A 72089-nucleotide genomic window follows, 5' to 3' on the forward strand; every position below is an offset into this window, starting at 1 on the left:
ACCACAGCTGTGAGCACACCAAATTCCACCAAATGTTCAGGATTTGGGGAGTGTTCAAAATTTCTTTAGTGCAAATAAGATGTTAAAAAGTATTAAACTCACCAGAGAGCTTCTACATTTCATATAGTTTGTCCCCAGGCAATGGAGAATAGAGATTATCTATATTCTGAACCTAACATATCCTTTAAGTATGTAAATTAATTTGTTTTGTTGTGCAAAGAGGGTTTTCTCTTTACTGTTTTACAGCCTTTGAGGATATAGTTTCAAACTTCTGTTCTGCCTTCTGAAATTATATTTTGTAGGCTTTTATCAATTTGACTCATTCTTGTTAGTTTATTTTTTCAAAAACATGTTTCCAGAGCATGGCTAGTGTTGAGTGGATTACCGAGAAAAGTAAACAAGGATATTTTTGAAAGGGGTTGATGTGTCTGCTTTGAAAGATATACTGAGGTCAGAAAGGGTCTCTTTAACAGACTGGATGTACACAACCTTCTGCTTATTAAAAGTACAAAAAAAACAATCATCATCAACAACAATAAGCGTTCTTCCAGCTAACCCTCAATACAAATGTTCATTATTTTGAAAATGCTCTTCTTGCAAAGCAATAGAAAATTTGACACAATTAGTGGCAAACTCTGACATCCATCCTCAAGGGACTCATGTAATTCTCCAAAGTATTTTCAGCTGTTTATGTCATTTTATATTTGGCCAAGTGTGAAAGGAAATCTTATATTTGGCCCCCAGTTTGGGGGAGCTATTAAAGGCAGAAAAAAGCTACATGTCTGTTTCTAAATGTACTTTTGAATCTGTCTTCGGAATCAATGCAGAGAAGAAATATTTTATGGCTTTTATGATCGAAAGTGGCAAATTCCTAGTGATACTGGTGCATTTATGCAGTACCCAGAACCTCCCTGAACCAGGGCAGGAAAGCTGCTTCAGGGAGGCGAGTCTTAGGACCATCTGTAAGCCCCAGTGTATTCTGGCTTAGTCTATTAAAGGGGGGTGGTGCTGAGTCACTGGCAAGTTAGAAAGCCAGGGCTGGGAGCAACAATGAATGGGTGTTCCTCTTGTTTATATCCCCAGGCCTCGGGCTTGTAAAGAAACACCAAAACAAACAAACAAACAAATAAAGTGAAGTGTTCTCCTGGCTATTCTCCCTAGAATTTCACTTGAGCTACACTAACTCTGGGCCCCATAACATCAGAACAGATAGCAAAACTTGCTAACACCTCTGTACCCAAGAAACTCAAAGAATTGAAAAGGAGGGAATGATATAAGGGCATCTGCTTTCAAATAGTAAAAACAGGCTTGTCTTTAATTTCCTGTCCCTCCAAGCTCACAAGTATTTTGTGGATATGAGCTCACAATAACCCATCTTTTCATGTTAATAGACAACACAGATTCTTTCAAAAAATAAAGTCCTTTCAATGCTTCCCACTGATTGGATCATGTGGCAGTATTCAGGTCCTAGATAATATGGCTGGGGATGTTATTTTATGTGAGATAGAGAAGAGAAACTGATGGCACTTCCTCAGGCCTCTGATCTCACTGAGCCACGCCACCTTTCCTGCTGTGTACTGTGAGTCCAGTCAGGTTCTGTCTTGCAAGGAGCTGTGTGTTTCACATGGACAGGTAAACCCATCAGGAAACTTGGGGGCCATTCCTAGCTTTGTCACTTTCCCAACTTTGGTCCTTCGTTTGTTCTCTTGTAGAATGAGAGGTTTCAATGAGGTGTTCTTGGTAGTTCTTTCTGGATCTAGCCTCCTAACAAGGAGTGGTGCGACCATGTTCTGAGTTTCTCTTTACCTTTCCCACTTTCTGCTGAGTCATGGAGGCCATGGATTGGAGAGGCTCCCTGGGACGGGATGCTGGTTCTGCAGGTTGCCAGCTGTTGCACTTTGGACAAATTACTTGTGCTCTCCATAAACCTCAGTACCCTTATGAAATGGGACTTGTCCTCCTACCTTGTAGGTATGTAATGAAATGCGATCATACGTGAGAAGTGTTTAGAACAGTTCTGGAAACATTTTAAGTGTTATAAATATTAGCTGGTTTTTTTGTTGTTGTTGTTTTAAATGAGATAACCTCTGTTAATGTACACAGCACAGTGCCTGGCACATAGAAAGGATCTACTGAACACAACCATTTTATTATTATTGTCTTTGGCAGGAAGTGAAGATTTTATTTTTAAACTTTTCAAGAGTATTTTTGGTTTGAAGAAAGCTATTTTACCTCATCCCTCTGGAGGTATATAAAGATGAAGGTTTTCTCCTACCTTTCTCTTGCCTTAGTAGAGAGAACGTGCTGACTTCAGAAAATAATTCCGCTAACAATCCTTTGGTGTCCACACTTTGACCTGGACACAGGACATGGTGTTCTTCCTCGCCTATTTTCGTTTTTCCCCTTTTCCCTTTACGCACCCTCAGGTAGTAAGTAAACAGAGGCTCAGATGACTTCAATTTGAAGACAACTTCCTGCAGCTGCTGGTGGCTGCTTTGGCCACAGTCTGGGCTGGGAACAGGTTGTTACTCACATTAATGGAAGAGCAGGTCATCAGTCGACCCAAAGCAGACCAGCCCATTAAAGCAGCCAACAGGAGAAGTCAAGCAAAGGCATGGGGAATAGGAGACAAATTATATATCCAGATAGATACATACACAGTGTTTTAGTCAGCTGGGGCTACCATAACAAAATACACACACTGGGTGGTTAAAATAATCGAAATTGATCTTCTCACAGTTCTGGAGGCTGGAGTCCAAGACCCAGGTACCATCAAGGTTGGTTTCTGGTTAGGTCTCTCTTCCTGTCTTGCAGACAATCACCTTCTCACTGCATCCTTACAGGGCCTTTCCTCTGTATGTGCACAGAGAGAGAGAAAGAAAGAGAGAGAGAGAACAAGCTCTTGTGTCTTTTCCTCTTTTTATAAGGACACCAGTTCTATTGAATTAAGATTATACCCTTACAACCTCATTTAACTTATTTACTATCTTCTGAAAAGCTCTATCTCCAAATACAATCACAATACAATTCAACATATGAATTTCGAGGGGACACATTTCAGTCTATAACATATATATAGTTATATCTTCAGAGAAAGAGAGAGAGAGGGAAGAGAGAGCCATTTGATTCAGAGATTTGGTCCCTGTATTCTGTGTCTTTGTGATCCCATAATTCTGACAAAATAGGCAAAGTTAATTTTTACCTTCCTTAGCAATGTCTTCTGTGAATCTTCTCACTTTGTCATTTCTACCCTACCGTGTGCAGTCATTGTCCTAAGTGCCTATCTCCCATGTAGTTTTTTTTAACTTATATTATTATTTGTTTATTATTCAATTAACATATGTCTCTGTCTTCTAGACTCTATCTGGTCTAGTCCCTAAGCTTTGTCTGACTCCTGCTTTAGAAATTAAGCTTGAAGAGAACAAGACATTTGTTACTTTATTCACTACTGTTTTGCTCTGTTCACTGAGTACAGAGTCTGGAATGTAGGACATTCTTGATAAAATATATGTTAAATACATGAATGGACAATCATTTGTTTAGATAATCAAATGAAATTTTTTGACTTTAGTTCTTTCAAAAATGGGAATATGGGACAGTAAAAATAGGGGATACATTAATTATCCTCCCAGGAACAATCCTTCTCTACTTCCTTGACTACTCCTATGCATTCTTTAGGTCTCCATGAGCCTTTACCTGATCCATGAAGTTGGGAATGGGTGTCCCTTCCATGCACTTTCCTATTACAGTGAACTTCACCTTGGTACATGCATCGTACTCCTCTGAATTCTCTTAATTACATACTAGAATATATGTTTTATGAGGGCAGGACCCAGGATTGCTGTCACAGAGTAAGAGCTCATTAAATATCTGCTGGATGTATGTTAAGTCTTTGTGAAATGGGGGAAGGTTTTCCAAGCCATAATTAGCTCAAATAACTTCTTGTTCTACCCTAAATTCAAGGGTCTATGGGACAGTTCTCTACCATGTTTAGAACCATTTCTGAAGCTGAGTCCTCCCCCAACATCTTCTGTATTACAAGCCTCCGCATAAAAGCGTAACATGGGAGAAACCAGAACACTTTACTTTTGGAGATACATTGTGGGGGCTTCCAATTGGAAAGGAATGTGTTCACTAGTTTGATTGAAAAAGACTTGGAAAAAAATCCTCTTTTTAACAAGAAAAGGTATTAAATTTTTTTTTAAATGAAGAAAATTCTGAATTAAGTTCTTGTTCCAGGAACCATATTAAGAACTCTATGCCCAATTTCTCATTTAAGACTTAAACCATAAAGTAAATTATATTTTTAGCCCCATATAAGGAACTTGATGTTTAGAGATATTGACTCACCCAAGATCATAGACCAACTGAAAGACAGAGCCTGGACTCTGATCTCAGGTTATCTGACCCCCAAACCTATCCTTCTCATCAATGCTACTCAAAGCACTGCTTTGTTTATGTGTTCTATATCATATTACACAAAAGAGAAATTTTTTGATTCAACGAGCCTATGAAGCATGTCTATAAAGCCTTGGAGAAACTGTACTTAGACCTTAAGAGGATATAGAGAGCCAAAAGTAGATTTAGAGTTCCCAGTAACCTCCATATTTTATTCTTGGCTTCCTCAATAGAGGCAAAATCCAAGAGCATTAGAGCTGGAAAATGTCTTTAAAGGTCATCTTGTTTAATGTCTTCCTTTTAGAGATGACGAAACTGAGGTTTCCTCAATGATAGGTATCATTTCGAGCAATGATAGGACTTTCTCAATGTCGTCCAGGTAAGTTGTGGCAGAGCTAGTCCAGGGTGTTCACTGCTTTGGAAAGACAGAAAAAAAATCTATTGGTAGCATGAAATGAACACAATTTAAAATAATTATCAGTCTGGGATTAAAAATAGCCAAGCATGCTTGATTAAATCTACTCTTGGGAGTTAAATACTTGTGGTGTAACTTAGTAGGAATGGATACATATATCTTAACTTCAGTCTGTGTTCTTGATAGTTTTTTGAAACCAACCATTAGAAAAGTGATTTACTTGACCCTGGTGCATGCTAAGATAATTTACGAGCTTGTGATAAAAAGGGATAAGGTTGTGTTAAAGAATGATGTGTAGATATGCTTGGGTAGTTTTGTTGAATCAATAGATACTTGGATCTTGCCATTATATAATTTGTTATTTGACATCTTCATTGGGGAAATTTACTATCTGCCTACTCAGTGAACTCACAGCTAATACCAAATTTGAAATGATGTGAAAATCAGTGTTTTACATATGCTACTTCATTAAAATGGATGTGATTATAATTAAGCCAAGCATGGGATCAGCTCATAGTAGAAGCCTAAGGAATGGCATTTGCTTGTCCACCTTTAGGCTGTACTGGAAATAATTCAGATACAGCTTCTCATATCCACATTAGTTGGGGTGAGAACTAAATAAGAAACTCTGAAAAAAGCACACCAAGAGAAAAATTATAGAAAATCTAAATATTCAGCACCATAATATCAAGCAATCAACCTGAATGACATTGAGGAGGGTATTCCATTAGCTGACTGTAAAGTTTGTCTAAAGGAGTCAACATGGCTCTTCCTCAAGTCTAAATACACAGTGGACTAAAAGTTATAGTGAATTTTCCCCTTCAATATGTACCTTGCTGAAATCCATTCATTAAATGAGTAGTGGGCTTTCACTTATTGAACTTAGTGTGTTAAATGCAGTTCAGGCTCTTTTTTTTACTGTCCTGGAGTCCCTTGGTTTTTCCAGGAATAGAGATTGTGGTCCAGATGATGTCTACGTACCTTGACCACCATGATTGCATCCCTCCTTTGGGAAAGGGGTGGCTTAGCTAGAGGTCAAAAGATGCTTGTTCTTGTCTTCCTCATCCTCTTTCTAGCAACTGGGGAGTCCCTTAACTTCTTTCCCCTTAGTTTCCTTAGGTATAAAATGCAGATAATGATCTCAGGGGCATTAGGGGTAAAAATGAAGATAAAAATAATAGGTACAATTTATTGAGCATCTACCATGGGCAAGTGCCTGGGTTAGGGACTTTAAGTGTGTTATTCCATTCAATAATCACTAAAACTCTGGGCAGTAAGCATTATCCCGTTTCATAGACAAGAAAAATAAAGGTTAGCCTCAAAGAGATTAAGTGCTTGTCCAATGTCACCTGGCAGAATCAAGGTTTGATATGATTTCTCTGATTTCAAAGTGAATATTCTTAGTCACTAGGGTGTGCTGCCTCTGGTAATAAACATATAGAGAACATTGTTAAAAGCAAATAATGGGGAGGGAAATTATGGAATACCTTCAATATACTTAACATCGTGGAAGGTGTTTTCGTAGGTAATCCTATTTAATCCTCATGACTCTTGGGGTAGCTATCTTCACATTTATTATTTATTTACTTTTTCTCTGATTTCAATATATTTCTGTACTTTGCCTAGGTAGAAACCAGAACACTGGTGAAATCACACGAGGTCTATAGTATGAAATTACAATATTATAAAATTGAAATTATCTCATTGGATGTGAAAGAATGGGTTGTGAAAGGGAATGCTGGTTCTTTGTGACGTCCATCTCAAGAGTGTACTTGAGGGCTTTGAGGATTTTCTTTGGATATATACTAGAAAAGAGCAGGCTAGAAGAAAATAATTAAGGGTCAACACGACTTTTCACAATGGTAAATGTTATAGTTGCATTAACATTTGTCTGATGTAGTTTTGCTTTTCTAATAAACCTGAAGTGAGAGTAATAAGGAAGACTCAATATGCTATGGTTTTGTTTGGAGATGTGAATTTGTAAGTGTAAAAAATTCCTCAAATATATCTTTTATTTTTGAGGAATAAACATAGATATAGTATTTAGGGAGGATATCTTTATATAATAGACTTCATAAACACTTCTTTTGAAAAATACAAATGGTCTAAATGGAGAATAAAAATATTATAATTGACAGGACAGTGCTACAGGTGTCTTTTAGAAGAAATTTTGATATCATGTGGTGAAAAGTATAGGATGGTTTTCAAAAGATGTAAAAGCTGAATCAGAATACAGACTATTTCTTTGCCTAAAATATTTATTTTAAAAATATCACTTGGCTTTTTAGTTCTCAAGTCTCATAAATATTTATGTGTGTGTACATGTGTGGAGAAAGTTTTCAATACATTAATTCTTGTTCTGCCTAGATTCTCCTACATTTCCCTTGTCAATTTGGCTTTACCTTGAGAGAAATTGTTAATTCTAATTGATTTTGGCTAAACTGGCAAAACTCTTTGAAAAGTTTTCAACCAGTGCCAGCTTTTCAGGCACTTTCTCATACTCATGGTAGATGAAAACAGTTTCCAAGCAATATTTCCAAATAGACGTTCTTTCTTGTTACTTCTTCAGGCACACCAGATCATTGGCCTTTTGATGCACGTACCATCAAGTGCACCTGTCTTACTTATTTCCAGTCACTGTACAGTTCGCCATAAACCCTCTGCCACCCTTCCCAGGCCTATTCAGAAGCTTTTGCTTCTAGCCTGAGTGTCAGGCTCAGTTCTCTTTCTGGTTTGCCTATCACGTGATTGGCTCCAGTTGTCACCAAACCCTTTTGTATCTCTTGTGAGGCACTGCTGCCTGTGTTCTCTGACTGTATCTTCACCAAGGAAGCCATTGTATATCAAGGAAGCTAAGATCCATCCTATGAAACCTGCAAAGATTCTCACTTAAAGACTTTAAACATACTTTCAGAGCCAGAGTGAAATGTGCCAGCCCCGATGGGGACTTAAAAGAGCTGGTAGGTGGAAGAGGTAGCACCTTTTGTAGAATGATCTCTGTTGCCAGTGGTGGAGCCAAGCTCTGTAACTGGAGACTAAATACCTCTTTCAGTGCTACCAAGAGAGCTGAGAGATATCCAACTCTGAATCAGCTTGACCAACAGCACGACCATGAGAAAAGAATGAAAGGCCCCAGTTACACTTGGCTGGAATACACAAGATCTCTGTAGTGAATAGTTCATTTCCATCTAAACTTTCCCAGCATTAAGTTAAAAAACAAGTGGCTCAAAACATTTTTTAGGATTTACTGCTCACACATTACATAGTGAATAATAATGGGTTTTGTGAAACACATTTGACAATTATGTACTGTGGGTCAGCTGTAGCTGTGACTTGATGTACCCTGAGTTAGAAGTGTTTGTTCTCTAAAACACATGGTTCCCAGACTTACAGTGTGCTATGATTTGATTTTCAAATGCCAAAAACAAAAAAGCTGCAGAATGCACTAACATAGAAACATTTATATAGGGAAATTTTCAGGTGAGGGACTAATTCCAAATGGAGAGTAAGACATGGGAGGAAGATAGCATATTAAATGGTCTGTAGATTCACATTGGTATAGAGATATAATCCTGGAACTTTATATTTTACTTAAATTTATAAACCTTTGCTGTGGGCAAAGCATTAATAAAGTTATGGTACAGAGACCCCAGTCTGCATGGATTCTTGGTTCTCTCTTATATAACACGGGACCTCAGGGCCTATCCCATGCACACCCCACCTTTCATCCACTAACCCTCCAGCAAAACCCTCAGAGTGTGTGAGAGACTAACCTCTATGAAAAGTTGATAGCTGATCCTTGAACAATGAGTATAAAGAATCTCTTAAGAAAAGGGAAGAAGATTCATTCTAGAGAAAGAGCTTTTTAAAAGGCTGACAACATTATAGACCTGAATTATGATAAACCAACAAAAGCATCTCAGTATTAGGATGATGTACTAGGATGCTAAGATGAGTGAGGGGTGCTGACAGCTGCATGCACAGAAGGGGATAATCAAGGTGGGCGTGGAGGCCTGAGTGCCTGTGTGCCTGGTTGCACTCATGGGGAGATGGCAGACTGTGGTAGAAAACCAAAGTTAAATGCAGTGAACATTGACATACTGAGTTCTGAGATTTAATTACTGATATAGTATGTTTGAGTTATCCCTTGCCAGGGGAATAACTGCCAATAAAAATCTGGTGTCAGATATTAGATAGAAAAAGAGAACTAATTTTTATAAAAGCCATTACTTTAAGCATAGAGGGCTCTGGAATCCTGTGATTTAAATCTTCTCAGTGCTCTGACTAGCTCCTCGTGTATAAGACCCACCTCACAGGGTTTTTGCGATGATTATATAAGATTTTCATGCTTAGGCCCAGTATAGGCTCAATGCCTGTTAAAGGATTATCCCCTTTCAAAAATTCTCACTTTAACATCATTTTTGTTGGTTTTATAAGAACTCCTGTTAACTTAGTTTTAGGAACCATTCGAGTGTAAAGGGTGAAAAGTTACCACAGGCAAGTGGTCTTATTACCCACGCATTTTATTTTTCAGAAAAGGTTACATGCAAAAAAGGGATTTTATTTGCATCTTCCTTGACTTGCAGTCTTTCCTCCTCAGTTCACCCATCATGGGCCTTATCTTGAGGCAACTTGACCAGACTGTTGTATAGATGTCTTCTTTTGTAGAGGGTCCATAGGATTCCTGTTTTGAGTCATCAGATCATTTGAAATAAAATCATGAGATCCAGATTGATCAACAACCTCCAAAAGCCTCATGAGGGTTTTGTCTAACTTCTACTGATCTCGTTTCTCCAAAGTTTATAGTTTAGATCCTCTGGTTCCCATTTTTTTCATTATAATCTGGCCAGTCAATCTACCTTTCTCTTCTTTTATAGTTACACATTTTGGAATTTCTTGAATTGGGCTGCTGGCTCTTAAATTCTTCCATGAGATAAAAGTTTTAGCAGAATCTTACTAAATTGGTCTAAGAAAGAAAGTTATATCTTGAATAAACACCTATTGTATAAAATTGAATGTTTCCTACCATTTGTTGAGGGTACATTTTATTATTCTTTTCACTTATCGTTTGTTAGCTTCTAGGCATATTTAAAAGAAGATCCCAATCAGCCCTGATGGATGCTGATATTTGGCCAGATCTACAACTTAGAACAAAGTGGAGGAACGACTCAATTATCCTTACTCATGCCTGAATTATCTGTGTAATTGGGACAGAGAATTACAGGCAAAGAATGCTGCCTATTGCTATTTTTAAACTCTGCTCCCGCTGTGTTCTTCTTATGTTTCACTAGCCTGTCACTGGCTTTAAATATTTTAGTTATCATAATTAATGATTTGGTTGAACCCTGAGGCTTTCTTAGCAAAAGGTACAATTTGCAAATTGAATAGCAAATAATTACATAGGTGATATCATTCATGAATAGGAAATGAACAGATACATTGTGTGTCTTCAGATTTGGGTATTTAAACAGCATGTACTCAATTTATTAGTGACAGTTATGAGAGGCTACTATTGTCAGAGTCTTAGGTGTGCGTGGGAAGGAAATTTACATCAAGAGTGATAATTGATCTTTAATGATATAAAGAGAGGATTGTCTACTTGACCTTCAGAGTGCTTAATGGTAAAGAGGAAACACATTCAAACTGATTTCCTCATACAGGTAGAAATCTTTTTGGTTTCTGTGGGTTTTGTTTGTTTGTTTGTTTTGTTTTGTTTTCCATTTTAAAATAGAAAGTGGAACCATAGCCCTTAGAAACAAAACATAATAAAACTCAAAGACTGGACTTCAGACAAATCTTAGTACTGTGCTTGCATGCCAGTTGTTACATAATTATAATTAGTAGGTATTTCCAATTTTAGTGAACTCTCCTATTTACCAAGTAATGGGTTACTGTCATTGAAAGTTAGATATCTCCCTTCAAAGGGAAAACCTGCTTTAATACCCAACCTAAAAATGCACTTCCATAACCAAAGACAGCTTGGCTATAAATAGACAGTCATGATGTTATTGCAGCTGAGGAGATTTCATCCCATTAGAAACTTCACTCAGAAATGTAGAGGAGTGCTTAATAATGAATGAATGTGATTTAAGGCCGCTTTATACTGATGACAGTTTTCCTATAAATATTACAGAGACGTTTAAATTTTTATCTCCCGTAATTCTAATGAATGAATTTCCCTGACCCTTACTGAAAATTGTACCTGTAAAGTCTGCAATTTACTGATGATTGCTTGGGCTATTAAAGAGACTAGGATTTCAAAACATTTTCATTTCATTCATAGATTCCTGTAATGCCTTCGGAGCCAAAGTTTAAAGAAGCTGGGTTGGCTGTGCTTCGAGCATTAACCACTGGGAGAGTGTTGTAGCTTCTTCAACAACTAACTTCATAAACACAGTGAAGGTCCAACTAAAGTAGAAACATGGGGGCACACTGGGAGCCACTGTCCCGTGGATGGTGTGCTAGGAAAAATATTTAAAAAGGAGAATGGTGCTGTGGCTGCTACTGCTATATTTTGAAAGAGTGTGTCCAGTCCACTTGCATTTGTACTAAAGTATTCCTACTCCTGCATTCCAGCCTGCAGTATAAAGACTAAGGGACTGGGATGCGAAAGTCTTGCTATAATTATTTCCAGGATTAATGCTAACTAAGTAATAACACTAATTAATTTCTGTCAAATACAAGAGTGAGCGATGCTACATTTAGCTAGAATTATCCAGCTTTTCAGATAACTGTAGCTTAACTCTTCCAGTAATACAGGGTTTAGATTTTATTAATTTATTCATTGTAATGGGATACCGTCTAAATTGCCAAACTTATATGGCCCAGGCGGAAAGTATATCAAACATATAAATTCATCCATCAACATTTTTTGAGTATCTATAAGTGATTGAATCACCATGTGGGGTAAGAGTGTACTGTTTCAAGAAATATATACACAAAGTTCACAAGAATATGGGCAGAAAAGTTATATGAGAATGGTATAGGGAGAGATGCACTGGGGAACTTTCTAGACATGATGTTGGACTGAACTTTAATGATGAGCTCTTTCTTGTTAATGACAGAAAATACATTTCAGGCAGAGAGCAAGTATACAAAGCATCCATGAGTAGGAAACAAAATTTAAATTCTCTGATAACATATGTGATATAGGTTTATCCTTTTCCCTCATGCCTCCCCCAGTTGAAAATTTCCTCAGATGTTTAACTAGTCACTGTAAATTTGATCTCAACATCTCCTGAAGCTCTTCCTTCCTATCTTTTCTGCCTGTGGCCACTGATTTAGTTCAGGTCCTCCTTTTGTCTTCTATGGATTATCACAGTAGCCTTCATACCTCCAGCCTTACCTTCCTTTATCCCATTATTCACACTTTTCTCAAAATGAGCTTCGTGAAACACATCCAATCACATCACTCCCTTCTTCTGACTCCATTACCTCCTGGATGAAGGTCAGACTCCATGTTCAGGGCCTCTTCTCCTGTCAAGTCACCATGTCCACATTCACAAATGGATTCATTCACTGTTCTCCAAATATTTCATGCTTTTTCCCGTCTTCTTGCTTTTATATTCAATATAAGTTCTTTTCTATGCCTCTATTCATAGAACACCCTTAATTCTTCATCCCTTAACCCAACATGTCTTTCCAGACACATTTCAAGTATCCTCTCCTCTTGGAAGCAATTCCTGGTTCCTTCTGCTTCAGTTACATGTACCTTCTTTGTTTTCCCATAATACATATTCCTGTCTTCTAGCATGTATCACACAGTAATAGACAATCCTCTGTGTGTGTGTGTGTGTGTACTTTATCTCTCCATATATGACTCCTAACACAATATTGTACATGATAGAAATTATCAATGAATTAATGAAATGAATAAGCTACTTCTTCCCAGGAATGCAGTGTGTTTATTATTTTTATAATATATCCTCATATCAACACCTTATAGAAAATTCAGTTATCTTGAAGCTGTCTTGATAATTTTGGCACATTTATTGCCTAGGACAGTTCCTAGCGCATAGACTTTGATTCATAAATACTTGTTGACTGAATGAATAAAGGAACTAGTGTTATGGGTTGAATTGTGTCCCCCACTCCCACACACACACACACACACACACACACACACAAAAGATAATGAAGTCCTATCCTCCAGTACCTGTGAATGTGACATTATTTGGAAATAGGGTCTTTGCAGATGATCAAATTAAGGTGAGGTTATTAGGGTAGGCCCAATTCCAATATGACTGTGTCCTTATACAAAGTAGAACTTTGGACACAGAGAGAGAGACATAGGGAGAATGCCATGTGAAGATTGGATTTGTGCTGCCAGAAGCCAAGGAATGCCAACAACTGCCAGCTAACCAACAGAAGTCAGGAGGGGGTCATGGAACAGATTCACCTTCATAGGCTCCAGAAGGATACTTCCTTACCTATAATTTCATCTCAGGCTTCTAGACTCCCAGAACTGTGAAGCAATGAATTTCTGTTTTTCCAAGGTTCTCAGTGTGTGGTACATTGTTACTGTAAACCTAGGAAACTAATACATCTAGGGACAAAGATTTAGATATTTTACCATAAATGGGTATTTAGGTTTTTTTTTTTTTTTTTAAAGATACAGATTATTGTGGTAGAAGTATTGGGAGCAGTCTACACTTTAAAATTGAGAATTGGATTTTCAGATTAGTGACCAGGCATGTGTATTTTTTAAATTTTATTTATTTATTTTTTAACACCTTTATTGGAGTATAATTGCTTTAAAATGCTGTGTTAGTTTCTGCTTTATAACAAACTGATTCAGTTATACATATACATATACTCTTCCCTCTTGCGTCTCCCTCCAACCCACCCTCCCTATCCCACCCCTCTAAGTGGTTACAAAGCACGGAGCTGATCTCCTTGTGCTATGCGGCTATTTCCCACTAGCTGTCTATTTTACATTTGGTAGTGTATATATGTCCATGCCACTCTCTCACTTTCTTCCAAGTTACCCTTCCCCCTCCTCATATCCTCAAGTACATTCTCTAGTAGGTCTGTGTCTTTATTCCCATCTTGCCCCTAGATTCTTCATGACCCTTTTTTTTTTCCTTAAATTCCATATATATGTGTTAGCATACAGTATTTGTTATTCTGCTTCTGACTTACTTCACTCTGTATGACGACTCTAGGTCCAACCACCTCACTACAAATAACTCAATTTTGTTTCTTTTTATGGTTGAGTAATATTCCATTGTATATATGTGCCACATCTTCTTTATCCATTCATCTGTCAATGGACGCTTAGGTTGCTTCCATATACTGGCTATTGTAAATAGTGCTGCAATGAACATTGTGGTACATGACTCTTTTTGACTTATGGTTTTCTCAGGCTATATGCCCAGTAGTGGGATTGCTGGGTCATATGGTAGTTCTATTTTCAGTTTTTTAAGGAACCTCCATACTATTCTCCATAGTGGCTGTACCAATTTACATTCCCAACAACAGTGCAAGAGGTTCCCTTTTCTCCACACCCTCTCCAGGATTTATTGTTTGTAGCTTTTTGATGATGGCCATTCTGACTGGTGTGAGGTGATAACTCATTGTAGTTTTGATTTGCATTTCTCTAATGATTAGTGATGTTGAGCATCCTTTCATGTCTTTGTAAGCAATCTGTATATCTTCTTTGGAGAAATGTCTATTTAGATCTTCCCATTTTTAGATTGGGTTGTTTGTTTTTTTTGATATTGAGCTGCATGAGCTGCTTGTATATTTTGGAGATCAATCCTTTGTCAGTTGCTTCATTTGCAAATATTTTCTCCCATTCGGAGGGTTGTCTTTTGGTCTTGTTTATGGTTTCCTTGCTGTGCAAAAGCGTTTAAGTTTCATTAGGTCCCATTTTTTTATTTTTGTTTTTATTTCCATTTCTCTAGGAGGTGGGTCAAAAAGGATCTTGCTGTGATTTATGTTATAGAGTGTTCTGCCTATGTTTTCCGCTAAGAGTTTGATAGTGTCTGGCCTTACGTTTAGGTCTTTAATCCATTTTGAGTTTATTTTTGTGTATGGTGTTAGGGAGTGTTCTAATTTCATACTTTTACATGTAGCTGTCCAGTTTTCCCAGCACCACTTTTTGAAGAGGCTGTCTTTTCTCCACTGTATATTTTTGCCTCCTTTATCAAAAATAAGGTGACCATATGTGTGTGGGTTTATCTCTGGGCTTTCTATCTTATTCCATTGATCTATATTTCTCTTTTTCTGCCAGTACCATATTGTCTTCATTACTGTAGCTTTGTAGTATAGTGTGAAGACAGGGAGCCTGATTCCTCTAGCTCCGTTTTTCATTCTCAAGACTGCTTTGGCTATTCGGGTCTTTTGTGTTTCCATACAAATTGTGAAATTTTTTGTTCTAGTTCTGTGAAAAATGCCAGTGGTAGTTTGAGAGGGATTGCATTGAATCTGTAGATTGCTTTGGGTAGTAGAGTCATTTTCTCAATTTTGATTCTTCCAATCCAAGAACATGGTATATCTCTCCATCTATTTGTATCATCTTTAATGTCTTTCATCAGTGTCTTATAATTTTCTGCATACAGCTCTTCTGTCTCCTTTGGTAGGTTTATTCCTAGATATTTTATTCTTTTTGTTGCAATGGTAAATGAGAGTGTTTTGTAATTTCACTTTCAGATTTTTCATCATTAGTGTATAGGAATACCAGAGATTTCTGTGCATTAATTTTGTGTCCTACTACTTTAACAGATTCATTGATTAGCTCTAGTAGTTTTCTGGTAGCATCTTTAGGATTCTCTATGTATAGTATCATATCATCTGCAAACAGTGACAGCTTTACTTCTTCTTTTCTGGTTTGTATTCCTTTTATTTCTTTTTCTTCTCTGATTGCTGTGGTTAAAACTTCCGAAACTATGTTGAATAATAGGTGTTAGAGTGGGCAACCTTGTCTTGTTCCTGATCTTAGTGGAAATGACTTCAGCTTTTCACCATTGAGGAAGATATTGGCTGTGGGTTTGTCATATATGGCCTTTATTTTGTTGAGGAAAGTTCCCTCTATGCCTACTTTCTGCAGGGTTTTTATCATGAATGGGTATTGAATTTTGTCGAAAGCTTTTTCTGTATCGATTGAGATGATTATATGGTTTTCCTCCTTCAATTTGTTAATATGGGGTATTACATTGATTGATTTGAGTATATTGAAGAATACTTGCATTCCTGGGATAAACCCCACTTGATCATGGTGTATGATCCTCTTAATGTGCTGTTGGATTCTGTTTGCTGGTACTTTGTTGATGATTTTTGCATCTATGTTCATCAGTGATATTGGCCTGTAGTTTTCTTTCTTTGTGACATCTTTGTCTGGTTTTGGTATCAGGATGATGGTGGCCTCGTAGAATGAGTTTGGGAGTGTTCCTCCCTCTGCTATATTGTAGAAGAGCTTTAGAAGGATAGGTGTTAGCTCTTCTCTACATGTTTGATAGAATTCGCCTGTGAAGCCATCTGGTCCTGGGCTTTTGTTTGGTGGGAGATTTCTAATCACAGTTTCAATTTCAGTGCTTGTGATTGGTCTGTTCATATTTTCTATTTCTTCCTGGTTCAGTCTCGAAAGGTTTTGCATTTCCAACAATTTGTCCATTTCTTTCAGCTTGTCCATTTTATTGACATAGAGTTGCTTGTAGTAATCTCTCATGATCCATTGTTTTTCTGCAGTGTCAGTTTTTACTTCTCCTTTTTCATTTCTAATTCTATTGATTTGAGTCTTCTCCCTTTTATTCTTGATGAGTCTGACTAATGGTTTATCAATTTTGTTTATTTTCCAAAGTACCAGCTTTTAGTTTTATTGATCTTTGCTATCATTAACTTCATTTCTTTTTCATTTATTTCTGCTCTTTATGATTTCTTTCCTTCGCTAATTTTGGGTTTTCTTTTTTTTTCTTTCTCTAATTGCTTTAGGTGTAAAGTTAGGTTGTTCATTTTAGATGTTTCTTGTTTCTTAAGGTAGGATTGTATTGCTATAAACTTCCCTCTTAGAACTGCTTTTGCTGCATCCCATAGGTTTTGGGTTGTCATGTTTTCATTGTGATTTGTTTCTAGGTTTTTTTTTATTTCCCCTTTGATTTCTTCAGTGATCTTAAGTAGTGTATTGTTTAGCTTCCATGTGTCTGTATTTTTTACAGATTTTTTCCTGTAATTGATATCTAGTCTCATAGCATTGTGGTCAGAAAAGATACTTGATACGATTTCAATTTTCTTAAATTTACCCAGGCTTGGTTTGTGACCCAAGATATGATCTATCCTGGAGAATGTTCCATGAGCACTTGAGAAGGAAGGGTATTCTGTTGTTTTTGGATGGAATGTCCTATAAATATCAATTAAGTCCATCTTATTTAATGTATCATTTAAAGCTGTGTTTCCTTATTTATTTTCATTTTGGATGATCTGTCCGTTGATGAAAATGGGGTGTTAAAGTCCCCTACTATGATTGTGTTATGTCGATTTCCCCTTTTATGGCTTTTAGTATTTGCTTATGTATTAAGGTGCTCTTATGTTGGGTGCATAAATATTTACAATTGTTATATCCTCTTCTTGGATCATTCCCTTGATCATTTTGTAATGTCCTCTTTGTCTCTTGTAATAGTCTTTATTTTAAAGCCTGTTTTGTCTGATATGAGAATTGCTACTCCAGCTTTCTTTTGATTTCCATTTGCGTGGAATATCTTTCTCCATCCCCTCACTTTCAGGCTGTATATGTCCCTAGGTCTGAAGTGGGTCTCTTGTAGACAGCATATATACGGGCCTTGTTTATGTATCCATTCAGCCAGTCTTTGTCTTTTGGTTGAAGGATTTACTCCATTTACATTTAAGGTAATTATCAATATGTATGTTCCTATTTTCATTTTCTTAATTGTTTTGGGTTTGTTATTGTAGTTTCCTGCCTAGAGAAGTTCCTTTAGCATTTGTTGTAAAGCTGGTTTCTTGGTGCTGAATTCTCTTAGCTTTTGCTTGTCTGTAAAGGTTTTAATTTCTCCATAAAATCTGAATGAGATCCTTGCTGGGTAGAGTAATCTTGGTTGCAGGTTTTTCTCCTTCATCACTTTAAATATGTCCTGCCAGTCCCTTCTGGCTTGCAGAGTTTCTCCTGAAACATTAACTGTTAACCTTATGGGGATTCCCTTGTGTGTTATTTGTTATTTTTCCCTTGCTGCTTTTAATATGTTTTTTTTTTTGTTTTTAATCTTTGAAAGTTTGATTAATGTGTGTCTTGGCATGTTTCTCCTTGGATTTATCATGTATGGGACTCTCTGTGCTTCCTGTACTTGATTAACTATTTCCTTTCCCATATTAGGGAAGTTTTCAGCTATAATCTCTTCAAATATTTTCTCAGTCCCTTTCTTTTCCTCTTCTTCTTCTGGGACCCCTGGTGCATTTAATGTTGTCCCAGAGGTCTCTGAGACTGTCCTCAGTTCTTTTCATTCTTTATTCTTTATTCTGCTCTGCAATAGTTATTTCCACTATTTTATCTTCCAGGTCACTTATACATTCTTCTGCCTCAGTTATTCTGCTATTGATCCCTTCTAGACAATTTTTAATTTCATTTATTGTGTTGTTCATCATTGTTTGTTTGCTCTTTAGTTCTTCTAGGTCCTTGTTAAATGTTTCTTGTATTTAATCTATTCTATTTCCAAGATTTTGGATCATCTTTACTATCATTATTCTGAATTCTTTTTCAGGTAGACTGCCTATTTCCTCTTCATTTGTTAGGTCTGGTGGATTTTTACCTTGCTTCTTCATCTGCTGTGTGTTTTTCTGTCTTCTCATTTTGCTTAACTTACTGTGTTTAGGGTCTCCTTTTTGCAGGCTGCAGGTTCATAGTTCCTGTTGTTTTGGTTGTCTGTTCCCAGTGGCTAAGGTTGATTCAGTGGGTTGTGTAGGCTTCCTGGTGGAGGGGACTAGTGCCTGTGTTCTGGTGGATGAGGCTGCATCTTGTCTTTCTGGTTTGCAGGTCCACGTCTGGTGGTGTGTTTTGGGGTGTCTGTGGCCTTATTATGATTTTAGGCAGCCTCTCTGCTAATGGATGGGGTTGTGTTCCTGTCTTACTAGTTGTTTGGCATAGGGTGTCCAGCACTGTAGCTTGCTGGTAGTTGAGTGAAGCTGGGTCTTGAGATGGAGTTTTCTGGGAGATTTTCGCTGTTTGATATTACATGGAGCTGGGAGGTCTCTTTTGGACCAGTGTCCTGAAGTTGGCTCTCTCATCTCAGAGGCACAGCATTGATGCCTGGCTGGGGCACCAAGAGCCTTTCATCCACACGGCTCAGAATAAAAGGGAGAAAAGGAAAGAAAAGAAAGAAAGAGAAAAAGAAAGAAAGAAAGAAGATAAAATAAGTAAAGTAAAATAAAATAAGGTAAAGTTATTAAAATAAAAAGTAATTATTAAGAAAATAATGTATAAAAAAACGGATGGACAGAACCCTAGGACAAGTGGTAAAAGCAAATCTATACAGGCAAAATCACACACAGAAACATACACATACACCCTCACAAAAAGAGAAAAAGGGGGGAAAATATATATCTTTGCTCCCAAAGTCCACCTCGTCAATTTGGGATGACTCCTTGTCTATTCAGGTATTTCACAGGTGCAGGGTACATCAAGTTGATTGTGCAGCTTTAATCCGGTGCTCCTGAGGCTGCTGGAAGAAATTTCCCTTTCTCTTCTTTGTTTGCACAGCTCCCAGGGTTCAGGTTTGGATGTGGACCCACTTCTGTGTGTAGGTCACCTGTGGGCATCTGTTCTTCGCTCAGACAGGACAGGGTTAAAGGAGAGCTGATTCAGGGGCTCTGGCTCACTCAGGCCGGGGGGAAGGAGGGGTACGGATCCGGGGCGAGCCTGCAGTGGCAGAGGCCCACGTGACGTTTCACCAGCCTGAGGCACGCCGTGCGTTCTCCCAGGGAAGTTGTCCCTGGATCACAGGACCCTGGCAGTGGTGGGCTGTGTAGGCTCCCCAGAATGGGGGTGTGGATAGTGACCTGTGCCCGCACACAGGCTTCTTGGTGGTGGCAGCAGTGGCCTTAGCGTCTCATACCCGTCTCTGGGGTCCGCGCTGATCGCCGTGGCTCATGCCCATCTCTGGAGCTCCTTTAAGTGGTGCTCTTAATCCCCTCTCCTCGCGCACCAGGAAACAAACAGGCATGAAAAAATCTCTTGCCTCTTCGGCAGGTCCAGACATTTTCCCGGACTCCCTTCCGGCTAGTCGTGGCACACTAGCCCCCTTCAGGCTGTGTTCACGCCGCCAACCCCAGTCCTCTCCCTGTGCTCCGACCAAAGCCAGTGCCTCAGCTCCCAGCCCCCCCCCCCCGGCGGCGGGGGAACAGACAAGCCTCTCGGGCTGGTGAGTACTGGTCGGCACTGATCCTCTGTGCGGGAGTCTCTCTTCTTTGCCCTCCGCAGCCCTGTTGCTGCGCTCTCCTCCGCCGCTCCAAAGCTTCCTGCCTCCGCAGCCCGCAGTGTCTGCCCGGGAAGAGGCTTCCGAGTGTGTGGAAACCTTTCCTCCTTCACAGGTCCTTCCCACTGGTGCAGGTACCGTCCCTATTCTTTTGTCTCTGTTTTTTCTTTTGCCCTACCCAGGTACGGGAGGCCTTTTGGGAGGTCTGAGGTCTTCTGCCAGTGTTCAGTAGGTGTTCTGTAGGAGCAATTCCACATGTAGATATATTTCTGATGTATTTGTGAGGAGGAAGGTGATCTCCACGTCTTACTCTTCCGCCATCTTTAAGCTCTCCCCAGGCATGTGTATTTTTATAAAAAGCTGCAGGTAAGCCCCAGCGTGGGTGATGCCGGCTACCTCCAGCCTGTCTTCTCTTCTCAGTGTGCATTCTGCTAATGGTTAGATTGCACTGGGAATGATCCAGGCCTCCTTGTGCATTTTCTGATGAGGCTCTGTCCAAGGGTGATAAACCTATGTTTACTTTTACAATTGCAAACTTTTCTCATTTTTGTTGTTTACCTATCTTCCTGTTTTCCCAAACTCACCTGTGGTACTTAGTCCTGATAAAAGTTCTGAGGTTTACCATGCTTTCCTATTATTTTTATTTAAGGAAACAAGACTTTTTCTTTCCTTTCCTTTCCTTTTCTTCTCTGGGTCTTGCTTTTTTTTTTTTTTTTTAACTCTACCTTGCTCTCAAATGTTGCTTCCCATGTCAGAACGGCTGAACTCAAACATTGCCAAAGAGACTAGTTAAACATAAGTCTTTCCAGGTTAACTCTTGATTTATTATCTGATGAAGTCTTTTGCACTTTGAATTTAAAGCAAATAAAAATCCCCAGAGAATCAGAGGGAAAGAATATAGTGTTAAATGACTGTTTTACAAGGATTCAAAAGGGAAAGATACTTTCAGAACCAGGCTAATGTGCACAGCTTATGAAGAAATACAGAGATATAAGTGTTTTGTGTTTATTTCCATTTAAAAAATCAAAACAAAATGGGATCAAAGGGTTTGAATTTACTGTACATGAAAGAGCTTGTAGAACTGCCCTTGCATTTAGAGCAATCAGCTAGAGCACAACTTAAGTGGAACTGGATGTTTGAAAAAATCTATATGCTCACTGCAGAATGGTATGTTTGTGAGACTTGCTAAGTGCTTATGTTAATACATCCTGAAGTACTTTCTAATCAAACATATTATTGCATTACTTTCCACACTGTTGTAAGTTGGAAAGTTTCCTCATATGTTAGTGGTTTTTAAAAATGGCATATTAAGTCCTCATTGCAGATCCATTTCATCATCTCCCATTATTCTAAAACGTTTTGTTAGTTTCCACCAAACTTGTGGCTGGCCATTGTTATGCCTCGACATACCAGGCTGTCATTTTGAGGACAGTCATCTGTTGTCTGAACTTTGCAAATCAGGAAGTGTTATTTCCACAATTAGACCAGTGGCTATTGGTATATGTGTTGGAAGGGAGAATACCTGTGATGATGACAAATGGAAATACTTTCTCTCTGGAAGCTCAAATAATTTTTGTGAAGCCAAGCTCAAGGCCCATCCAACATATGTCTATAGTGACTTGTGGCTGAAATTTTACACCTGTTTATATTATACATGAATTGAGCCTGGTATCATGTGAATTGTTGATGGTGAAACTTGAAACCATGTGAAAATTATCTGGTTTCAGGTTTGGTTTCCAAAGCAAGACTCAGGCAATAGTTACAGAATATTCAACTGAACCTGGGTGAGTTTATATAATTCTCCTGGTTTAAACCTAGGGAAATGTTTGTCATCCTACCTAGCTATGACATAAAACTATGAAACAAAAAGGAAACATGATCATGAATGTCTAGGGAAATGTTTAACAGGGATCAGGGATAAACTAAAGAAGCTGGTAAACCCAAGGATGCTATAGAACACTGAGGGTGCAGACATTACAGTCCCATACACTTTGAAACTTCCTGTTATTCCTTCAGGTGTCATCTTCTTTGTGAAACTTTCCTTGACCCCACAAATTAGCATTAGATAATTCTGTCCTCTGTGCTTCCAAAATATTTTATTTCCATCTATTATAAAAGTAGATACTTTTGGGGGGCAACTTTGTTTACTTCTTGTTCCCCCCACTCCTGCACTGTGGACTTCAGAAAGGCATAAACTTTTATTTGTATTCATCTTTGTGTTTCAAAAACCTAGTATAGTGCCTACCATGTAATAGTCAAGCAATATTTGTTGCATGAATAAATGACAGAATTGGTTGACTGTGTGTCATCATTTTTATTTAGCTGTTTGAGACATGAGTGTAAATAGAATTTCAAGCCATAAAAAGAGTGCAGAAATTCCTAAGAAATTGGCTTAGTGTTGTAAATAAGCTCCAGAACTTGGTAAATGTGAAGAAAACTTGAGGAGACCAAAGAATGAATTAAAATGAGTTGTTCTTAAAATCAAACTTTAGAAAACAGAGGCTAAGTCTATGAAGACCAAATGTAATCCAAAAGGAAACTTAGATGTGAAATGATGGGCTTTGATAAAGAGGGTCATGACCAGTTATTGGTTATCTCCACTAGGATAAAGCAAGAATAAATAGAGTAAGGATTAAGCAAGATATAAAAAAGCTATTACATCTTGCGATAGGTTACTATGGGGCATCAGAATATTTTCCTGCTTCAAACTTCATCTAATAATTGTCCACACTGCCGCCAAAGGAATGATTCCAAATTCCAGGACTGAAGATACCTTTTCGTAGCTGAAAACCCCTCATTGAATATTTTTTACTTCCAGTATTATTTGCTAAACTTGCCTGAAAATAATAATTCCCCCAGGACACTTATAAACAACAGAGATTCCTGCTCATCCTCTGAATGAGAATCTTGGGAAGTGGGCGTTGAAAGTCTGTTTTTTAATAAAACATTTGGTTATTCTTATCCTTAAGCAAGTCTGGATTTATCTCCAGGATAAAGTGCCTTTTCCTTAGAAAAGCTCTCTAGGTCCACTCTCTTGTACATGGCCTCATTTGCCATGTACCCCCATAACGATCCACTAATAGTAACATACTGTTTCTCTTTGCTATTTCTTTCCAAATGCTATTATCTCTACTTAAATTCTATCCACAATTTAAACCGACCTCAAATGACACTTTCTCGAAAACCTTTTTTCACCCTCCCAGAAAAAGTACTACACTTTATCACATCACATTCTCTTTATTTGTTCTTCATTTATATTTTCCTATATCAGGAGCTTCTTAAGATTAATAAATATGTCTAATTTATTTATATTATTGTCCAAGACCCAGCATAGTGCCTGGACATAATAGAGTATGTATATTTCTCATCTTCCATTGTGTACCAGATAGCTCTTCACCGTACATAGTTTGTCCTTTGTCAAGAACCATCCCACGTGAAGCCCCCTCCATGATGACTTTCTGCATGGCTTTAGACTTCCAGTGATAGCTCTTCTTTACAGTCATCCATAATTACCACAACCTGTTTGCTTCTCTCTTTTTTTTTCTTTCTTTCCTTTTCTTTCTTTCTTTTTTTTTTTTTTAATGTATGTCTGTCTGACTAGAGTGCAAGTAGCTTCTGAGCAGGGAGAGCATACTGTGTTTTATTTTCATGTACCCCTGAGTTTGTGGTATTTCATAAACAGCCTGAAACTGTATATAATTTTTAAAAGTATGTGCCCCTTGGACTTCCCTGGTGGTGCAGTGGTTAAGAATCCGCCTGCCAATGCAGGGGACATGGGTTCAAGCCTTGGTCCAGGAAGATCCCGCATGCCGCGGAGCAACTAAGCCTGTGCACCTCAACTACTGAGCCCGCGTGCCTAGAGCCTGTGCTCTGCAACTAGAGAAGCCACCACAATGAGAAGCCTGCGCACCACAACGAAGAGCAGCCCCCACTTGCCGCAGCTAGAGAAAGCCAACGTGCAGCAACGATGACCCAACACAGCCTAAATAAATAAATAAATAATAAAATAAAAGATATTTAAAAAAAAAAAAAGTATGTGCCCCTTTTTTGGGAGAGAGAGCTCATAACTTGAATTACATTCCGAAGAGATGTACAACCTCAAATCATTTAAGAGCAACTCTTCTGAATTTGTAATAATAATGGTAAGAATAATTTATTTGTGCAGGATTTTACAATTTACAAAGAACTTCCTCATGCATTACCTATTCATTCTGTATAGCAGCCCTGAGAGGCAGCCGTGGCAGACATTCTTACCTCTATTGATCAAATAAGGAAACCAACACTCAGGGTGGTTAAGAGCCTCCACTGGAGAGTAAGTCTCATGACTCCAGAGCTGGAGTTCTTTCCACTATATGCACCAAATGGCTTCTTTCCATAAATACTGGTTTGTTTAATCTTCTTTGGACACATGGAGTAGGCTAAGCTCCTGCAAGCAGCAGACAGGCAGGTAAAACTTGAATTACCCTTTATACTTAATGAATGAGGTGAGTTACTTTACTCTCCCAGTCATTTGTCTCAGCGCCCTTCTTTTGTATAAAAGGAATTTCCTTTTCATGCTTTCATCCTAAATACAGATTAATTAGGAAAATCCCTGGACTCTCAACACCAGCATCTTCTTGTTCATCATTGAGAAACATTTGTTGAATGCATTTCATATGCAAGGCACTGCACTTAGTGCTAACAACTGTAAATACATGAGCTGATACATGCAGACCATTGGACAATTAATACTAAAGTAAATCAGCTGGTCCAGCCAGCATTAGGAAACTGCATCACTGAAATACTGTTTCAGTAATACTTAATGGACTGAGGGCCTTGAAGTGAACTATATATACCCTTTGAACTGGTAATTCTACTGCTAAAAATTGGTCTTATATAATTCTAAATCTAGAAAGCTCTTTATGTTCTAAGTAGCATTATTTAAAATGGTAAAAGAATGGAGACAATCTAAATCTCCAGCAATAGATCAATTGGTATTTAAATTTTGATTCATTACTTGTGGATGAACAATTGATCCTTAATCTTTTTTCTACCCCAACACACTTGAGGGAATACAACATCTTTATCTATAGCATTGGCTCACCAATACAGAGATTCAAAGCTGAAGTAGCAAGAAAAAAGAAATAAAACTAAAAATCTTTTATGAAGGACAGAAGGTATACATTGAAATGCACCTCATAAAGTTCTGCTACTCTCCTTCTGCCTGGGATAAGGAATATTCTTACTTTGTAGAAAATTCATGGTTCCTGACATTAGAAAATACTCATCTCTTGATTGCGACTATCCACTATTCCTCCTGGCTGTGCTCTTAGAAACAGGAGCTTCCCTTTCTTTGGGAAATTGCTCTTCCCCAACTTCTTATAGTTTTAAGGGAGAGAGGGGTCTACCCCAACATAGCGACTGATCCAGATCCACCAGAGTCCTTCCCTGGGAGCCAAGAAAGCTCATTCCTCTGGGATTCTAAGTGGGAGGATGTCAAAGTACTCTCCCTCTTCTTACCACATTATGTGAATATTTCCTATTTGTAGTAATTGAGAAAAATACCTGATCAACCCCTGTTCTTCTAAGTTACATGAAAGAGCCTTTTTCTTCTAATATTTTTTTCTCTTAAGCTTATTCAGTTTGGATTTTTGTCACTAGCAAGTAAAAGATTCCTGAGTATAACAAGTTAATATGGATCCTACCAATACAAACACACTTATAACAAATTAAAGTACACCAAAATTCCAAAATTTTATTCATAGGAAAAATACTGTATGGAACGGTTCCAAAGTAATGATTATTGATTTATTACAGATCAATTTTTCTCTCAATCTTCCTACATTTCTGTATTCCCTCCCAGATTTTCTGTAATAGGTATAAGCTTCATTTTAAACTGTAAACGGCAGCACTCACAATACACGTAGTCTGGCAACCTCCCAGAAGAGGAAGGAGGCAAGAGAGGGACAGATGTAGGCAGTTAGGTATAGACTGCTTACTGAAAAGTATATTGTTTCCTTTTCACTTCCACCAATTGCTCCTTGAGAAAATATGCTAAGTGCCTCTGAAATGTTTAAGTTCCATGCTGTCAGACATCTATAGCTGTCCTGAAGGTTAGTAGTGGAAAATGTTAAATCGACATTTGTTCCTGAGGAGTGTGTAGGTGTTTTATTGAGAGAGAATGTCAGATAAATAGAGGGAAAGGTTAAAAAAGAAGGCTTTCATTTTAATAAATAGCAAACAGTAAATATTTGGGTAAATCTTAACAGACTCATGCAGTGTTTTCACACCACTGGTATGAAACTGCCAAAAGAGGTACTTCCTGGGCCAGGGCAAAGATGGACCATCACAGCAAGCCATCTACAGTCTAATCCCAGTAGCCTATTGTTAGATAATATTTGACTACTACTTCAGGAGGAGTGAAATGGCTGTGATGATCTGTATATCCTCTTAGCTTTATCAGCAACTGACAGAGCCTTGAATATGGCAGACACCTTAGGTTATATTTCTTTATCTGAAAGGAGTCCCAGGTTCTGGAGTCCCGTGGTGTATAATAGTCATCCACTGTAAAGCAAGTGAAGATAACAGAGCCTCCACAATAGACTGTAATAGGGTTAAAACTGGTGTTGGTTTCTGAGTAGGCAATTTGCTAGCAAAGCACAGGGCACTTAAAACTGAGCTGAGATTATAGTATCATTGGATTCAGTCTCATTGTCAAGAGATGCATGGAGCAGGGCTCTCCAGGAAAATGTAATAGTTAAAGGAATTATTAAAAAATTTAATCAGATTATGAATCATCTTTGGAAATTTGGACAGTAACTTTAGGCAGTCACATTTAACCCAAGAATTGGGTTCTGAAAACTGACTTCCCAAAGTAGGATTGAGAGATGACATGGCAAGTTGAAGGAAACATTTTCTGGCCCCTCCCAGACCTGTGTTTCCAAGACATGTTCTTATGACAGATTATAATGTTAATTTGGTGATTGCAGACATTTGCCAAAATAATTCATTATTTGGCCCTGTGATAAGGAGATTAATTTAGCATAGACTTTCATCAGACCTTTATCATGCCTCACCTGGAGCTCTTCCCTAGCCGACTGTCTGACCTCTCAGACTCCATCTCTTAACCCTTCCAGTTCGCTTTCCCCACCACTATCAGCATGATCTTCAAAAAAAAAAAAAAAGTCTTATGAGAACTTGCTTCTATCCAAAAGAAAAGAAAACAAGAACGGAGGAGCCAATTCTCTCTTTTCGTTTTCGGTTGCCTAGAAAGTTTTCTTCTTTATCCTGATATTATATCTCACCTCAACCTACCTGTCTGTACCACCTCTCCCTGCTCTTTACATGGCTCCCATCTTCATCAGCTACCTTACATTTCCAAATGTTCCTTAATATGTCACAATTTTTCATGTCTCAGATTTTATTTGCATATGTTTTTCCTCTGATTAGAGTGTTTTTGCCTCCTTCTTCATCTGGGGAAGGTAGTGAATCTTGAGGCGGGAGAGAAACATGGAAGAGTGTAGTGGAGAGCTGTTAAATATTGGTGGAGAATTTGCACTTTATCCTAAGGTCAGAAACTAGAGACTCAGATGATCTTGAATCAGAACACTTGGGGTGATAGCTGTCTGGAATTTCTTTCTCTTTTCAGGGATCTGGGATCTCTGGAAAGAAAAGGACTCCATAACAGACCCTGACAACACAGTGCTATAATTCCCCTGATAAAAAAAATCTCCGCTTTACAAATGAGGAGACTGAGAACCACACAGTTGTGCCTAGAATCTTGTGACTGGTAAATCCGTTATACCATGCTGCATCTAGACTACCTCAAGTATCCCATCTCAACTGTTTCTTGACACTTTGCTTGTGCAGGTGCTTTAACATCTGTCAAGTGGTGTTGTAACTTACAAGCTTGCAATTTTTTCTCCCTCTTTAAGTTGAAGTCTACAAGAATATGTCATTCAAGTTTATTGCCACAGTGCCTGGCACATTATAGGCAGGACAAAAAAAAATTGTGGCATGACTCATAAGTAGAAGAAAACTTGGTCTGAAAGCACTTTTTCATCATTGCATCCACAAAATATATTGTGTTCTACCCAAATTGGTACTTAGGATGGCCCTATTTACTATTTTTATTTATAATCTAGATGACAGAATGGTGACCAGCAATACTGTTATAGCTAATAATATTTTGCCTGACTTCAAAAGAAAAGGATTTATATTTAAAATATCTTAGGAATTTGAGAAATGTGAAGGTGTGATTCAATACTGTTTATAATTACTATGTAAAGAAAAGAAAAATAATCTCTGAATGTATATTACACAGGACAAGCTTTAAGAAGATCCCAGAAAAGAATTTGTAGATCATTTTGGATCATAAGCAAAATATGAATTCATAATCTTCATACTTTATTGGGTTTTTTTTCATTTTTTTAACTGATTTTTTTTTCCTTCTATTTTTTGGCTGTGCCACGCATGCGGGATCTTAGTTCCCCAACCAGGGATCGAACCTGCGCTCCCTGCAATGCAAGCGGGGTATCTTAACCACTGGATCTCCAGGGAAATCCCCATGCTCTATTGTTAATTAAGTAAAACACATGTGAATTGGTAATGAAGTATAAAGTTATCTGGATTGTTTGTGGTTCTTAGATGACTGAACCTCTATTTATAGTCTATGACTTAAACAACATATAAAAACTTGAAAAACACCCATTGATAAAGGAAAAAGGTGGGTAAGCTGTGATAAAAATTGACATCTAATACGGATTAGGCATGTTGTTATAAATGATTTATGCATTGTCACATTTGATCCTCACAGCAACCCTTTGAGAAGGTTGAGTAAACTGGGTCTCAAATAAGTTGCTCATCCAATTAGTCAATGGAAGAGCCAAGACTCTCATCCAGAACTGAGTCCAATTCCTATAACCTTTACCCAGTACCACACTGGGTACACAAATTTGATTTCTGTGCCCTAGAGAAAATAACATTACGAGGGCCTATGAATATTATAAGGAGTATATATTTACACATAATATGAGAGTCCCGGCTTCCATCAAAGCCTGGACATGAGACCACCCGGTTATAAGTTTCAGTTAGGTCATTTGAAGAGGACACTAGAATATATTGCCTTGGAACGTGGTGGAGTCTTCTTGGGAGATCAGATAAAGAAAGATTTAAAGGGCTGCAGCTTTCTCTCTGGAGGTGAAGTAGTCATAATGATGAAAGTCTCATTTCAGCCTTAACTTTTGATTTCAGGTAAACAGGGTACTAAGTGCCGATCGAGCATCTTTAGAGACTCCAGGGAGGGCAGCAGTTAGTACTGCTCTGCTGTATAGGGTAGCAGGACTTCTGTTGGAACAGCTGTTTGTTGATCCAGCTGACATTCTCTTTCATCCACCCATCCATTGTTCTCCTTAAACAATAGCGAGATACAAATGTGAGTCTAACTCACTCTAATGAAAAGGCTAGAGTTTCGTTCCCTATAAATATTTTCAAAAGCCTTGATGATTCATGAGATTTGCACAAATACATTTAGAGCTGAAAGTAAGTGTATAAGGCATTTGGAGAATACTCTGCCCCTGGCATAACAGGGAGAGGAGGGATCCTACATTAAAAATAACTCTGCTTGTACTTTTAAGGCAAACATGCTCTTCATTACTGTCCTCCCTACCCAACTCCCCCCTTGAAAAAATAAACATTATCCAAAACAAAACCTGACAGAAAAGACGACAGCCTCTTGGGTGGGCATGAATGCAATCTTGCCTGAAGCCAGGGGTATACACAAGATGACCTTTAAAATTTCCTTTCAACCCCATTATTCACTGGGTTTATCTAAACATTGTTTATGAAGGAAGATAAAATATGGATGAGTTTTCAAATGAAGAAAGCAGCAAAGACTTACTGACTCTGTCTTGTTGCAAAAGGGAAATTGGATTTGTACCTTCATCTCCTGCATTTCTCATTTATTTCATTCGGGCATGCGGGGGATGTTAGCAAGTATCAAATTCGCCTGTGAAACTCAGCTTGTACAATAAAAACATGATGGCTTCATCTCTTTTGCTCTGCAGAATCTACATTTTCATTTCAAGTTAGTAGTCATTCTTGATACTTCTCCCTTAGAGAAGATTCCAAACTTTAAAAAAATCTCCCTCTGGGCATCTTTCTTTTAGAAATGCTTCTGAAAAGAGGAGCTCAAAGTAAATATGAGATTTGACTCAAACACCTGTGGTTTTCCCAAACATTTTCCAAGGTATCCTATCACAAAACCTAATTTTTTTTAATTTTTTTTTTTATTCCTTGTCTTTCATCTAGACACTGAAACCCACTCATTTAGGGCTGTTTCTTACCATTCAGGATGCAGCTTGAATGCCACCTCTTCAAAGATCTTCCTGACCACCCCAACCTAACGTACCCACTCAGTCACTAACTGTCACACCCCATTGTTCCAAATCTCTACCTTGAATTTGTTACCATCTTATTTATTTAATGCTCACACCTCTCAGTTGGAATGTGTTCCATAATGAGCAGAGGTTAAGTTAGGTTTACTCACCTCTCTATACCCAGCAGTTACAAGAGCTTACAAAGAGTATGTACCCAATTAATATTTGTTGTATGAATGAATGTATGGTGCCCTCAACAGGAAATACACTGCAAATGTCCATGAATAATTTCATATTATGCAAATAACATATGTTTGGAGAAATATAGATACATATTAATTACTTGGCATCAAGTTTGTGTTGATTGATAATGGTAAGAAAGGTTGAAAAAGCATAAAATTGGGGTGGATTTTCCCAAGGTAGAACATATTAAGGTAAAATGTAAGGGTTTATTCTGGCATTGCCTCTTTATATCAGCAGAACTGCTTTCCTTACAGAAAAACCCAGTAAGAATATGTTCTTGGCATCGTTGCTGGCTTCAAAGGTTGGATGATCTCTTTTGTCTCCTTTTGAGATCCCTATCCTGTTTCTCCATCTAGCTGACATCTCCTTGAACCCAGATTTTTTTTTTTTTTTTTTTTTTTTTGGCCACAGTGTGCTGCGTGGAGGATCTTAGTTCCCTGAACAGGGATCAAACCCTCACCCCTTGCTGTGGAAGTGTGGAGTCTTAACCACTGGACTGCTGGGGAAGTCCCAGATTTCTTGATTTTAAACACTATTCTTGGGTTGGACACCATTTCTTTGAACACATCTTAGTTCCATTTTTCAGTTAAAAATTGTTCATACCCCTTGAAGTGTGTCTGCTCTTAGCCAATTTGGGTAACGGACTAAGCAGACCTGCTTTGGCTGCCTGAGCCCTATCTTAGCTTCCCTCTGCCAGCAACCAGAGACTGAGAGCCCTGAGTTTTTCTTAAGTCCTTACAGTTCTCAAGTCTTTTAAATTATCCCTCTTCTTAGATGATCACTCCTTCCATTTTCATCCTCTCTCCCACATCTCTGCTCATTCCATTTGACTAGCTTGCCATGTTCTATCAATTGTCAGGTTTTAAATTGTCCCCAATCTGCAGGACGAAAAACAGTTTGGAAATCAAGCTATAGCTTTAATATCTGTCTTAATTGGAGCCTATACAAATTGTATTTACTCTGTTTATATTCACAGTGTATTTTAAAATTTATTGGCATCAACATTAAGTATGCTTGGAAGACTTCCCTGAAGATAAAGTAGAAATTTTGTATTTCTCAAACTGGGCTTCAAATTGAACATTTCAGTAATGGTAATGATTTTTACATTCCTGAAAAAGCTACTTGATTTTTTCTAAAATTTATGACTGGTGACACCCTTAGCATCAACATTTAATGGAACAGAGTTACAGCCAAGTGTATCTTTAATTGCACAACCAGGATTGGTGAGGGGAAAAGTAAAATAACTTGATCATGGCATTTGAAGTCTTCCATTAGTTGACTGAAAGCTCTATTAAATTACATTTTTTAAAACTTGAATTTATGTAAGTATAGAAATATAATTACATAACAGTCCTTTGTTCATTTTAGAAAATTTAGAAAGTACAGTTAAGGGAAACACATAAACTCACACACTCCCATCTTCACTTTCAAGCAAGGTTTCACTATTCTGCTAAGATTCTTCCTCAGCCACCAGGACAATTGATTGGCCTTGTCACAGATATATTACACTTTCCCTGTCTTTGCTCAGATTGTTCCTGCAACATGAAAAAAACCCTTTAAATCCCTACTCTATTTGAAATCATAATTACTGTTCAGAGTCTAACTCAAACGCTATCTTCTTTATCAAAATTGCTCATGTCATTTCAGAAGAACCCAATTCTTCCTTCCTCCCCTGTAAACAATCAACTTAGCTCATCCCTCAGACTTTTGAATCTCCTGTGAATTGGTAGTTGGACCTTGTGGTTTGAGAAGATTTAGGTTAGATTTATTTTATTTTTTGATGGGGCTATTTGGATCAGGAGGCCCATGTTATCATTTTCTTTCTCTTTTTATAATTTAGCTGTAATTGATTCTCAATGCCTAGATCCATTAATAATTAGGCGATGTCAAATGATGATATTCTAATTCAGTTTTCCTTCTGTATTATTAGTTGGAATACTTTTATTAAGGAAAACTTTCCTCTTACTTCTCATTTGGTTACTGCATGATAAAGTTTGATAGGAAAAGCAGAATAGATGCCTGGTTTTTACTTCCCTCTTTACTTGCCAGTTGTCAAATAATTTGATTCACTAGCATCCTCTGAAGATGACTCTCAATTTTAAAAGATCATTCAGTGTTAACATTCTATCTAGATGATCTGTACTATTAGATAAAATGAGAGAAGGTACCTAAAAAGAGACTCCTAACAGCAAGCCATTGCATTTTCCATAAACAAATGTTCTATCCTTGTTTTATTCTTCTTTTTCAGAGAACAATAATTTTAAATCTTTTACATGTCTCTACTTATTGCACCTTGGAAATATCACCCAGTCTCATTATTTTAAATACAATTTATGTGTCAATAATTCCCAAATTCCTGGATTTGGATCCTGTCTGGATCTTTTCCCCAAATTCCTGTTTCATGTACCCAAATATTTACTTGGCTCTTGGCATCTCTACTTAGATGTCTAACAGTTATCTCCTACTCAACATTTCCAAAACTCAACTCCTGATATTCCCCTATCCCTAAACCTTCTATGCTCAGTTTTTCCATTTACTAGTGGCAACTCCTTTCCTTCAGTTGATCAGGCAAAAAATTCAGAGTCACGTATAAGTCCCCTCTATCTTTTATATCCCCTGTTGGCCATTGATTAAAAATATATCCAGAATATAAATATTTCTCACTTTCTTCACCACTGCCATCTTGGTTCAATCACCATCATCTCTTATTTGAATTATTATAATAGACTCCAAAGTATTCTACCTACTTTTGTTCTTAACTCCTACAGTCTAATGCAAGATGTTGAATCATGTCACACTTACACTAAAAGCTCTGTATTACCTTCTCATCTCACTCAGGGTAAAATCCAAAGTCCTTGCAGTGGTTAATAATCTCATCTCCTACTATTACAACCACGTTAAGCTCCTTATTTTTCCTTTAGCAGACAAACCACCACCTTCTCGGGGCCTTTACATTTTTTATTCCTTCTGCCAGGAAGGCCCTTCTTCAGATTTTATATGTGTTTTACTTTTACCTCCTTCATTCAAGTGTTAACTTTTTAGTGTCTCCTTCACTTGTAATATCACCTTCAGTTGTCATCTTCTAAAAGAGATTTATTTACTTATATTGTTCATATTCTGTTTCCCTCATTAGATCATAAGATCCAAGAGGGAAGGAGATTTTGTTTTGTTCACTATTTTACCCCTTTCTCTTAGAAGAGTGTCTGCCAGTAGTTAATAGTTATTTGTAGTTTTAACACATTAATTCTGAGCTTGTTACTTCTTATGATCTTTCATTTCTTATTTTCTATTTTTCAGTTTTAGAATGTTCATTTGGCCAGTTTTTATAAATTATAATCCTCTTTTAAAATTCTTTCTCTTTTCTTCTACTTTGTCCAATTTTTTTGTAACTTTCTTAAATGTATGGATCATAGTTACTTAAAAGTCCCTGTTGAGTAGTAAGGTAGATAGCTAGGGGGAAGCAGCCGCAAGGCACAAGGATATTAGCTCGGTGCTTTGTGACAGCCTGGAGGGGTGGGATAGGGAGAGTGGGAGGGAGGGAGACGCAAGAGGGAAGACATATGGGAACATATGTATATGTAACACTGATTCACTTTGTTATAAAGCAGAAACTAACACACCATTGTAAAGCAATTATACCCCAATAAAGATGTTCAAAAAAAAAAAAATACAAAAAAAAAGTCCCTGTTGAATGATTCTAATATCTGAATCATCTGTAGGTCTATTTCTATTGCCTATTTTCTTTTTTTTTTTTTTTTAACTTTTCAATCATTTGATTCTGTGGGTTTTGTTTTTGTTTTTGCATATCTCATAACTTTTGGCTTGATGGATGAAACATTTTAGGGACTCTTTTGATGGACATTTCTCTAAAGCATGTTAAGGTTTTTTCATCTGGTACACAGATGGCTAACAGATGACTACAGTCCTGGTCAGACTTAGTTTTAGGCTTTGTCAAGATAGGTCTATTTAAATTTTGCCCTTACATGTAGTACATAGTCCTCACTTCTAGAATATGGCACTTAATCCTAGGACGGCACCCTTCTGAGGTGAAAGCTGAGAAATACTAAAACCTTTGCAAATGCTTCTTTACTTCCATAGGGATTAAACTTTAATTTTTGTTTTCTTGGTGTGGCTACTGAGATTCATTCTTAAGCCTCCCATTTGCTGTTTTATTCTGGGTTATTTGGACTCTCACTCTATAAATAATATAATAGAATTTACATATTATGTATATATATTTATAACATATATTATTTTTATATATTTATGTAGTTTAGGAATCAGTCAGCAGTTGGGAAAGGGGGATTTGAATGTAGAATTTTGGGTTTCTTCTTTGAACTTCCTCACTCTCCAGGCTTTTCCTCTTCAAATGCTAATTCTTTGGGCAGCCCTGAACTCCATCTTCTATTTTTCAGTTATCTTCTGTTCTTTTACTTTGTTTCTGGTCTTTGCTTATGTTAATGAAATACTGTTTTCATTTCAATAACCAGCATAGTAAATTTTATAAGTGGTAGGGTATTTACTCTCATCTCTTTTTCAAAAAGTTTCTTAGAAATTACTACATATTTATTTTTTCCATATGTATTTTAAAATAATCTCTCCAGTTTCTTTTTAAATTTTTGAATTCTTCATGCAGTCACAGTAAATTAAGCTTACCAATTGCTGTTTTATTTTGGGTTACTTGGACCCTCACCCTAAATATAATATATAACATAACATAACATAACATAACATAAATGTAGTTTAAGAGTCTGTCAGCTGTTGGGAAGGGGGGATTTGAATATCACCTTTTGGGTTTTGCAAGCCAAAATTTAATGTTAATATGCATTATGTATTAAGAATGGCTACTGAGGGCGGCGACTGCGGTGGAGGCTGCAGCCTCAGGCTCTGGAGAACCCCAGGAAGAGGCCAAAGCCCCTGGCCCCGCCTGGGATGAGTCCCAACTACTCAGTTATACCTTCCCGACCTGGCCCATCCCGCATCTCAGTCAGAGCAACCCTGGGGCAGAGGAGCTTATTGAGAATGAGGAGCCTGTAGTGCTGACAGACACAAATCTTGTTTTTCCTGCCCTAAAATGGGGCCTTGAATAACTGCAAGAAAATATTGACAACAGAGACTTCTCTGTGTACAGTGCCAGCACCCACAAGTTCTTGCACTATGATGAAAAGAAGATGGCTAATTTCCAGAACTTTAAGCTGAGGTCCAATAGGGAAGAAATGAAATTTCACGAGTTTGTTGAGCAACGGCAGAATATACAGCAGTGAGGAGGTGAAGAGAGGTTGTATCTGCAGCAAACACTCAATGACACTGTGAGCAGGAAGATTGTCATGGACTTCTTGGGTTTCAACTGGAACTGGATTAATAAACAACAGGGAAAGCGTGGCTGGGGGCAGCTGACCTGTAACCTGCTGCTTATTGGCATGGAAGGAAATGTGACACCTGCTCACTATGATGAGCAACAGAACTTCTTTGCTCAGATAAAAGGCTACAAGCGATGCATTTTGTTCCCTCCGGGTCAGTTTGAGTGCCTCTACCCATATCCTGTTCATCATGCATGTGACAGACAGAGCCAGGTGGACTTTGACAATCCTGACTACAAGAGGTTCCTCAATTTCCAGAATGTGGTTGGTTATGAAAGAGTGGTTGGCCCTGGTGATGTTCTTTACATCTCAATGTACTGGTGGCATCACACAGAGTCATTACTAAATGGGGGCATTACCATCACTGTGTACTTCTGGTATAAGGGGGCCCCCATCCCTAAGAGAACTGAATATCCTCTCAAAGCCCATCAGAAAGTGGCCATAATGAGAAACATTGAGAAGATGCTTGGAGAGGCCTTGGGGAACCCACAAGAGATTGTTCCCAGGACTCCCCTGGTGGCGCAGTGGTTGAGAGTCCGCCTGCCAATGCACAGGGGACACGGGTTCGAGCCCTGGTCTGGGAGGATCCTACATGCCACGGAGCAGCTGGGCCTGTGTGCCACAGCTGTTAAGCCTGAGCTCTGGAGCCCGCAAGCCACAGTTGCTGGGCCCACGTGCCACAACTACTGAAGCCCATGTGCCCTAGAGCCTGAATGCTTCAACTACTGAGCCCACGTGCCACAACTACTGAGCATGCATGCTGCAATTACTGAAGCCTGGGCACATGGAGCCCGTGGTCTGCAGCAGGGAAGGCCACCGCAATGAGAGGCCCACACACCGTGGTGAGGAGTGGCCCCCACTCGCTGCAACTAGAGGGGGCCTGCGTAATGTGTCATGTTGGAAATTTAAGTTATGTGAGTTTCTATTAAACACTTTTTTAAAGACATTATTCAAGGATGTTTTGAATAATTTTGCAACCTGAAATTTACAAAGTATTTTACTGATTTAGAGAGAAAAGATTATTCACAGTCACATAAATATTTAATTTCTTCCTTTTCTTTCTCAGTCATAGCATATGCAATTTTATTGTCAATATTTCAAAACGTTGCAAATTTCCTACACATCCCTAATTCATGATAGTCCATTTAAGAATTAGTAGGCACGCATGGCTACTTTTTTCCTGAGAAAATTTTATAATTATACATGTTGGTTCTGCTTGAAATGATAGAATTTCCATGTATTCTTGTTCTTAACAGAAGAAGAGAATTGAGGGGCAGTCAGAGAGGAAGAATAAGAGGGGCTGTGGAAAACACCCTTTGTGTAAAGTAAAGTAAAATGGGGTGAGGTCACCATCAAAGAATCTTTCCTCCTTAAGAGAGTTCATGCTCTTAGAAGTTGTTTGTACCTCAGGTTATCATCTCTATCTTTCACTTGTCCAAATCTTTTTATAGAAGGTCATTTCTAGAATACCTTAAGTTAGGTAGTTAAATAGTATGGAACTTTCTGGAAGAAATATGTATAACTTCTGAGATAAACTGAAGATAACAATTGGTCAGTGAGCACCAGGATTGTAAAAACAGACTATGTCGCTAAAATCATATGCTTTTGAAAAATATTTCAGTCTTTCTCTACACTGTGGAAAGTGTATAGCCTTTGAAATCAGAGAGACCTAGATTCATTGTCACAGATCTGCAGTTACAACACTTAAACTCCTTGAGGTTCAGTTGCTGGAATTTTAAGACGAAGGTAATAATACTTACCTTGCAAAAGGAACGTGGAAACTAGAAAAAAAACATATGAAAAGTTCTTTGTATAGTATGGGGCTATAGTACTCTGTAGGTACTCTGTAAATGGTAATCAATTACTGTGATAGCATTTTTGCTGGTAATAATAATAAGATATTTTTAATATGTATAGTTTACAGACTAGAAAATGTACAGACTTTTAACTTTTTAAGTATTTATATTACTCATCTAGCTACTATTTGCTTATACGCATTAGTATTCGTCCTGGAGACTGTCCTGGCATAGTAGATTATTGACGATAGTGCTTCCTGTTCTACTTTTTGTCTGGAAGCAAGATTAATTTATATGGTGATTAATTTGGAGGGCTGCTCACCTTACTCCTCTGCCTTTGTCATAGATCTCATTTGTTTGTAATCCATTTTTCTTAACCTTTATATACCCAAGGAGATGGCACATGAATACATTACCTACTTGCTTCATACTTTCATTCATAAGACAAACAGCTAATGGATAGAATGTTAAAAAAAAAAAAGATAAATTATGACTTCTTTTGGTATCAAAACAGTTTCTTTCAAACTTGGAAAGATTAGTTTTGTGAAAATTCTTACCGCTGATATCATGTGTATATAAATGAAAATATGGATGCAATGTATATTCATGGCTCATTAAATAAGTATGTATGAAACTAGGAGGAAGCATAGCATAAAAAGTATTTTTCCCTGAATAAATTGTATATATAAATTTAAGGTAAAGAGAGGTCCTCTCAGAATGAATGTATATTTTTTTCTAGCTCAGACCTACTACTTAGCTTGTCTAAGTTCTGGGATGCATTCCTATCATGATACCTTTCAACCCTGAAATCTATGATTGTAAAACTGTTGAAATTATTTTTTAAAGAGTAATCTTATTATATGAGTTAACAAACAGTTGCCCTTGAGTGGTAGGGCAAGGATGTGGTATTACAATAACTGATATCTTGAGAGGCTAACATATTTCATAGTGGGAATGTCTGTAGCTCAATAACGACCATGATTCTGAGCTTTTAAAATAACATTAGAACATCACAATTTTTTCTAAGTCATCCAGTTGTCCAGTGAATAATTATCAACCATTCTCAGAATTAGTGTATTTCTCCCTATTTTTGTCACTGAAGTTTTATTACTAGATGGAATGACAAAAGACCATTCAGGGAAGCGGAAGAGTTACCTGATGGTAATTAAGAAGAAAGAATAAGAGTAAGGAAAGTAAGAAGGAAGAGAGCGAGGGAGAAAGACAAAGATGAAGGAAGGAAGGGAGGGAGGGAGGGAGGGAGGGAGGGAGGGAGGAAGGAAAAAAGTAAAAAATGGAAAGAGGTAAAAAAAAAGAATAAAGGAAGGAAAAATATTAACAACCATTCTTTACTATGTCTCAGTCTAAGGGTTAACACCTGACATTGGATCCTCACAGCATTCTGAGTTAGGAATTTCCACCATTTTATAGATGCATACCTGTGTGGTGTCCATAGAAGGAATGTTTGATCCAAGGGGTCAAAGATACACTGAGCATGAAGTTATGCCAAAGCCTTCACACCTTGTTTCTTCACTGGTTTGTGTTTTGGGCTGTATTTCCTGTCTTTGCTGGTTAACCATCATGAGCACACTCTGTGGTCTAATTTTAGCCACAAGGGTTCAATGTTACTGTTAACTACAGAGAGCTAGGCAATTAGGTAATTTTGTTTCTCTTGTGGCAGCCTGTCAGGGTAGTGCTGATAAAGCCACTCTAGCTGGAGGTCACTCACTCACCAAGGGCTCCAATCATTTATCTTGTTGTGTACAAGCTACTTTAACTGAAAACACAAAAACAAAGAACCAGAGTACCATGGTGTGTGAGACTGGCTCAGGACCTAGACTGACTGGGTTTTAATCTCAATTCTGCTACTTTTACTGGATGGGATATCCTTTGGGAAATGGCTTAACCTTTCTATACCTCAGGTTTTCTCTTCTCTAAAATAAGGATCATAATAATATTTATATCACAGAGTGCTTCTAAGTATTCAAGGAGTTAATATGTAAAAATGTCCAGGCACATAACAAATGGTTTATAATTATTGCTGTTATTATTGCTTTTATTATTATCCATGAAGTTAATTCTAGCTTTGAATTCAGTAATTCTAGATGATGTCCCATCCATACACTTGCTACTGCCTTCCTGAACCTTCCCTGAATTCTAAGCACATCCACCCCCTTGTTCTTGCAGGAGGTCACTGTCTTTGTGTGTTGCTGCTCCTTATGCTGAGAATTAATTCCTAAATCATATTCAGCTCAGTAGAAGTCTTCTCCATATAGTTAGCTATGTCCTCCACCCCACCCCAAAGAAGGCAGATTAGTCACTCCTATACATCCCTATCATGACTCATCGTTGTATACATTGTAAATACTGTCAACATCCCTCCACCACTGGCCCCTTCTCATATATGCATCTGAAAGCTCTTTGAGGACAGGAACTACATCTGGCTCTTTCTGCCTTCTGGGCACATATCACAGTGCTTGGTACACAGAGGGCTGGCAGTAAATGTCAAAAGAGTAAATGAGCTTACCACTTGGAGGGCAGCAATCCAGGAGAGATAAAGTGAATAAAGCCTAGGTACCCAGGGAAAGTAGGTATGCAGCCATGGCAAAGGTTCATGAGAACAGTTATTGGCCTATTCAGCTATCTGTCATCTAGCTATCTGATAAAACTAAAACTTTTTAAGTGCCTTATCCAAAATAAACTAGTAGGCACTTTACATTTGACATCTCATTTAATATTCACAACAAGTTCATGCAATATATACTATTATTAGTCCCATTTTATTGATGAAGAAAGAGGCTCAGAGAATTAAGTAACACAGCTATGACTTGCTAAAGCTAGGATTAGAGCCCCAGTCTCTGTGACTTCAAACTCTATGCTCCATGTTCTAAATTGATCCTATATACATACTGCCTTTCAAATTGATAGATAGAGATTTTTTTATAAAAATATTTTATCTTGTTCAAACAAAGAGTTGAAATGTCTCCCAATAGTCGACTCTCTTTTATAGCCCAGAATAGTCCATCCATCTCATTATTTCTGGGGCAGAATACAGGATTTTAGGTGGGAAAAGTTCGGAGAAATATGATTCTCTCTTTCCTCTCAGTTTTTAAAAAATCTTGACCACAGTTCAATATTTGCATATTGCTTTTTAATATCCTCTTTTATTAAAAAAATTTAACAGATATCTCTAAACTCAGGAAGAAAAGCACATTTAAACTTTTAAAAATTGGGACAACTCCATTTGGTTTAAAAATGCCTTGAAAAACAAATTAATTTGAAGACACAAATTGACAACTGCCATCAACTCCTTTGAGAGTCATGTTGGAATGGGCAGATTGTCATCCTCTAAATCCTTAGCAGTTGGGTTAAGATGGAAGCCCTGTCTCACTTGACCACCCTTTTTTTTCTTTCTTTCTTCTTCTTTTTTTTAATGGCTGAGAATCAATCCAAATGCTGGGCAACCAGAACTGTATCTTCTAAGATACTCAGTTTGACATCTTATTCTGTGCAAATGAGTATAAGGTGGTGAACAATGTGAACGGATATCTTAGTTTGAATATTTTCCAAAAGTAGAATTTATGAGGCTATTGAAATCCTGCTAGACAGGAATTATTGCCTATGTATTTCCAAGCTGAGCAATTTGAGATAGATTAGAATGAAACCTCTGTGATCAGAGCTGCTAACAAGGAGGCTTCTTACCAATAAGCAATATATATGTATGTATGTATGTATATATATATATATATATATATATATTTTTTTTTTTTTTTTTTTTTTTTTTCGGTACGCGGGCCTCTCACTGTTGTGGCCTCTCCCGTTGCGGAGCACAGGGTCCGGACGCGCAGGCTCAACGGCCATGGCTCATGGGCCCAGCCGCTCTGCGGCATGTGGGATCTTCCCGGACCGGGGCACGAACCCGTGTCCCCTGCATTGGCAGGCGGACTCTCAACCACTGCCCCACCAGGGAAGCCCGCAATAAGCTATATATTATGGTAGTCTTGGTGGGGAGGCTGTGGCATCCAGTTCTTTCTGGCATAATAGGAAGTGGATCCAGCATTTTTATTCCAAATTACCACTCCTCACCAAAGTAGGGTACCATGCAAATGCTATCAACTTTTTACTCATTTCACTTCGGAAATCAATGTTGAGAGAAAGGACTTATCTTCAACTGCCAGGTAAAGAAGAGTGGGAAATAGAGGTGAAATTCAGGTCATCATGGTGAATTAGGAATCTGGGCTTCTGGATGCCCAGTATTTATCATTTTACACCCTTCAGTGTAGTCTCTGATGTGAAATGCTGATGACTTCAGCATTGGAGAATCTCTGAGCCTTCTACATAGCTTGTGAAATTACAGCTCGCTTCTCTGGGAAGTAGACAGGGGTTTCTGAGCTTGGGCATTTACCTTTTGGGATCAATAAATGTCCCCGTTCATTCCTCTCTTTATTGAAGAAAGATCTTGCAAGAGATCATGGTAATATTCTCCAGTTATATTTCTCTCACAATTCATGAAGAACAAAAAACAACAATAAAAAAACCCTACATTTAGCCTATAGAAAAATCATTTCATTAAAACCCTCTTTTGAGATACCCTATTTCTCATCTTCAAATGTAAGATATTTCTTAATATATGAGCACTCACTGTTTTCTCAGTTTTCTGTGAAATTATTCATCTATATATTACTACACTCTCATACAAACTTATGTTTGTTTTTGGTAGTGATGGTTTATTGCTTTTGCTTTTCTTTTTTTCATTTCTTCTTTTGTTTTAATTTCAATGTTTAGCTTTGCTTTACTTGCTGATGTTAGTGACATATTCTATGATTTCAGGTATAGTACACTGAGCTTTACTGAAAACAACTCCATATCAAACTGACCCTCTTAGAGAAGGTAAGCACAACTCATGGGTTTAATCATTGCATTCCATAAAAGGAGATGTCACTTAACCAGCTTTCCTCTCAGTGCCAAGAAATTAGCTCAAAGTATTTCTATTCAGATAAGTGAACATGCTTGTCATAGCTTACTTATGCCTGTTAAATCTTTCTATGAAATATTTTACAGGAAAATATGTAAATATTTTGACTGCTTATGCCATTCTTTTCAGGCTGCTTTGCAGATTACACATGAATCTCTATGTGAAACAGGAAGGAAAACCAAGCAGAAATTTCTTAATGTAGCATTTTTCATTAATGAAGACAGAAAGGCTAAAGGAAAAAAATTTTTTAAATGGAGTCTTAATGTAAATAGCCAAGAAGAGTAATATATACTCTATGAATTGGCCCCAAAGTGATACCAGCGCGATGGAAATACATTATGAGTTTCCAGGACAGCATGTCCTCTTACCTTTTCTTACTGACAGCAGATAAGTAAACCAGGGCTTAGGAGTATAGTATTTGCCAAAAATACATTAACGCAGACTTTGTATGTAGCAAGAGTTTTATGAGTTTGCTACATCTTACATGAACAAAGGTCTATAAACCAGCCTTTAATCTTAGAAACACATGTTCTTTACAGCCTATAGTTAACAAATGTGATATATTATGAACATAGATAGGGTAGAGAAAAGTAAGGGAATTTTTCCCAGGCAGTTCTCTTTAAATGTAGAAAGTCTTTGTTTCATTTCAGTTATTTAATTTTTGCTTTTTTTCATGATTATTTTTGAAAGAATAAGATGATGTTGATGAAACTTGAAGATCAACACCATGGAATAATTGTGCTGTTTCCACCTCTGAGATGACATGGTTGTAGATGTTTTTAATTGTCAAATGACCATATTTTCCATCTTTTTCAATGGAACACATTTTATTTAATTTTGGAGGTTATATGGGTAAATGTATGACTTGACTGAGGAAAGTATTAGGAAAGCTAATACTTCCTCATGACTGTGGAGCTGAGTAAAACATCATTCAGAGTCCCTGGTTTGAAGCAACAAAAACCATCTCTGGCCTTAGCCAAAAGGAGATGCATTGGACAAATAGCAGGGATGCCCATAATTGACAATTGGCTGGTAGCCTTAGGCTTAGAAAATGGAGCTTTGCAGGCCAGGCTGCAGGAAGCATAGTCAAAGTCATACCACAGCAACTCTGTGATTCATGGGTTCTTGTGATGGTTGGAATCATCTGTTTTCTCCTACATTTCCTCATTTTTTGCACTATCCATCCAAGATTTAGAGTTCAAGAACAAAGGCCAGATCAACAAAGCCTAACTCATTGCCTTCTTCTGTGGTACAGCCAGGAGTGGTAGAGGAAGGTCCCAGCTACTGTGGTTTGAGAGAGGAACAGCCATAGGAAGCAAGCACTGGGTATTGTCTTCCAACTATGTTGGCACACAGTGAGGAACTGATAAAAATAGTGGGAAGTGGATTATGGTCAGCTGAAGAATGACAAATGTCCAAATAAATATTGGCTTTGAAGTCATGATGGGTTCTTAGATTGGACTTTTTTATCATTGAATACTGTGAGACCTTGGATAAGTCCCTTTTGCTGCCTGTTCCTCAGTCTTTAAAATGGCAAGTTTGATTTAGAGCAAGATAAGTTCCATTGTCTTTATGCTAGTTTCGGTAGCAGACATCATTAATCAATCACTGTATTCTTTTCTCCTGAGACCAGACTGGACCTCAGAATCCTTCTCAATACAGTGTTTTGGCAGCAACTACTAAATTGAGTCAACAAATGAGATAAACCTTTCAAATATCTCTGAACTAGAGGTTAATTACATTTTCTTAAAGTGTTAATGTTCTTTGAAGTTCCGGGACTGAAAAGTATTGTTAGTGGAATTATTTTAGAAAATTAGAAAGAACCTAGACCAGATGGGAATAGACTCATAAAGCAGCAAATCCAGTAAAATCTGAATGAAGTGAAAGAAAATATTTTCAAATTTGACTGGCTTTCATTATGAATGTTGAGATGTAGAAGGATCTCTTTGTTTCATTGTAGAATGTGCTGATCACCCTCTGTCATCAATCCAAGAAAGTCCTGAGCTCATAAAGACTATTCTTTGAACAACAGCAAAACATGATATCAGTCTGAGGTTTAAAACTGTGAATTATATTATAGAGGGTAAATGAATATAACATTATATTATTAATGGTAAAGAAATTACCATTAACCATGAATTATTTTGTTAACGGTAAAGGAACTACTATTTAAGTAGTCTTTTAAAATTTATAAAATACAGGATCCTAAATGGGTCAAAAATCTAAATTCATTAGGGTATGTTACTAAACCTAATAGCAGTTTCAGCTGTTGTGACCAAATAAACATATTTCTTTAGTACTGTTTTGTTTTTCTATTTTATTAGTGAGACTTTGTATTTAGAGCTTTCTTTAACATCTCAAGCCTAAACTAGATGGATTCACAATGTAGGGCAAGTGACACCAGATGGAAAGACTACAGTCCAGGAGTTGCTAGGCTCCAACTAGCTAACAGCATCTCTTCTCTACCCAGGAGATTTCCATTGTCTTCCATTGGGCTATGTTTGTACTCATTTACACATCAAAGTTTGTTTTTGGAACGATGATGACTTGTTAAATGTCCTTGAATCACGGCAGGAAAATATCTTTCTAATTCTAGAGTAATTTCCAGTACCAAGAAACCATAAAAAGTCTTCTAAAACAACTTTTGGACACTGGCTTTCTGTAGGGTACCTAGAACGAGGTCAGTTTCACAAGCCATCCTTCCTCTGTTGTTCCTATGGTAGATTGCCAAAGGACCCCCAATTTTTCTCCTTCCTGTATGCATGCCTTTAACAATTCAACTGTTATCAAGAGAGGTGGAGTCTGTTTCTCTACCCCTTGCTTCTGGGTTGGCCACATGTCTTGCTTTGGCCAAAGGGTTCTTAGCAAATGTGATGCAAGCAGAGTCTTGAAAAGTGCTTTCACTTTGGAGTTTATCTTCTTGCTATTTTGGGGAGCACTGAGCCCACCACCACATGAATTAGCTTGTGTTAGCCTTTTGGATGATGAAAGAAGCATGACCAAGTTATCTCCATCACTGTAGTTAACATGGATTCAATCATCAGTCATGTCAGTGAGGCCATCCAACACCATTCAGCCCCATCTGAACTGGCCCACTATGAATTGCCCAATTAACTCTCAGAATCATGACAGATAACAAATCTTTGTTGTTTTAAGACATTAAGTCTTGGACTGGATTTTTAAATGGCAAAATATGTCCCAGTAGTTGCATCATCATTCACCCGGTATTGGTTTGCTTACCCTCAAAGGGTAATCTATAGAAACTCCTCAGATTTACCCCACTCATTGTCAATGAATTGAATGAACCTTTAGATTCACTGGGAAAGACTACTAACACCCTTTCCATGGTTGTTAAAATAAAACTGACTTTGGACTTTCTGGTTTTCATTATTTTAGATTCAGGAATTATTTTTTTTTTAATGAAAACATCAGATGTTGACATTCTTTTTTTAGATCTAGCAATGATACAGGTGTTAAACACTTAACATATATAGTGAAAACTTCATAACATCAGTGAATTTCAAACTTGCAAAAGAAATAATTTCTCAACTGTTCAGGGTTAATCTGCCACATGGATTTGATATGGCATTGAAGAATAAAAAAATGCAAAAGAGACCAAAATTGTCTAAGAGAAGGAAGGAACCTCATAACATTTAAGCTACACAATATCTTCCTGATGGGAGCTAAAGGTCAATTTACTTTTAGAATTTATAAAGTTCTTTGTTTGAGACATTTTGCTCTAAATCCTACCATTCTCAGCTTTATCTTATACTACATCCCAGGGCCAATAGATTAATGTCTTCTCTCCTCCACCTTCAGGCTATTTCTAACAACTCATCGTCTGTTATTCCTGGGAATTGTCCTCACATACAGAGTTCTCTCCAGGATTTTCATCTGTTTGACTGTGTTACCTGGACCCCTTTCAAAGTTAGTTAGTTTATATATGTACATACACATGCATGTATTTATGTCATACTGCTCTGCTGTTTCTCCTTTATGCCTTCGAAAGGGTTTTCTGGTGGAAAATTGGCCAGAGACATGTTTGGGAAGAATGGCAAAGCATGGTAATCTATGGTCAGAAAGATCGTGCCTAATTATATATCATATCTGTACTTATAAAAATTCTTCTTTGTTTTTATCATCATATTTCAGTCATGTGATAGTGCTTTGGGGTACATAAATGTGCAATTTATTCAGTTCTGGAGTTCTTTGGTCTGGTATTGTGATGTCAATTATTTCAATTTCCGCATCTTAGGAACTGTGGAGAAGTTGACAGAAAGTGCTAGTTTCATGACTAGGCATAAAGCAGTACTGGTGTGGCATTCTTTAGAAGCAAATATCCAGATTCAACATAGAACCAGTGTTCCCTGCAAGGGTGGGAATAGGGTCACAATGGCTCCTACGGTAGCTTGTTTTGAATAGTTACTGGTAAGAATTCTCCATAGATTGAAAAATTTAAACTATCAAGAATAAGACTCAGGCAAATGTCTCATCATTTTTAGTTCAACACCCCTTGGATATGATACATAACATGTAGTGTTTTCTTTAGAAGTCAGTAGACTCTGTGAATCCCTTTATTCTGGGCAATTCAGTTCAAATTCTCTCCAAACTTTTCCTTCCAAAATAAATGTACCTAGCATTTACTGAAAGTGCTACTGGCTAACTCTGGGCAACGTCTTATGAAATCCATTGACTTCTGAAATAGAGGTGGCAGGAAACAGAGATGTCTCAAGGGAATATATTGTCTTAACTCTTTCTCAGTTGGGACTGCTTGTATCAATAGGGGAAAGGAGTAAGAGAAGGATATTCTGTTTTAACTGTGGATAAAGCGAATTTTGACCTGTAATTAGTAAGTTACAGGTTAAAATTCCTGTAAAATTCCAATTTCCCTTCTGCTTCTCAGAGGGAAGGCATCTGGAACTTTGGAATGAGATTCCAGCTGACTATAATGAGCTGATAGGATGTGTGAGAAGAATAACTCTTTTCTGCCCATTGCTAAGAAGACACTCCAAACCTGGGTTCTAGTGATGAATGCTCTCTTTTCAGTGTCCAGTAAAAACTGGTTAAAGAATCAAACAAGAGTCTTGACTGTGCCTGGTGTGGTAGCTCAGAATCGATTTCTCCTCTTCCCTAACTCTTTCACCAGTCAATGGGAACAGCCTTGGATTTCAACATGATTTGTAACCTTCAGTGGGATGTTTGCTTATAGGTATCCCTAACTGTATACAGTCAAAATCAGACTTATGTTATCTTTAAGCCTCTCCAGTGTTTGTGTGGGAATTTTGAGGACATGAGCTGCCCTCAAGGAACCTTCCAGCCAGGGCCAAAGTTTAGAATTACCTCCTCCCCACCGAACTTTCTTATAGGCAATCATTCTATTTCAGTAACTCCTAAAATTATAACAATACCAAAAGTGTATTGGTGATTCCATTTACTTTTTTCCACGTGTATTTACTGAGTATCTTGTGTAGTATATGCAAAGCACTGTGCTGGTGCAGCTGAGGGTTCAAAAGGAATAAGACCAAAGCTTTAACCTTAAAGTGGAATCAGGTGAAGATATGGAGTAGAACCATCTTTTAGCTCTCCAGGAGGGTCTAGTTATTGATTAAGTGGGAATATGGTATTTGCTAACCTTGAGGATCCAAACTAACTCATCTTAAGTATAGACCACTTCTCAGTCTTGCCTGTTGGCATGATGCATTCATTCAAAACACAGTTGTTTTCTTGAGCATCTGTCATCATTCATTCAATTATTTGTTCATTTAAGAAAGTTTAGTGGGTGTCTATTATGTGCCAGACATTGTACTAGTCTCTGGGGAGAGAACAATGAGCAAAATGGAGAAAAATCCCTGCCCTATGGAGTTTTCATAACAGTGAGAGAAGACAGATGATAAAATGAAGAAGTTAAAATACATTAAGTTAAATGAAAAAAAAAAAACTATGGAGAAAAATAAGGCAAGAAAGTGGGTTATTTGTGTGTGTGTGTGTGTGTGTGTGTGTGTGTGTGTGTGTGTGTTAGGAGCAGCAGTTTGAAATAGAATAGTGACAGACAGTTGTGTTAGATTTTGGAGAAAGAGTAATAAATGAGACACGTACTCATAGATCTTAGACTGGTGGAGACAAAAGATGATTATACAGGTAATTATATTAAATTGTGATGTTAGGATAAGAGGTATATGTAATGCTATGGATGAGGACACAGGAAAAGGAGACTTTGAATAGTCTAGAGGGATCAGGAATGGTTTCATGGGTGAATTGACGTTAACATTGAAACCAAACTATAATATAAGCCAGAGGAGAAATGAAGTGGGTTGAGGGTCAGCACAGGAAAAAATAAGTTCAAAGATTCAGAAGGAAGTGAGAACATGGTACATTCAAGGAAGTGAAAGTTTAAAATGGCTAAAGTATGGATTGGAAGAAGGAGAGTAATGTGAAATGAGTCTCCAGAGTAAGCACTAGTAATGTCACAAGAGCACTGAATGCCATGTTAAGAAATATGGACTTTATCCTAACAACAAACAGAAACCATTAAAAGAATTTAAAGTGTTGGAAAAGACTTGAGGTTGATCCCCAGGGGCCTGAAGGGAGGCCGGATGGAGCTCTGTTCATTCAGAATCTTGATCCTGAATGGCCCCTTAACTCTGTTCTTTGATTCAACTAATTACCTTGCCTTTCCTAATAATAAGGTACATTTATTTGTGACTCACCCACTCACTCATTCATTTACTCTCCAACAGATATATAATATTGGTAACATATTCTGGTCATGTCCAAATAAATCCTTTTAATTCAAATATCTGATAAGATTTGTTTCTCTTAGAACCCAAATAATTAGAGGCCAGCTAAAAATTCGGGGTAAACAGTACCAAGTTCAAGACTGCAATTTTGATTTTAATTTTAACTCACTTGAGCTTTTTATTGCATTTGAACTGCTTTGGTTGACATTTACAAAATACAACAAGAAGTTAATTATTTCATAACTAACTCCCTCAGCATAATATATGTTGTTATCCAAAAATATAATATACGTGTGTCATTCTCAAGAACATTCCATAACATAGACATGAACTTTTATAGTTGGAAAGGTCCACAGGGATCAAAATTATTATACAGATGAGGAAACTGCCACCTTCAGAGAGAATATCACTTAATTTATATTATATACAAGCCTTACTTATAGTATTATTACTTTTACTTTATATATTTTATGTGTTTTAATAAATTGTTTTTTAAAATTGTTAATTCATAAATATGGTGTAAAAATCCAAAAGTTGTAAAAGGGTCTACAGTTAAGTCTCTCTTCCACCTCTTTTGCTAGGCCACACTGTTTCCCTCCCCTGATGCTATTTTTATGTAATCTGTCAAGATACATCTTACATATATGCAAATATATATTACATATGTGTGTACACATTGTGAGACATAAATGTTAGCATTATCTACATATTTTACCTTGCCTTGCTTTATCATTGAACAATATATTTTTGAGATTATTTCATATGGATATATATAGAGAGAAATGCCTCATTCTTTTTATTAGCCATATAATATTCCATTGCATGGATGTGCCCTCATTAAATTAATTAATTCACTGTCTAAGGGATTTTATTTTTTTCCAAACATTTTCATGATAAAAATATTTCAATAAATATAATTTATACAATATCATTTTTACCATGTGGGATTCTATCTAAAGGATATTCCTAAACATCGAAGTACTGATTTAAAGAGTATGTAAATCTTGAAATTTTTAATAAATATTGACAATTTATCTATATAATGCTATATATTTCCATTAACAGTTAATAAGAGTACTGTTTTTCCCATGCTCTTTTCAACACAATGCCTTACTGAACTTTTTCATTTTTGCCAAAGATCAAAATGGTAATTCATTATTATTTTAATTTACACTTCTCTTTGTAAGGGTAAAGATGAGCATTTTTTCATATGTTTAAGATTTATTCATTTATCATTTTCTGTGGACTCTTAATAGCATTTGACTACTTTTTCCATTGTTATTATGTTTTATATTGATTTGTGGATATTATTTACATATAAATAATTGAAACTTTTGTGATATGAGTTGCAATTTTTTCCCAGTTTGCAGTTTACTGTCTAATTTTGTTTAAGGTATTTGTTTTACTATGCAAATTTTTTAAAGTGTAGGTAAACTTACCACCCTTTTCTTAAATCACCTCTTAGTTTATGTATTTTACATAGAAAGGCCTTTCCCACTGAGATTATTTTTAAAAACCCTATGTTTTATTCTAGAGAATTTATGGATTAATATTTTAAATTAAAATATTTTGTATAAAGATATAATTTCTATAATAATTGATATACAAATCCAGTCTATTTTCTTCCATATTGTCCCAACATTAATTTTTAATAATCCAGTCTTTAATATATCCCCTTATTTGAAGGGCCAACTTTATCTAAATTAAATTTCTAAAAATGTTTGCATCTATATTTGGACTTTCTATTATAATTCCATTGATTTGTGTGTCTATTCATGTACCATTATTGTTCTATTTCAATTATTGTAGATCTAAAATATGTTCATGGCTGGTAGGTCTAATCCCTCATCATTGGTCTTCATTTCCAGAGTTATTTTTGACAAAATCAGTTGGCTTATTTTTTCATGTGAATTTGGAATCTATATAGCTCCAAAAACTCTTGGGAACTTTTAAGGTGACTTAATAATATATAAAGATTTATTTAAAGAGAATTAGCTTCATTTTGAAGTTGAATCTTTCTGGGCAAGAGAAGAGGATGTTTTTGCATTTTTTGAGTCTTCCTTTGTGTAAAACAGCCCATAGACTGATACTGGTCTCTAGTAAGATAAGAATAAAAATTAAAAGCAAACATTTAGAAACTTTTAGAGCAATTTGACACGTTTGTGACATCCATTGTTGTTGTGACACTCTTTTAGCAATTCATTTTTATTGTGTTGTTTAAAATTATCTAACCATGATAAAGTGAAAATAAAAGATTGGCCTTTCACCAGTACAGTTTGAGAAGCATTGCTACAAAACATGATAGCAGTTTCTGTGGTTATTATTATTATTTTTTGAGGATAGCTTAACTTGATTATGTGTGCATATATATATATATATATATATATATATATATATACACACACATAGATATGCTGATACATGTTTACATAAACATAATCATATGCATGCTCCTTGTAGATTTAAAAAAATTTTTTTCTATTTGCCTTCCTTCTTCCCCCTTTTTTCTCCCCTATTCCACAGCGTCTCTCCATCCTAAATAACCCATATCAACAACCCATTATGTATTCTTCCATATTTTACCTAGAAAAATGTTAAATAATAGTGGGCAAAAATTTCTCCCTGAACCTTAAGGAGAATACTGGTAGAGCTGCATCAGTAAATATGATCTTTATTTTGTCAGATATGCATTTTTATAATGTTAACAAGGTATTCTTCTATTCCTTCTTTATCAAATTTTTAAAAAGAATATATTTTAAGGGCTTCCCTGGTGGCGCAGTAGTTGAGAGTCTGCCTGCCGATGCAGGGGACACGGGTTCGTGCCCTGGTCCAGGAAGATCCCACGTGCGCGGAGTGGCTGGGCCCGTGGGCCATGGCCACTGAGCCTGCGCCTCCGGAGCCTGTGCTCTGCAGTGGGAGAGGCCACAACAGTGAGAGGCCCGCGTACTGCAAAAAAAAAAGCATATATTTTTTAAAACATTATCAAATATATTGTTAGCATCTGTCATGATGTTTTGTGATATTCTTTTTGAGTGTATCAATCCCATGTCGTGGATTATGGTGTATTAATCTTTTTTCCCCCAGCTTTATTGAGCTATTATTGACACATAACAATGTTTAAGTTTAAGGTGTACAATGTGATGATTTGATACACATATATATTGCAAAATAAATACCACAATAAGTTTAGTTAACACAACCTTCACCTCACATAATTACCATGTTTTTGTTGTTTTTATGGTAAGAACATTTAAGATTTACTGTCTCAGCAATTTTCAAGTATATAGTATGGCATTGTTAACTACAGTCATTGTGTTGTACATTAAATCCCCAGAACTTATTCCTCTTATAACTGGAAGTTTGTACCCTTTGACCAAGATCTCATTTTCCCTGCCCCTAGCCCCGGGAATTGACCAATCTATTTTCTGTTCTTATGAGTGTGGCTTTTTTAGATTCTATATAAAAGTGATATTATACAGTATTTATCTTTCTCTGTCTGACTTATTTCATGTAACATAGTGCCCTCAAGTTTATCCAGGTCACAAAGGGCAGGATTTCCTTTTGTTTTATGGTTGAATAATATTTCATTGTGTGTGTATATAAAATTATTATATATATAGTATTTATATCACATATACATGTCCAAATGTATTTTATATATTTTAAATTAATTTATGTATTATATGTATACATATATATAATGTAGACATATATTATTGACATATATTGACATTCCCCTGTCAATGTTTTGCCTTTAGCTTTGTTCTTTCTCAAGATTGTTTCAGCTATTCAGGGTCTTTTGTGGTTTTATATAAATTGTAGTATTGTTTTTTCTATATCTGTGAAAAATGCCATTGGAATTTTCATAGGGATTATTGAATCTATAGATGGCTTTGGTGTAGGTAATATGGACATTTTAACAATATTAACTCTTCTGATCCATGCTCATGGAATATCTTTCCATTTATTTGTGTTTTCTTTAATTTCTTTCATCAGTGTTTTATAGTTTTTGATATGTAGATCTTTCACCTTCTTGGTTAAATTTACTCCTAAATATTTTCTTATTTTTGATGCTATTGTAAATGAATGGTTTTCTTTATTTCTTTTTCAGATAGTTCATTGTTGGTGTGTAGAAATGATGCTGATTTTTGTATGTTGATTTTGTATTCTGCAACTTTACTGAATCTAAAACATTTTTTGAGGAATCTTTAGCATTTTCTATATATACGATCATTTCAACTGCAAACAGACACTTTCATTCTTCCTTTCTGATTTGGATGTGTTTCATTTCTTTTTCTTACATAATTGTTTCGGCTAGGACTTCTGGTACTAGGAGTAGTACATTGAATAGGAGTAGGGATAGTGGGCACCCTTCTCTTGTTCCTGATCTTAGAGAAAAGGCTTTCAACCTTTCACTGTTGATATGATGCTTGTCATATATCAATTCAGTCATTCTATGCCTTTTGATTGAAGAGTTTAATCCATTTACATTTAAAGTAATTACTGATAGATAAGGACTTACTAATGCCATTTTAGTAGTTGTTCTCTGGCTGTTTTGTAATTCCTTTCTCTCATTTTTCCTCCCTTCATGTCTTTCTTTGTGAACTGATGATTTTCCTTACTGGTATGCTTTGATTCTCCTCTCTTTATCTTATGTGCAACTACTATAGGTTTTTGCTTTATGGTTTACCTTACATTAAAAATCTTATAGATATGTTTATTTTAAGCTGATAATAGCTTAACATTGATTGCATACAAAAACTCTTCTCTTTTACTCTTCCCTCTCCCTTTTTTATGTTTTTAATGTTACAATTTACATCTTTTTATATTACATATCCATTAACAAATTATTGTAACTATATTTATTTTTAATACTCTATCCTTTAACCTTTATGCTACAGTTAAGTGATTAACACACCACCATATTAGAGTATTAGAATATTCTTAATTTGTTTATATACTTACTTTTAACAGTGTGTTTTATATTTTCATATGTTTTCATGTTACTAATTAGTGTCTTTCATTTCAGCTTGAACAACTCCTTTTAACATTTCTTGTAAGGTGGGTCCAGTGTTGAATTCCCTCATCTTTTGTTTGTCTGAGAAAGTCTTTATCTGTCCTTCATTTCTGAAAAACAGCTTTTCTGGTAAAGTATTCTTAGTTGGCAGTCATTTTCTTTCAGCACTTTGAAGGCATCATCACACCTTCCCCAGGCCTGCAAAGTTTCTGTTGAGGGATTTGCTGATACACTTATGGGAGTTCTCTTGTAAAAGAAAAATATGGAATGCTTCATGAATTTCCATGTCATCCTTGTGCAGTGACCATGCTAATCTCTGTATGTTTCCCATTTTAGTATACGTGCTGCCAAAGGGACCCTATGTTAATTTTTTAATGTTCTGTTGGATTCTGTTTGTCAGTATTTTATTTAATTTTATTTTATTTATTTATTTTATTTTACATTGACATTCACAGATGAAATTTCCTTGTAGTTGTTTGTGTGTGTGTGTGTGTGTGGTCTTGATATTAATGTTATGTTAGTTTTATTAAAAAATTGAAAATGTATCGCTTCTTTCTCTGTGTTCTGGAAATGACTTTGCCATTAATTGTTCTTTAAATAATTGGTAGAAATCTTCCTTGCAACTTTTAGTCCTGGCATGAGAGGGTGTGTTGGAGATGGTATTGATCTTTGACAGCTATATTTTCCCATGAAATAAGGTATAAAGTCTGTTTTGGTAATTATTTTTTCCTAGAAAATTATCTACTTTAGAGCTTATATATATGAAGTTTATAAATTAGTCCCTTTATGACTCCCTTAATTTCCTCTTCATTTGTGGTTTTCTCCCCATTACTGATTTTATGCATTGTGTTTGCTCACTTTTTGATCAGGTTAAGCAAAGTATTTTTAAGACAAATTATTAGATATGTTATATTTTCAGTTCTTCATTTATTAATTATTGGTGTTAATGCCTTCACTTTGTTTTCTTAGTTTATTTATGTTTCTTTATTTGAAACATTCTAAGTTGGATGATTATTATATTTATTTTTATCCTGTACTGTTTATAAATATGTTTTAAGGCTATGATTTTTCTTCTAATACTTCTTTAGCTATAACCCATATCATTTGATATTTATTATTTCATTATAAGTATTTTGAAATATGTCATAATTTTAATATTATCTTCTTTTTGACAGAAGAGTTGTTTAAGAAACAGTAATAAAATGTCAAGATATTATTTTGTTATTATTATCTGGTTTGTAATTCATGGTTGATGAGGTTTTTTAAAATTTATTTTTATTGAAGTATAAATGACTTACATTATATTAGTTTCAGGTATACAACATATTAATTTGATATTTTTATACATTATAAAATGATCACCACAATAAGTCTAGTTACCATCTGTCACCATACAAAGTTTTTACAATATTATTGACTGCATTCCCTATGTTGTACACTATGCCCCCATATTTATTTTATAACTGAAAGTTTGTACCTCTTAATCCCCTTCACCTATTTTGCCCATCCCCCCACCCACTTCCCCTCTGGCAAACACCCATTTGCTCTCTGTATTATGAGTCTATTTCTGTTTTGTTGTTTGTTTGTTTATTTTGTTTTTAAAGACTCTACATATTTTGTTTTAAGATTCCATATATAAGTGAAATCATACAGTATTTGTCTTTCTCTGTCTGACTTACTTTACTTACCATAACTATCTTAGTACTATTTCAAACAATCCTTTATAGGTTTTTTTATTACTCATATATAGGCAAAATTTAGGTGTGTGTGTTTGAATATTCCATGAGCACTTAAAAATGAGGCCTTAATTTTAAGAGCACATACATTTTTGACATCTGCATGTGAAGTTTGCTTTTGATCATCTGCTTTTTAACTTATATATTAACTCATTGATTTATCTCAGACAAAGTGAAGTAAATTAAATATTCCTACTTCTAAGGTACTTTTGACAATTATCCTTACATTTCTTAAGTTTTTATTTTATGTATTTGGATCGTATGTTATTAGGCGAATAAATATTCCAAAGTACTTATTGGAGATTATACTCTTTATCATTTTATAGAACCTTTCTTTGACTTGTTTTTTACTGTTTACCTTGAACTGATATTAAGGGTAACCCATGCTTTTTTGGGGGGAGGAGTGTTTTTCCTTTTCCAGATATGCCTTTTATTTTCAGTCATTCTGTGTTACTCTGTTTTAGGTGTCTTTCTTATAGACAGCAAAGGGCTGGCTTTTGTGTTATTTCAAAACCAGGACTGTATTCTATGCTGGGAAGTATTTAAACTTAACTTCCCCAAGACAGAGCATTGACCGTTAGTGAGTTCTTTAAGCCATTATTCCCTCTCAGTCCAAAGATACTGGCTTAAAGAGTATCTAACCTTCACTCTATTGACACTGTTTTGGGCAAATAGTGGGAGTAGTTTTGAGTTCTCTTTCAGCCCATCTCCCTGTGCTTTAGGTTGGTATCAAGTTGAGCTTCTGGGGATTCTACTGCTGACTGGTAAATTTCATTCCTGTTGTATAAAACAAGGAGTCATTAGTTTCATCCCCTCATGGTGTGCCATCAACTTTGGAGAATTATATTCTGATGCCTTTGTTTTTCTGAAATCTGCAGCTGCAGGTACAGTTTTCTTACCTGTTTGATCTTCACTGCATTTGCAACCCTTTTTTATATATTGAGAGTTATAAATTTGTTTTAGTTTCATTAAAGATGAAATTACAATTCTATTTTTTCTTATTGTTTTTGATTTGGATGGTTTCTTAGGGTCGATACATCATGATTTTTACATAACACTTTAAAAACTAACATTTAAACATCACCTTTTGATAGTGTTAATCCTACTTAATTCAAATTATTGTCCTATTGGCACAAATTTTATTTTCAAAAGATTTTCCTCTTGGACTCATGTATTTCTCTTTTCTCACCAAACCTTAAAAAAAATAGGAAAATGTAAATTTTGTATTTTTTTTCAGTGAATTTAAGAGAACAGATTCTCTTGTAATGATTTTCTTTTATTCAAGTTTAGGTCTTCATCTTTAGATTTATCCCAATAATGACTTTAACTGATATCAGCCATTAACTAAGATGTGCAGATCTCAGAGAGATTTGAAAATTACTATCTCAGGCTTCAAAGGGGAAAATAGTGTTTCTATAAAAGGAGTCAATTATGTATAATATATTTAGACAGGGAGAAGTAAATAATGAGAAATGCCCATGTCACAAAGCCCTATTTTAGTAAAACAATAGCTTCTATATTAATGTATTTTTAAATCATGCTATGTGGTATATCGTATGTGTAAGTAACATAATAATGAAGGATGTCCATTGGACACTAAAGTGGAAATTAAAACAAACCTTCATGGAGCTGCTCTTTATTTTTCAGAGAAGCTGAGAAATAATTTGAGACCTAAGAGCAGCAAGAGATGATTACCTCCTTTTGCAGGTGCACCTCAGTTTATGCCACTGTTGCACATATGTTTTATAATGCCACCTCACTGACGCCAGGAACTCAAATCCAAAAGCTTTTGCAATTTTGGGATACAAAGTAAAATTCTGGTAAAATATACAGGGGAAAAACTATGGCAGAGTTTTACAAATATCTCTTAAACATTCAATTCACCTTGGAAAATCAAGCCATGTGATTTCAGTTCAAAACTTAACATGTTCTGATTGCTTTTGGAAAATGTCTTTGGATTACAAAAGGGGTTATCTATGCATTGATGACCGAATTTTTGTCTCTGTTAATATTCTAATTTCACTCATTCCTTACTGTACTAAGGAGGTAGAGAGAAACTTATCTCATAAATTACGTTATTTAAGCACTCAGGCCTTTAAAAAGCCCAGCCTAAACTATATAAACAAAGCACATAGTTGATACTTGGGACCAAATATTTTACTGTACAACTGACTTAAAGTTGGATTTTTTCAAAACGTGGAAAAGTATCATTGAAACCCAAATTTGGGAGCTCACATAAGTGCTATATTAAATGCTGCAAGTAGCTCTGAAAACCAAGGTGGCAAACATGAAAAGCAGTCAGTCCACTCATAATTACTATGCCACTTGAATTCTAGTAATTTATGGGGAAGGAAAACAAATCTAGTTACTCATCCTCTTCGTGAATGAGATGTGCTCTGCACTACAAATGCAAATTATTATGCTTCATCTAAATCATTGACTTAATGATATTCTATTTCCAATCTCACCCTCATGTCATTGAAAATGAGCAGGCTTAATCTAATGATTAAAAAGTATTCGTTGTTATGTTTGAACTAGAGTTTATTTCAGAGTTGTGTGCTTTAAAATAATATAACATATGGGTTTTGTGTTTTTATATCTCTGTAAGAGAATATTAAAAAGTAAACATTTCTATACTTTCTCCTAAAGAGGAATGATGTAAATATATATTAGTTCCTGCCCAGAGATCTCAAAATCTAATTCAGAGAGCCAAGCTGTAAATACACAGGAGAGCAGTAAAAATTGAAAATGATAAGATAAGCTCAAGGCAGTATATTAAAACCTCCTTTTTGTGGAAAATTTGGGAAATAATCTCCTAAATATTATAAGTGATTTTTATTATTTTGAGTAGTGAAGTATTCTTAATTTTATAATAGTTTGATTGCGTTCTAGCTGAAGTGTTATACACATACCTCTCCCTTACTTTGTAACCGTAACAATGACCATAAGTTACATTTTCCTTGGTGATTCAAAATTGTGGTTGTAAATGTCAATGTTATAAAACAGGGAATGGTATGTCCTTTATCTTTAGTAACTCCTAATGACAATATTTTAGTGGTTGTGTCTCTTTTTGTTGTTGCGTTTTCTCTGTCTCCTGATGTGCTCCTTGAGTATTTTCTACTTGTTCTTCTTTGGACTAGGAAATAAGGTGTGGTGTGGGAGTGGGTGTTTATATATAAATGTATGAGTATATCTGTGTGTGTGTGTGTGTGTGTGTGTGTGTGTGTATGTATTTGTATATGTCTGTTGGATTCCTTTAGCTCAAGGAACTGAAACACTTGTTATATCTAAAATTCTAGAGGATTTTTCATTATGAGCATGTGAAAATAACAAAGGCAGAAACGTCTCCCAGATGATCATGCCTAAGGGAATCTACCAACAATGGTGCAATAAAAGATGAGAAAGTGGCTTGGTGCCAACTTGGCTATTCATTGAAATAGAAACCCTTAGAAAGGGACAGCATTTGAGTATTATTAGATATCATGAGTTTTCGCCAGTCCAAATTTCAAGTGAACCAGTTACTTATGACTGTGTTTAACATAAGATTAAATATGCTTGGAGTAAAGCTCTCAGGAAATGGAATCATATCTACAATGAATGTGTTTTCTAAGTGTACATTTTGACTCTGCAGTGTCTTTCTCTATAAAGTCAAGTGCCCCTTCTGTATATTTTATTTTATTTATTTATTTATTTTTTAGAAGATGTTGGGGGTAGGATTTCGTTAATTAATTAATTTATTTTTGGCTGTGTTGGGTCTTCGTTTCTGTGCGAGGGCTTTCTCTAGTTGTGGCAAGCGGGGGCCACTCTTCATCGTGGTGCGCAGGCCTCTCACTATGGTGGCCTCTCTTGTTGTGGAGCACAGGCTCCAGACGCACAGGCTTAGTTGTTGTGGCTCACAGGCCTAGTTGCTCCACGGCATGTGGGATCCCATCCCAGACCAGGGCTCGAACCTGTGTCCCCTGCATTGGCAGGCAGATTCTCAACCACCGCGCCACCAGGGAAGCCCCCTTTTGTATATTTTATATCATATTTCATAATCCATTTTAGGTTAATCTTTTATGAATATGTCAATTTACTCCTTAATTGGTCAACCCACATTCCCCACAGTGCCTAGCAAACTCCCTTGCTTAAAACTGACAATGAATATATATTCATTGTTTTGAAGAGAAGTGCTAATAACTATGGTTGTCAATGACGAGTTATAAGAAATCAGTGCCGTGAAGTCAGAAAAGAGAAATAATACTTGGAACTGACATCATTGGGCAAGCTTTATGGAAGAGGTAAACAAATGAGATGGTTATATAATCACAAATCATAAGTCTTTTGTTTTAGGGATGACCATCATTGTCATCTCCATCATCAAAAATGAAATTTCACCTGCAATTGTTAATTACTATGCAATACTCATTCTTGTTCTGATTCAACATCTAATACTTGAAGACAGATAAATTCATACATGGACAACTATGCAAGGAAGATAGCATATCAATCTGGCCATTTTCCCCCTAGAGTATGAGCCACTATATTAACAGGCTGAGGATATATAGAGAGAGTTCATGGTATAGTCAAGTTCCCCTCTCTTGACAACATTTTTCAGTGAGCTTGTCTGCAAGATCTAATAACTCAGTGGAGACAGCAAATCTATTTCATACAGAGATGAAGAAAATGAAAAGAATAGTAGTGGAAAGTTTTGAAATTCTTCATATTCAGAACTGAGTAAAGGAATACACTCACCCCAAGAAATTACAGGATATGTAGATGATAGATAAATGGATAGATCAATCTTCATAAATAACAATTGCTTTTTCTCCTCGGACCCAAATCTGTTCCCAACCCACCTCTTTATTTTTTATTGGTATGTGAACTTGATGTTCTCATCAAACAACTAAACAGAAATAGTAAATTTAAAGTTATCTGGGCTGAATCAATGTAGTTGGGGAAATATGAAGTTCCTTTAGCAGTACTGGGTTATGGATGGTCATCCACTAAGCCCAGAATTTACACAAGCACATCAACGTTCAGTCAATAATACTCCTCACCACTTTATCAATACGTTACATAAGCTAAAGTGAGTTGCCCGCTGTGGTTGAGGAGACCATGCTTTACTCATTTCTGTATCCTCACTACCTAGCATATAGTCTAATGGCATGTGTTCAATGTTTGTTGAAGGAATTTATGAACTAATAAAACAGAGACATACAAATAATCTGTAGCATTCATTGTAGTCAGTGGCACAACCTTTGAAGAAGACAAGTTTGATCAGTGAAGAAATTAAAAAAAAAAAAGAAGGAGACAAGCTTGGATATGGCTTTAATCTGAAGATACAGCATACAATTTTTCATATGTAAATGTTCACTTGGTCTGTATGGGTACTGGACTAATGACATGGGACTCATTTGCAGTACACAATCCCCAGCTTGGGTAGCCAATCCAAAACAGAAAGATCTTTGAGTTTTGTATTCTTTGTGTGAAAAATTCTTTGCGCTTGGTGTAAGTGCTTCAGTGTTAATCTGATTTTGTTATTCAAGCCTTTGCTTTAGCCTTACGGATTGAAAGGCTTTGAAATACATGAATTGGATTAAAAGCTGAGTGATCCTCACCTTTTACATCGGGACACAAGTACTATATGTCTTCCTGTTCCACCATTCCTAGCCTTTGTCTCCATGGCCACAAAATGACCACTGTGTCTTCAGCCATCACATCCATATTTAGAGCAAAAAAAGGGAGAAGGATGAAAAAAAAAGCTGAAAAGGTGTGTCAGCAAATATTGTCACTTATAAAACCAGCACTGGGACTACGCAAGATGAATATTTTAATGTTTAAGCTTCTATAATTGGGAGAGGCAAGGGAGAAGTAGCCAGTTCACAATATGGCATTGAAACTTGGTAGAAAAAGTCAGGAGATAGACAACGATAAATGAGATTGCCAAGGGAGAGATTACAGAGTAAGAACAAAAGCTTTAAAGATATCAGTAGAAAGATTGCTCTTTTATGAAAGTTGCAGGGTGAGGGGGGCTGAGATAGCAAAGATGAAGAGCCAAGGGGAAATAGTTCCAAGAGAAATGTGTGAGCAACAGTGTGAAATGTTATGAAACAATGATTAAGGAGTAGAAATAAAAATAATAACCAGGAAGTAGTTGGTAAACTTGAGTAGAATAATTGTGTAGAAAATTGAGAGAAGGAAACAGTTGGCAGGAGCTAAGAAGTGAACACATTTTGAAGAAAAAAAACCAAAGAGTAGAGACTACTCTTTTCAGGAATTCGATAGTGAAAGGAAAAGGAAATGGAACTGAGTCAACCAAAAAGTTGTCAGTGTTAAGGAAAGCTTATGAATATTTTTTAGACTGGAAAGATCTGAATATTTATTTAGGCAGAGAATATATAAATCAATATCTAATAGATAGCAAATACCTAAGGAAAGGAGATTTCTTTGATTCTGGTTTCTTTCTTCTTTACACTTAATGTCGTTGAATGACTTTTATGGTGGAATCTTTAATTCTTAGTGCTTGGGTTACAAAAATGAATATGGTATAGTCTTTACCCTTAATAATTTACAACCTAGAAAATAAGAGAGACAAATAAGCTGAACTGAAGTTTTAATTCTGATTTGTGAAAACTAAACCTTAGGGAACATCAGGTTTGAAGATCTTGATAAGGGTGCTAAACATACAAAACCCTTTAAGAAAGACCTCCCTCCTTCACATTATAATTCTCTTTCCAACATTCTATATGGGAAGTGATGTTTTATACAGCATAGAACAATGGTGTTTAAACAACAGAAGATGCCTGGAAAATCCTTCTGAGCTTGGGAAAAGTTGTTGAAGCTTCAGGGCTCTTGGTGACGAATTTGATCATATGCATGTTTCATTAAGAATCAAAGCATGTGCATCCTTCCGCGTTGAAGCCAACAGCAGAAGCACAAGCAGTGTTCCCAAGGTGCGGTGACTAATACCTTGAGAAAGGCCTCAGCATTCCCTTTATAGATGAGGTGTTAATATACACTGCCGTTCTTGCTCACAGCACTGAAAATTAATACGAACACAGTGGGCTAAAGTGCCACTCTGAAAATACAACTGCTTTGGGTAGAATGGGAAACATTTTATGCTTTCCTTTAGAAATATTCTCTCAGTTCCTTTGAAGATAAAAATAAACTGCTAAAAATCCCATTAAGACCTTTTTAGGGGTGGTTGTATTTTTCCTTCTACATCTTGTACTGAAGTGGAACTTTTGACTTATGTTAAAATAAGCATACTTCTAGAAAAGACAAGCTGGAATTAATTCATGACCAAGTATTTTTCCAATGACAAATCATTTTTATCCTTTGGAACAATGATATTTTAAATTAAGATTTTTAAAAATGTTTCTCTGGGTAGATTAATTATAGATTCAGTGGCCTGGAAAGGATAGAAGTGGTCAGTTAATCAAAACATCTGGACATACAAGAGTTTTATCTCCTTGGATAGGGAACTTTGACCACCCAACACATTTGAGAGCTGACAGTGACCATTTTATAGGCTCATTGAGCCTGTAAGTACCTTGGAGATCAACCTAGCAGGGATTATTTAAAGATCTCTGTGATTCTGAAAATGTTTTCCTTAAAGTGGGTTTAGGTGAAAAAGGTAAAGAACTCTTAAGTTCAGACATAAGGAACTTTAATAATGCAGCTAGTTATGCTCTTTCTATGGGTACTGGCTCAAGTTTAATGCAGTGGTTAATAGCATGGAGTATGCTACCAAACTTTGGTTTAGAATACTCCCTTTGTTACTTACTAGTTATGTGACCTTGGAAGAGTTACTAAACACCTCAGTTTCCTTTTCTGTAAAATGGGAGTAAAAATAGTCCCTACTTGATAAAGTTTTTGTTAATATCAAGTGAGTTCATAGATAGAAAGAGCTTAGAACACTCCCTGGCACATAAAAATTACTATTTATGTTTAAGTTGCCATTATTATAATTTAATTCCTATAACATTATTAATGGTAGCTAATGTTTTAATTTTACAGATGGGAAAATTGACACTTACAAAAGGCAAATAACTTGCACAATGTCATTCAGCTAGTAAGCAGTACGGCCAGGCATAAAGCACTATGACTTTCACTCCAAAGTATGTATTCTACATGATACTGTTTTGAAGTTTCTCCCGTTGTTAGCGTGTGCCACCTATGTCATTAGACATTCAATGCCACTTGAATTAATGTTCAAATTTTAATTTAAAAAAATCAGGTCATGGTATTATTCTAAGTCATTTATTTATAATTTTTATACTAAGTTACAAGCTATACAAGTTTTATTTCAACACACTTTTTAAGAAAAAATAAGATATATTAATTTTTTATTGTTACTGTAAAAATTGCCATAAACTTAGCAGCTTGTAAGAGAAATTTATTTCTCTTACAATTCTGGAGGCCAGAAGTCTGGAATCAGTTTCACTGGGATAAAGACATGGTGTCTGCAGGCTGGATCCTACTGGAAGCTCTAGGGGAGACTCTGTTTTCTTGCCTTTTCTAGCTTCTTGAGGTCATTTGCATTCCTTGGCTTATGGCCCCTTTCTGTGTGTTCAAAGTATATCACTCAGATATTTGCTTTCGTTATCACATTGCCTTCACGCTTTCTGACCCTCCTACCTCCTTCTTATAAAGATCCTTGTAATTATGCTGGGTCTACCTGGATAATCCAAGATAATCTTCCTGTAGCAAGATCCTGAAGTTAATCTCATCTGCAAAGTTCCCTTGTAAGGCAACATATTCACAGTTTCTGGGAATTAGAACATGGACATCACCAAGGAGGCATTAGTCAGCCTACAATACAATGTTTAGATTAAAAGATACTAAGTCATGTTATTTTGAAAACGTTCTAAATAGCATAAATTTAAAGGACATAGAGAAAATTTCTATAAAACTCTTGATACCCTTTCATCTTTCACTCTCTCTACCCAAATACTTGCTTACCAAGGCTGCTGTAAGATCTGATATTTGTTAATTACCAATTTTATTGCCAGAAAGATGCCTACTTAGGATACAGTACTCATCTAAACATGTCAAGAGATTCAAGACAACAAATGTTAGACTGTAAGTATTACTGGGTTAAAGGAAAACCATGATAAGAACTTTAAGGAGAAGAATAAATATTCCTTAACGTTTTTGGCTGAATCAAATTTGAGCTACATTTTTCAAAGTGTTGTTTTGAAAAATGTACTCAGATGACCACTTATCCTCAACCCCATATTTTAAGTTTTATTTTACAAAACAATGAGAGTAAAAAGCAATTTTGCTTCAGCTTAAATTCGTTTTATATAATGACATTTTTTGGATAAAGAAAGAAAGTGCACCAGATTAAGTTTATAATCCAAGGTTGCAGGTGCCATAACCACTCTAAAGCCAGAGTTGAGAAAAAGCATGACTGTAAAGAGATCATCTTGCACTGGTGAACATAAACTAGTTGGGGCTGGGATTTCCCTGGTGGTCCAATGGTTAAGACTTCGTGATTCCACTACAGGGGGCACAGGTTCGATCCTTGGTCTGGGAACTAAGATCCCACATGCCACAGGGCATGGCCAAAAATTAAAAACAAACAAAAAGGGCTTCCCTAGTGGCGCAGTGGTTAAGAGTCCACCTGCTGATGCAGGGGACACGTCTTCGTACCCCGGTCCGGGAAGATCCCACATGCCACGGAGCGGCTAGGCCCGTGAGCCATGGCTGTTGAGCCTGCGTGTCCGGAGCCTGTGCTCTGCAACGGTAGAGGCCACAACTGTGAGAGGCCCGTGTACCGGAAAAAAAAAAAAAAAAAAAAAAACTAGTTAGAGCTATTCAGTCAGTAAAAATAAGAACTGAGAATGGATATATGATTTATCTCTATAAAATCACTTTTGTTATGTGTAGGGGGCCTATAAATATTATTGACAAATATTATCATATGAGTAAAGGCACCATCCTCATTCCTAAAATTTTAAAGACGTAATTTTAGGATTTTTGTTTTTCTAAAAGGGAACTCTAAATAGGCTAGCATTTTCAGAGAATGGGTTGGCAGACTTAAGTAGCATCGTCAATTAAGTTCCTCCAATTTTCGAAGACCATTGAACTATTTAATGTTAAAATACCTATTCATCAATCAAATGAAAATATTTATATTGAGTTCTTACTCTGTGTCAAGCACTCTGGTAAATGTTTTGAAATGCAAATATAAATAAGATACCACTCTTGTCTCTTAAGACTTTTGAGAGTCCAGTTGAAAATCATATAAATAAACAAGCAAAAAAAAAAAAAAAAGAGTATACAATGAGAATATGTACTATGGTGGAGGAATATATATAGTATGAGAACACCTAACTTCAAAATGGACAAGAAGGTAGGGCTTCCTGTGTGTACTGCTTGGCCTGAGACTTCAAGGAAAAGTAGCAATTGCCTCTGTTAAGAAGAGTTCACATCACTGTCAAAAGTCTAGACTGGCATAATTTTTCCAGGGAACTATTTCACGTGGCAAGATAGAGTGATAGGCTTTGAGGCCGACTAGCACTAAGTTGTGAATGACTTTTTGTGTTAGAGAATTGGACTTTCATTCTGAATTCAATGAATTCAAGTATAAGGAATAAAATAATATCTGTGACTTGAAAAAAAATCAACCTGGTGGCATATCAAGACTGGATTAGATGGTAAAGAGATTACATACAGGGAAAACAACTAACTAAAATACTATTGCAGTAGTTCAATTAAGTAATAAGGATACTGACTAAGAGAATAGAAATAGGCATGAGAATGTGTGGCAAAATAAAGATAGGGATGTAGGTTCAACAAAACAGGAGAAGTGAAGTAAAAGAGAAGAGTCAAGGATTTATTTCAGGTAGATGATAATGTAGTGACTAAAATGGGGAATATAAGAAAACAGGCAGTTTTTGTGAAAAGGATAATGAATAAGTTTTTGGACCTATTTAGCTGATAGTACCTATAGGATATTGCAATGGAAATGTCATCTATATAGTTGGATATATTGGCCTGGGGGGTCAGAAGAGAAGCCTGGCATAGAGATATATATATTTATTAGATATTCACTAAGAATTGAGGCCATAGGTATGATTAGATATGTCCAAGAGAAGTAAGAAGAGTAAAATAGTTTAGTATGAATGTCTACAGAATATTACTCTTTAGAGGAAAAAAAATTAAAAATAAAAGGAAGACACGCAACTAAAAGGTCTAAAGCCTGGTAAAATAGGAATAAATAAGGGAATAGCTTTAGGATATGAAGCAAACATTGCAGTAACTGCTACTCTCGTTTTCTAACCCTGAAGTAGCAAATTCAATGACCCATAGGGACCAGGCATGTAATTTAATGAGCAGAGAAGCTTGGGTGTAGGATAAACATGGGGACTGTCATATGGCAGAGAGCACCCTGTCCACAAGTCGAAGCTGCTATCTAGGTCCCGCCTATTATTGCCCTGTGGGAATTTGGGTCAATGTTGCCAGATATCAATATGTATTTTATATGAAATCTGCCAATTTTAAAATGTTCCAAGCTTCACGAAGAGTGTCTATGGATTTTTTCAGCTCACAGGCTGCCAATTTCCAACATCTGCTTCAGCATCCATGATGAGAAGAGTCCTGGACCAGGAAGATCGCTGGTTGGACCCACTACTGTAATCTTCCATTTCCATATTCATGAGTAGATTCTCCCCATAGATTCCTGGTTGAGTAATTTTGACATTCTGTGCTACTATACATAAAGGTTAACAATTGGAAAAATGAAGAAGTAGCTCATGAAAACATCTAATCAATGCCTAAGAATGTTTTCTAACCTTTGCTAGCTACTGGCGTGTAAGACTTTGGTATCTGTAAACAGGCTGACCATATATTTTAGCAATCAAACATGGGCACATCTGGGGAGAAAAGGGGGTGCTCTCAGCAGGAGGTGTAAAGTGAGATGTTTGATCTCTCTAACTATAAATGCATATTATCAGTGTTGACCTATCTACATTTTATTTAGACCCTGTGAATTTAATGTTCCTACGTTAAATGGGACTCATTTTCTCAAAGTTACTTGATCTTCGGTGTCTAGCTTGAGAGTACACACCATAAGCATTTCAGTATTTTTAAGTCTCGCTTGCTAGTCATATAGTTTATTCGAAGCAAGAGTAAATTTCCTGTGTATCAATTAGTGGTTTCTTTTGTTTAGGAATATACAGTCTAAGCAACCTTAGAATAGGAGAAAAATTGGGTTGTGTCTCTTCACAGGTTGTACATATAATTTTCGCGTTTATAAATTGAGCATCAAGTGTTGCCCTACTTCTGTGTGTCAAAGGCCATTCAATTAGTAGGACTAATTTTCTGTGGCTTTATGTCAAATTCTGCTATTTGGCTTTCTGTTCTGAAGCAGATGACAAGTACATAAAAAAAAAAAAGACTGTTTTCTTAGGGGATGAAATAGAATGGTTTTTCAATACATTAATGATAAGCCTTTTGTGCACCTTGATTCCTAAGATGGCTGTTATGGGCCTCCACAATTTTTTACTCCACAGTGAAGATGCCAAGAAAATACCCACTCACATGGGCATTGCTCGTTATTCTCTACTAAATTACCCTGGAATGGCCTTGTGGGGAGGAAAGTAAAACATAATAATCCCATATCTGATATTCTCCAAGGAATTTGATGCTAAAGTGTTTCTGAGCTGGTTATAAGGAAAACTCCTTTTAAGATACTTTATTTGAAAGGATTAGCCAGCAGTAGGGAAAGAAAATTTACTTGGGAAAAAGTAAAAGTAAATAAATAAGTAAAAAGAATTCTTACTACCGTGTTGTTACAGTAAATGTGAGTCATGGAATTCATCAGATAAGGAGGTTTTAAAATGCATGTGTGGGACAACTTCTGCAGTTTCATAAATATTGACATATTTCAAAATATGACGTTTGAGTATTTCCAAGATAACTTTTGGTATAAAGTGTTATCAGTCGCCTTTTAGAGCAGAAAATGGCCTTTGTGATTTTTGAAGTTCAATTCTTCATCTACTTTTCAGAGGAGGAGTTTGATAAAATCAGAAGACTAATTAGTGGAAGCGTTAGAAGTCACATCCCAGGCTCCTTATTCTAAGCCCGGGGCATTTTCAACTCTACATTTTATGTTTCCACCATTCTTTATAGTATAAACATCATTTCAATATCCAGGGAACCAAGGGAAGAAATCTTAGGATGTTTAAACTGACTTGACATACTATGAAAAATTCAGTCATTTTAACATGGTATATCTAGATGGAATTAAGACTTTTAAATGACCATTAAAACACACACCCGTAAGTATACACCCATAAATATAAACATGCACACTTTATCCAGTATTGTTCATCCTCAGCATATTCTCTGAACTGCAATAGCTATTTGGTTACTATTTGGTGTTATTTCTATTTTTAGTAATACCTGAAGGGATATTTAACTTCGTGCTTGCCCTAGTAAGAGGTTTCTGGGGACAAATATCTTTTTAGAAGTCCTGAAACTAAATTCCTCTCTCCCAAGAAAATACCTCTTTTTAACAAAAGTTCTCATTTATTTGGTCATTGGATTCTCCCCTGAATTATTTTAAAAGTCTGGACTTTAATATAGAAACTAGCAGTTGCAACTTGATCATCACATAGTAGTTGGCATTTAGGCACAAAGGTTATGTTTGAAAGGTATGATTGAGACCGTTATGTGCCTACATGTTTGCAAGAGACTGTGACCTTTTTTTCCTTTTTATTTTTCCTTTTTTTTTTTGCTGTATGCGGGCCTCTCACTGTTGTGGCCTCTGCCGTTGCGAAGCACAGGCTCCGGACACGCAGGCTTAGCGGCCATGGCTCACGGGTCCAGCTGCTCTGCGGCATGTGGGATCTTCCCAGACCGGGACACGAACCCGTGTCCCCTGAATCGGCAGGCGGACTCTCAACCACTGCGCCACCAGGGAAGCCCTCCTTTTTTTTAATACATCTTTATTGGAGTATAATTGCATCACAGTGCTGTGTTTGAGTCTGCTATACAGCAAAGTGAATCATCCATATGCATACCTATATCCCCATATTCCCTCCCTCTTGGAAGGACCTAGAGTCTGTCATACAGAATGAAGTAAGTTAGAAAGAGAAAAACAAATACTGTATGCTAACATATATATAGGGAATCTAAAAAAAAAAATGGTACTGATGAACCTAGTGGCAGGGCAGGAATGGAGATATAGACATGAAGAATGGACTTGAGGACACGGTGGGGGCCGGGGTGGGAAGCTGGGGAGACTGGGAGCTTCTTGTGTCTGTATGGTCCATCCCTAAAATGCCAGGGTACTTCTGAACTATATCTACATGGACCCATTAAGGAGCAGCCAAATAATTATTTCTCTCAGAGATGAACCTGGTTTGTGCTCTTTTTAAAAAAAACTAATTTAAGGGAGAAAATTACCTGTTTATAGCTCCACACCAGAAACTATAAAGTTATTTTTCATTAAATTAAAACAAAATTATGAATAGTAAATGTAAAATATACATATAAAAATAAAACAATTATAGATTAATACAGAATTTTATTATAGATTAAAACTGATAAATAATAATGATTTCTCTGTCACACTAAGGAATGAAAACTGGGTACTGTTTGTATCTAAATTAAGCATGATTATCTACGCAGATATGAGCACTAGATAATGAACTTGAAAGACTTTTAGCTTGTTTGGTTTGGGATATCTCTTTTTTGGCCTGGTTTAGATTCATTATGTTGAATTATTCAGACTCCAGAATCATTTCCTCTGGCCCATGCTGTTCCTTTCCCAGGGAGGCTGTGACAGAGAGTCTCTAGGGTTGTCCCATGATTCCTATCTCCTGATGGTCACACCCTTGTATAATCCCCTCCTCCAGAGTATATGCAGGACATGACTTGCTTCTAAATGATAGAATACAGCAAAGACAAAGGGGTGTATATGATGATGTGTACATAATTACATTACATAAGACTGTAACCCCTACCTTGCTGAGACATTTTTTTATTCCTTGTTGGCTTTGAAGATGCATGCAATGCTCCAAGCTGCTAAATGGAGAAGGTCCTGTGACAAGGGACTGAGGTCCACCATTAGCTGACAACCAGGAAGAATCTTGAGACCATCCATTAACAGCCTGCAAGGAACTGGATTCTGCTAACATCATGTGAGCATAGAAGTGGATCTTTTCCCCATTTGAGTCTCAGATGAGACCACGGCCCTAGCTGATACCCTGATGGCAGCTTTGTGAGACCCAGAAGCAGAAGACCCAAATAAGCTGTGCTTGAACTCCTGACCCATAGAAACTGTGAGAAAATAAATATGTATTGTTGGGCTTCCCTGGTGGCGCAGTGGTTGAGAGTCAGCCTGCCGATGCAGGGGACACAGGTTCGTGCCCCGGTCCAGGAAGATCCCACATGCCACGGAGTGGCTGGGCCCGTGAGCCATGGCTGCTGAGCCTGCGTGTCCAGAGCCTGTGCTCCGCAACAGGAGAGGCCACAACAGTGAGAGGCCCGCGTACCGCAAAACAAACAAAAAAAGAAACCCCAAAATATGTATTGTCTTAAACAGACAAGTTTGTAGTAATATTGCCACTAGTAATAGATCACTAAAGCAGTGACCTCTATTAGAATGTTTTTTCCTTATATCAGGGTTCATTTGTTTAGTCATT

At 36.6% G+C, this 72089-nt stretch overlaps 1 protein-coding gene and 1 pseudogene across 1 annotated transcript; one reads left to right on the forward strand and one right to left on the reverse strand.

Moving 5' to 3' along the window:
• Positions 1–4749: 4749 nt before the first annotated feature.
• Positions 4750–37524, forward strand: LOC136126984 (hypoxia-inducible factor 1-alpha inhibitor-like). The gene is given in 4 exon segments (XM_065882420.1): positions 4750–4777; positions 20238–20366; positions 35670–36706; positions 37447–37524. Coding segments are annotated over 4 exon segments (1272 nt in total).
• A 17444-nt stretch (positions 37525–54968) lies between these two features.
• Positions 54969–55069, reverse strand: LOC136127727 (U6 spliceosomal RNA; annotated as a pseudogene).
• Positions 55070–72089: the final 17020 nt, after the last annotated feature.

This window comes from Phocoena phocoena, chromosome 8 (assembly GCF_963924675.1).
Source record: "Phocoena phocoena chromosome 8, mPhoPho1.1, whole genome shotgun sequence".
Classification (NCBI taxonomy): domain Eukaryota; kingdom Metazoa; phylum Chordata; class Mammalia; order Artiodactyla; family Phocoenidae; genus Phocoena; species Phocoena phocoena.